The sequence below is a fragment of the Anguilla anguilla genome, chromosome 1, assembly GCF_013347855.1.
Source record: "Anguilla anguilla isolate fAngAng1 chromosome 1, fAngAng1.pri, whole genome shotgun sequence".
In the NCBI taxonomy this organism is placed as follows: Eukaryota; Metazoa; Chordata; class Actinopteri; order Anguilliformes; family Anguillidae; genus Anguilla; species Anguilla anguilla.
Window position 1 is genome coordinate 79,916,853 of NC_049201.1, and position 71,629 is coordinate 79,988,481.

The 71,629-nt window shown below is 47.5% G+C and overlaps 2 protein-coding genes across 2 annotated transcripts; both read left to right on the plus strand.

Moving 5' to 3' along the window:
* The first annotated feature begins 4,686 nt into the window (after positions 1 to 4,686).
* Positions 4,687 to 13,735, plus strand: zmp:0000001267 (b(0,+)-type amino acid transporter 1). Its single transcript, XM_035410650.1, has 6 exons — positions 4,687 to 5,531; positions 6,255 to 6,388; positions 7,765 to 7,894; positions 8,741 to 8,865; positions 10,079 to 10,166; positions 13,500 to 13,735. Exons 1-6 carry the CDS (start codon positions 4,830 to 4,832, stop codon positions 13,728 to 13,730), a joined length of 1,410 nt encoding a protein of 469 aa, XP_035266541.1. The 5' UTR covers positions 4,687 to 4,829; the 3' UTR covers positions 13,731 to 13,735.
* Positions 13,736 to 15,816: 2,081 nt separating this feature from the next.
* LOC118223714 (rho-related GTP-binding protein RhoB) lies at positions 15,817 to 17,832 on the plus strand. The gene is made up of 2 exons (XM_035410625.1): positions 15,817 to 15,887; positions 16,010 to 17,832. The coding sequence occupies exon 2, from the start codon at positions 16,034 to 16,036 to the stop codon at positions 16,622 to 16,624; it is 591 nt and encodes a 196-aa protein (XP_035266516.1). The 5' UTR covers positions 15,817 to 15,887; positions 16,010 to 16,033; the 3' UTR covers positions 16,625 to 17,832.
* Positions 17,833 to 71,629: the final 53,797 nt, after the last annotated feature.

The following is a 71,629-nucleotide window of genomic DNA, read 5'->3' on the forward strand; positions in this document are numbered from 1 at the left end:
TCTCAGAATAGCAACTTATTACAAGTACTGTCAGGTTTGAGATGGTTGGACTACACCATTTAATGTGAAGGGGGGGGGGGTGTCTGGTGGTTATTTTCTTTTGCCAAGAACAAGGAAACAAAATATTATTTTCATGCCAATTTCAATAACTGATGAATAGATGGTTATTCAATCCTGTGTTTGAGGGCCCTGTCAGCTAGGGTCATTAAAATTGTCTTAACCCCCCCCCGCCTTACTGCTCCCCTGTTCGGACACCCTGGTCATCAATTAGACACTGACTGTGTTGGGACGAGCTAATCTTTGGTAGGATCTGCGGTAAGTATAGTCATAAAAACGTCGTGGCGATGGAACGGTAACGCATTGCGAAGTTAATATTTACTCAGCACTTTGACCCAATCCCAAACGCCGCGCGTATTCAGTTTTTCCTATATATGCGCGTCGAAATCAGTCGTTCTGTTGCAGCTGAAGGGTACGCAGCAGCTCGTGTTCTTGCTTTCTCTTCTCGCGTTCGCCCTCCGAAGGCTAAAAGAAAGAGAGGGGATTACAGGGCGAGTGTGCGGGGGATTGTGGGAAGTCGCGCGAGGCCACGATGGACGCCAACAAAGCGGAGAAGCTGAGCCTGAGGCGGGCGGTGGGGCTGGTCGGCGGCGTGTCCCTCGTCGCCGGCACCATGATCGGGTCGGGGATCTTCATGTCGCCGCAGTTCGTGCTGCGCAACGTCGGCAGTCCCGGCGCCAGCCTGGTGATCTGGACCCTGTGCGCCGGGGTGGCGATGCTGGGCGCGCTGTCCTACGCCGAGCTGGGCACCGTCGTCCGGGAGTCCGGCGGCGACTTCGTGTACATCCTGCGCATCCACGGCCGAGCCCCGGCGTTCCTGGCCGCCTTCAACTTCTGCCTCCTGGGCAAGCCGTCGAGCATCGCGGCCATGGGCCTGGCCTTCGCCGAGTACATCGTGGCGCCCTTCTACGACGGCTGCCCGCCGCCGCCGCTGGTGGTGAAGTGCGTGGCCGCCGCGTGCATCCTGGTCGTGTCCGCCGCCAACGTGCTCAACGTGCGCCTGGCCATGTCCATCCAGGTGGTCTTCCTGGCGGCCAAGGTGGCGGCCCTCGTGGTCATCGCGATCGGGGGGCTGGTACTCCTGGGGCAGGGGTCGACCGGAAGCTTCCAGGACGCTTTCGTGGGCACGCATCTGGAGCTGAACGCGATCGGGATGTCATTTTACCAGGGGCTCTGGTCGTATGGCGGCTGGAGCAATATAAACTGCGTGACCGAGGAGCTGAAACGACCTGAGGTAAGACTTGGGCGGCAGCGTGGTATAATGGCTAAGGAGTTGGTCTTGTAACCTAAAGGTTGCATGTTCGATTCCCCGACAGGACGCTGCTGTTGTACCCTTGTACAAGGTACTTAACCTGCATTGCTCCAGTATATATCAAGCTGTATAAATGAATACAATGTAAGTCGCTCTGGATAAGAGCGTCTGCTAAATGCCTGTAATGTAACTTGGAATCAGAATGTTTTTCTTTCGTGTCTTCTGACGTGTGACAGAAGCGTTGTGAACGTCGCTGAAAGAGGATTCCACCGCTGTGTCTATAAGCGTCCTGTCCGGATCTTGCTGTGTGCCCGGGGGCATTGTCATACTGAAATAGGAAAGGGCCTTCCCCAAAGTGTTGGGGAAGCATAGAATCATCTAGAATGTGATCGTATGCTGTAGCATTAAGATTTGTACTTCCCTGGAACTACATTAATGGGCCTAGCCAAAATCATAAAACACAGTCCAGGACCAAGGGATGTCCAGATACATTTGGTCATATCATGAGTATAAACAGTCCACACCTCAATGATTACATTGCTGAGTTTTCCAGGTAAATGAATAAATGTATGAACCAGTGAATTTGGCCACAAGCAATAATTTAATGAGTGAGGATCTCTGCCAAAATATAACAGCACACCTGGAAAGAGAGTCCTGCTTCCCCATTTGAGTGTGATCATCAACACAATGTGATAAAGACAAATGTTATTTTGCAATGTTTTTTTTTTTTTAAATTAGTGGAGTTGCCTGGCCATCCAAGTTGAGATGTCAGCCAAGCAGGAAGACATTCTCTTGTTGGCCTGTACGACAGAGGGAAGGAAAGAGAAGAAGAGTTGTGTACATTACATTACATTTATTTAGAAGACGCTTTTATCCAAAGCGATGTACAAAAGTGCATATCATGGTCATTGAACAACTACATAACACAGGTTCAATAAGGTACGATACTCATTTCGTACAGCTACTTCTAGCCAAGAACACAATTAAGTTCACACAGTGAACACTATTCTGACCTAACTCATGCCAAGCCAAACTCGGGAGAAGAACAAACTACAATATTAGGACAAATACAAATTACAAAAAGGGCTGGAATGGGGGTACATGTAACATGAGTGTCATGAAAGGGAGGATTTGAAGTGAAATGTTAAAGAGTGGTGGTAGTTAGTCCAGGTATAGTCTGAAGAGATGCCTCTTCAGACCATGTAGGAAGATGGGTAGTGAGAGAAAGGTCTGAAGAGGGACAGGGAGTTCGTTCCACCACTGGGGAGCTAGGGTGGAGAAGCTCTGTGATCCCTTTACTTGGGTAGGAGGGGGTGCATGGCACCCTGCTGCTGCAGAGCAGAGTGGTCGAGCAGGCATATAGAATCGAATCACGTCCTGCAAGTAGACAGGGGCCGTCCTGTTGGCTGCAGTGTAGGTGAGGGTCAGGACTTTGAACCTGATCCTGGCAGCGACCGGGAGCCAGTGGAGTGACCGGATATCGTCTGCATAACAGTGATAGGACAAACCGTGTCAATTAATGACCGTATCAAGGGATTTGATGTATAGAGAGAACAGCAGAGGCCCTAGTACAGATCCCTTTGAAACTCCTTCAACAACGGGGTGAGGTGCAAAGACAGACTCCATTCAGGTGATCTGGTAGGGCCTATCTGAAAGATAGGAAGCAAACCAAGAGTCTGCTGACCAAAGAACTCCTGTACATAAAGAGAACATCGGGTGGTCAGATATGCTGGCCATGTTCTAAGTCAGTGGTGTCAAACTCGTTGCCATGGAGGGCCGTGTGTATGCAGGTTTTCATTCCAACCAATTAATGCTGCCTTAATTGAGTCCAATTACTCATTCAGCCATATGCGTTTAACTGCATTGAAGCACAGAATATAAGAAAATTTTTATTTAGACAATGCGGGTCACCATAGACGTCGGGTCACCATTGTGCACAAACCTGCATCCCTAATTCAGCAAATAATTTAACTAATTATATAATCAAGATCTGAGGCTGGAATAAAAACCTGCATACACACGGCCCTCCATGGCAACGAGTTTGACACCACTGTTCTAAGTGGACTCTTTGTCAGATTCAGTTAAAAATGGCACCGGACCTAGCAAACAGTTTTAGCTTGAATGCGGGTGGAAGCATCTTACATCACAAAAACACTTACATGAATGAGAGAACCATAATGATTGGATATACCGGAAGTGAATGAAATGTAAGTACATTACATATGGACATTTATACAACTTTTTTTCTGAATGATTTACTTGGTGATCGAGGTGCTGTTCTGAAAGACGAAAGGGTAAATACATTTTTTTTATGCAAAGATAAACGAGACACCATAACCGTGGAATATATTCAAAAATAATTATGATGATGATGTTTTATGATGATGTGGTGTGGGGTGTAATAAATGATTGGAGGTGCATAGGCTCCTTTTGTTTCACTGCCATTTACTGCCCTGTGCACAGATAAGGGAACAAGTGGGGCATCTCTGGCCAGAAACAATTCTGTTGCAGGAGCTGAGTTTGTGTTTGTGTCCCTGTCCTATGCAGCCCTATCCCAGCTGCCCCCTAGGACTGCCCACACTGCTAGAGGGCAGGAGGGATAGGGCTGCTGAGGTTATGGATCTTAACAACAGACAAATCCTGCAGTGACCTTACTACTTACCTACGCCACATCTGCTCCCAGGGGCACCGGCAGCAATTTATACAGAGGCTGTCCTGGGTGGTAGATTTTTTGCCAAAAAAACAAGAAAAGAAAAATAAACTTTTAGTTAAATTAAATCCTATATCCTATGTATATTTTTTAAGGGCCTCTGTCAATAAGCTTTCTTGGAATCGTCTGAATCCCTCCCCTTACAGCACTCCTTAGGAGACATGATAACACTTTGCATTAACTCCAAATTCTCAGAATAGCAACTTATTACAAGTACTGTCAGAGGTTTGAGACGGTTGGACTACACCATTTAATGTGAAGGGGGGGGTGGGGGGGAGTGTCTGGTGGTAATTTTTTTTGCCAAGAACAAGGAAACAAAATATTATTTTCATGCAAATTTCAATAACTGATGAACAGATGGTTATTCAATCCTGTGTTTGAGGGCCCTGTCAGCTAGGGTCATTAAAATTGTCTTAACCCCCCGCCTCCACCCCCCCGGCTTACTGTTCCCCTGTCCGCACAAATCAGACACCCTGGTCATCAATAAGACACTGATTGTGTTGGGACGAGCTAATCTTTGGTAGGATCTGCGGTAAGTATAGTCATAAAAACGTCGTGGCGATGGAACGGTAACGCATTGCGAAGTTAATATTTACTCAGCACTTTGACCCAATCCGAAACGCCACGCGTATTCAGTTTTTTTTATATATGCGCGTTGAGATCAGTCGTTCCGTTGCAGCCGAAGGGTACGCAGCAGCTCGTGTTCTTGCTTTCTCTTCTCGCGTTCGCCCTCCGAAGGCTAAAAAAAAAAAAGAGAGGGGATTACAGGGCGAGTGTGCGGGGGATTGTGGGAAGTTGCGCGAGGCCACGATGGACGCCAACAAAGCGGAGAAGCTGAGCCTGAGGCGGGCGGTGGGGCTGGTCGGCGGCGTGTCCCTCGTCGCCGGCACCATGATCGGGTCGGGGATCTTCATGTCGCCGCAGTTCGTGCTGCGCAACGTCGGCAGCCCCGGCGCCAGCCTGGTGATCTGGACCCTGTGCGCCGGGGTGGCGATGCTGGGCGCGCTGTCCTACGCCGAGCTGGGCACCGTCGTCCGGGAGTCCGGCGGCGACTTCGTGTACATCCTGCGCATCCACGGCCGAGCCCCGGCGTTCCTGGCCGCCTTCAACTTCTGCCTCCTGGGCAAGCCGTCGAGCATCGCGGCCATGGGCCTGGCCTTCGCCGAGTACATCGTGGCGCCCTTCTACGACGGCTGCCCGCCGCCGCCGCTGGTGGTCAAGTGCGTGGCCGCCGCGTGCATCCTGGTCGTGGCCGCCGCCAACGTGCTCAACGTGCGCCTGGCCATGTCCATCCAGGTGGTCTTCCTGGCGGCCAAGGTGGCGGCCCTCACTGTCATCGCGATCGGGGGGCTGGTGCTCCTGGTGCAGGGGTCGACCGGAAGCTTCCAGGACGCTTTCGCGGGCACGCATCTGGGGCTGAACGCGATCGGGATGTCATTTTACCAGGGGCTCTGGTCGTATAGTGGCTGGAGCAATATAAACTGCGTGACCGAGGAGCTAAAACGACCTGAGGTAAGACTTGGGCGGCAGTGTGGTATAATGGCTAAGGAGTTGGTCTTGTAACCTAAAGGTCGCATGTTCGATTCCCCGACAGGACGCTGCTGTTGTACCCTTGAGCAAGGTACTTAACCTGCATTGCTCTAATATATATCCAGCTGTATAACTGAATACAATGTAAGTCGCTCTGGATAAGAGCGTCTGCTAAATGCCTGTAATGTAACTTGGAATCAGAAGGTTTTTCTTTCGTGTCTTCTGACGTGTGACAGAAGCGTTGTGAACGTCGCTGAAAGAGGATTCCACTGCTGTGTCTATATGCTCCTGTCCCATTCCAGCTTATTTGTGTTGGCAACTGGATAATATAACTTATGAATGCACAATATGGAAGTTCTTAGCCAGAATCATTAGCCATGATTCTGATACTGATGGCTTTGCAATTCTGTTTTACATTGTAGCCCGAATAAAAGCTGCAACCATGCATGTTACCAGTTCTTTTCCCGGTCTTTTTATTTACCTTGTGAAGATGAGTCCGTATGGGGAAAATATTTTATGTCTGAATGAATAACCATGATAACCCATGTTTCTTGTACATTTTCACTTTTGTGGTACTATTCAAATAAGTATTTCCCTGCGAGAAAATTCTGATTTGGGTTTACAGGTTGGAAATCGTTTTTTTCCAAGGTTGGTAAATTTGTACATTTTAAATATCCTTCTTGCTCTCTGGCAAATTCCTTTCAGGTGAACCTGCCCAGGGCGGTGATGATCGCCGTCCCCATGGTAACAGTGATATACCTGTTGGTCAACGTGAGCTACCTGGCCGCCATGACACCTCATGAGCTGATGTCATCCCGTGCTGTGGCTGTCACCTGGGGGTAATGTCAAAGAAACGGCCGACGGCACACGTAAAGACTACGTTACCCAGAATCATTGCGAAGGCCATTCTTTGCATGTATGTGTACATGTGTCCTTGAGTGACCGCATATTGAATTTTAAAAAAAGAGGCGAATGTTATGAACTTCATGCTAGTGTATTTGTTTGTTTATAAATGGTCTATGGAACGAGCAAAACCTTAACCGGACAATTTAAGAATTTAGGAATCCCGCCAGGACGGGTATTTTCAGTCGCTGAAAGATGAAATGTTGGGGGAAAAAGAGGGCGTCTCCTCAGCCTAATGTACCCCTCATTTTAGGTGAGGCATTAAACCGAGGTCCTCCTGAGGGCACGGTGAACCCTGACCTTTGCGCTTGCGTCTCCATGGCGAGTCGCTCTGGACGCGTCGCTTTGCTCAGACGGAGTAAAGTGACTCTTGGTCAGTGAAGATCTCAACGTGCAGCAGGTTCCCCACTAGCCCTGGCGAAGTTCCCAGCCTGGCTTCCACACCCTAACCATCCCCCGGTTTCATTGGGCTTGATGATTTCCTAACTTACAACCTAAGCTAATGTGTAGAGAATGTAGCAGTGCGATGCTGTGGTTTACTTTAGTGTAAGGTGCTATGAGTTTGTGCATTTTATTACATTACATTACAGGCATTTAGCAGACGCCCTTATACAGAGCGCCTTACGCAACTTTTACACAGCATTTACATTGCAGCCATTTACACAGGTGAATATACAGTATACTGAAGCAATGCAGGTTCAGTACCTTGCTCAAGGGTACAACGGCAGTGTCCTACCTGGTAATCGAACCTGTGACCTTTCGGTTACAAGACCAGTTCGATTACCCATGACACTACACTGCCACCCTTATTAAGGAATTATTGGATTAGAAATCACGAATGCATTATTATATTGCGCAATTACTGTTATGATTACCATTGTCATCTTATAGAGTATTGTCCAATGCACGCTGGGATAGGCTCCAGCAACCCCCCCCCCCCCCCCCCCCGCGACCCTGCTAAGGATAAGCGGGCATAGATAATGGATGGACCCTGCTCAGGATAAGCGGGTATAGATAATGGATGGACCCTGCCCAGGATAAGCGGGTATAGATAATGGATGGACCCTGCCCAGGATAAGCGGGTATAGATAATGGATGGACCCTGCTCAGGATAAGCGGGTATAGATAATGGATGGACCCTGCTCAGGATAAGCGGGCATAGACGATGGATGTATGGATGGATCTTATAGAGAGCAATACCAGCATGCCGTTTTCTCACATCAAGCGACTGAAAGCTTAAGTGGGGGGGAGGGGCTTGGGTTTGGATTGGTTGGTCAGGAATGGCGAACTCTTTTTTCTCATTGGTTGGCAGGAACAAGGTGCTGGGGAGCTGGGGCTGGCTCATGTCCATAGCGGCAGCGCTGTCCGCATTCGGGTCCCTCAACGGGACCTTCTTCAGCGCGGGACGCATTTGCTTCGTGGCAGCCAGGGAGGGGCACATGGTGAGACTGCACACCTGCCCCAAATGACCACCAATAAAGGCGTCAAGGAGCGGACATGTCTCCTAGAAATTTCCATCTATATTTCTTTTTTTTTTCCCCCCATACATTTCAGTGAAGGTGCTATGTAGTCTGGAGTCAGAGTCCCGATCATCGAGAACTGCTTTTGATTTATGAAGTAATCAGAGCATCTCAAACTCAAATCCTGGAGGGCTACAGTGTCTGTGTGTTTTGATGGTTTGCTTTCAACCGGTGGTCAATGTGACCGTGACCGTGTGCGTCCGTTCTCCCTGGTCTCAATGCAGGCAGCACATAAAAAAGGTGGAACTAATCACATAACTGCCCTCACAGTTTTGAATGTTTGTTTGAATCAGTGGCTAAAATGAATCAGGTGCAGAGACTGTTGGACCTCCAGGACTGCAGTTTGAGAACCCTGAGTGCCCTCTCTCTCTCTCTCTCTCTCTCTCTCCTCGCTGGGCTGCTCTTTGAGTTCGGCTCATTCTGTAGGCCCTGGCGCTCTCTCTCTCTCTCTCTCTCCTCGCTGGCCTGAGGGTTGAGTTCGGCTCATTCTGTAGGCCCTGGCTCTCTCTCTCTCTCTCTCTCTCTCTCTCTCTCTCTCTCTCTCTCTCTCTCTCTCTCTCTCTCTCCTCGCTGGGCTCCTCTTTGAGTTTGGGTCATTCTGTAGGCCCTGGCGCTCTCTCTCTCTCTCTCTCACTCTCTCTCTCTCCTCGCTGGGCTGCTCTTTGAGTTCGGCTCATCCTGAAGGCCCTGACGCCCTCTCTCTCTCTCTCTCTCTCTCTCCTCGCTGGGCTGCTCTTTGACTGTTGTCGGGTTGCGCTCCTGTCTCAGCCGGATATCTTGGCGATGGCGCACGTCCGTCGGCTGACTCCCTCGCCAGCCCTAATCTTCACCACAGCGCTTGCCCTGGTGGTGCTCATCCCCGGAGACTTCCAGAGCATCGTCAGCTACTTCAGGTACGCCACACTGCCCCCTGCTGGTTGCTCACCACACAGCACTTTTTTTATTTATTTGCCTTATTCAGCCCAGCTGACCGAAGGCCGCTCATCGCTGGGTGCCAGTCCAGAGCCAGTTGTGCCTCACCTTGATTGGTTGTCAGTACAGCACGTTTCTCTGGTGTCGTTGCTAACAAGATGTGACATCAAAACTGTAATAGACATTTTTCATGTACTTGGTTCGGTGTGCAATTGAAGACGTACTGTTCTTTTGATTTAAGATCATACTGGCCTCACTAATGTCCAAGTAGTATTCTCTAACTGACGCTTAATCCCATTTTCGAAATGGACACATGCCACGTGTTTTTTATTGGGTTTTTGTAAATAATTGCTGGGAACTGCATCAATAGAGCGGGAAAGAGTCGTATCCTTGTAATCTTTAAGTCTTTAAACCGCTATCTCTTAACTGCCTCGGTCCTAGCAATCATTTTTCTGTCTCAGCCCAGTCAATAAAAGTTAGCGTTACGTGAAGGCATTGGAAATAGTGTGGCAGTATAAGTGCAGTGGCTCGGGAGCTGGGCTTGGAAATCAAAGGTTGCGGGATTGCTGCCCATCTGGTGGGTAACCATTACAAGTTACTTAAACTGAATCACTTCAGAAAAAAAAAATATCCAGCTGTATGAATGAGTTAATATATAAAAATGTTGTTTTGTATAAGAGTGCCCGCTCAGTGTGGAATTACACCGATGCTTCTCTGTGTGAACGGGCTTCGTCCTTCAATAGCGAGGTGATTGGAAGTTGGCTACTCGACTGCAAGTTTTGAAATAGAACTCTGCAGGCAGTCCTATGTTTTTTTTCATTTTCTGTTAATGCAGTCTGGAGCAACCCCCCTATCGTTTTGGGGTGTGCTAAGATGGTGCAGTGGACAGCACTGTTGCCCCATGGAAAGTAGTGTCTCGGGTTCAAATTCCCAGCCAGGGCCTTTCTGTGTGTGGAGTTTGCATGTTCTCCCCAAGTCCGTGTGGGTTCTTGTACACAAGTTCTACATAGTATTTACATTGCATCCATTTATGAAGCTGGATATACACTGAAGCAATGCAGGTTAAGTACCATGCTTTAGGGTACAACTGCAGTGTCCTACCCGGGAATCGAACCCGTGACCTTCAGGTAACGAGACCAGCTCCTTACCCATTACGCTACACCGCTGCCCGTTTGCCCTTCGATACGATTCCAGCTTCACCGCGTGGATCTTCTACGGAACGACCGTCTCTGGACTGCTCTACCTGAAGATCAAGAAGCCGGAACTCCACAGGCCGTACAAGGTGAGAACGCCGCCCCGTCGGCCAGGCCAGGCGCGTTCTTCATCCAGAAAATTACGCTTAGGTTTAGGTTTTTATTTTTTCTAAGTGTCACGCACCAAAAGGTGCCCAGCACACATGGGCTTACAAGACACTACAAACATAACAAACAAGAGCAATAACATAGCATAATGAGAGCGAAAGAACAAATGTAATACAATTCCATTCACGTCAATGAATGTCAGCCCAAGTATGAACATAACCCTGCTCCTTAGACATTTACAGCTATAACACATAACTTAGGCATATCTGGGGCACAGCCTGTGCCCTAAACACATCAAACATAAAGTGCCCTCGCACGCTGCTGGTAAGCATCTAGCACAAATTGAGCTGGGTGAAACACTTTGTCTGTAAACAGGTACTGACGTCTACATTCATCAGACATAGAAAACAAATCAGGACATTCAGTAGACATTTTAAGTAAAAATCCTATATCTAAAATTATGATATGATGGACAATAGAACAAAAAGTGCATTTCATTTTCGACCTCTCCCAGATCACACAGGTGACACTTTCTATTCTCCTCTGGAATTGAATGGAATTATCAAATTTGTCAAATGAGTCTTCAAAAAAAAAACACACCCCTTATTTTGTGAATGTTTGTGTTTGTTCCTGTCAGACATAATAAGCTAGCATTCACTAAACATTTATAAACCCACTGTGTATAGTCTGCCATTGACATACCGTACGTTCTTATTATTACTGCTTCTGTTTTATGAAGTGCTATTCATTCAAGTCAACGTGCTCTTAAATAAACTTACTCACAGCATATATTTCAAGGCACACAAAGAGCAGCAATAACCACAGTCAATATACTGGAGGTCTAGCACAAGAACACTGAAGAGAAATTCACAAGAAACACTGCAACATGCAGAAATGTGTGGGGAATGGGTAGTAAAAACATAACCCCGTGAATTTTATGATTTGACTCGGACAAGAAAAGATTTTAAAAAATTTTTTTTACATTATCTCAGAGACTGGGGAGTGCCCATGTTGTAGTGTGTACACTGTGCCAATCAAGTTCCGATTGAAAGGATTACCTCAGAACTGTAATGACACACGCTAAACACAAGGGGGCGGTGTTGGGTAACGCATGCGTTTTCAGTGTTGCTGTTGGACCTAAAAGTCTGAAGCCAATTGATTTGTTCCTGAATCACGGCCTGTCCACCACCAGGGTAAACCACATGTATTGATAGACTCAGATTCTGGCTTTTGAGGTCTACAGAAAGTGCCTCGTTCACGCCAAATAAAAAAAGAACGTAATCAGAAATGGCAGCGGGTGAAGCCAGGTTTACGGTACTTTAAACTTTAAACTAATTGTGAGGAGTTTGGTGCATTGTTACCATACCCTCATCAGAGACCTTTGCAGAAGTGTAAATGCAAGACGTCGTGCGACGAAGTATAAATTACGCTTAAGTCTGGATTTACTGCTTTCAGGTCACCCTGCCAGCGACTGACTGACTGACTGACTGACTGACTGACTGACTGACTGACTGGTGGGTTTTCTCCCCTCCCCTCCCAGGTGCCCATTGTAATTCCCATCCTGCTTCTCATCTTCGCCGTCTTCCTGGTGCTGGCGCCCATCGTCGACCAGCCCCAGATCGAGTATCTGTACGTCATCCTCTTCATCCTCAGCGGTGTCCTCATCTACATACCCTTCGTCCACTACAGACTGTGCCCCGGGGTGCTGGACAAGCTCACCATCTTCCTCCAGCTCTTCCTGGAGGTCTCCCCTGCCGAAAAAAACCTCTAACCCCCCCCCCCCCCCCCAAAAAAAAAAAAAAAACAGCCTCAGCCCCCCTGCTCCCCCCAACCCCAAAACCAACACCGAACCCCACCCTCCCCTTCCGCCCCCCCCCCCCCCCCCCCCCCCCATGCTCGTTAATTATTTTACATTGCGCATGCTCAGTTTCAGTTCCGAAATTAGAATTGATGCTGATGTCCTGGTAATAAATTTAACTGGTGCTAATTCCTAACTGTAAAATGTAAAAATGTTATTTCCAGCTCTAGAATCTACAATCTGTAAGCTACATAGTATAGAATACTTGCAACATAAATAAGTATATATAAACAAATTTTATACTTGAGAAGAAAAATGCATACATATATACCCCCCCCCCCCCCCCCCCCCCCACGCACACACACACACACACACACACACACACACACACACACACACACACATACATACATACATACATACATACATAATGCATAAAGAGTGGAAAAAAGTCTTGAAATTAAAGACTTTTTAGAAGGGTTCACAAAACTCACCAAAGAAAAACAAATGATTAAACAGTTTTGGCTTAGAGTTCATGACTCAAATGGTAAATGTTGTTCTTCATTTCCAAGCTTGGGCACCTCCTGGGTATTTATTTAATGTAATTGTTTAACAGACTGTTATAAAACACTTTAACAGAATTAACAGTTCACATTGGGCCGTTTCATTCCGATGTTTTTACTTACATTCTTATTTACTTATTATTCTATGATGAGCTACATTTTTATATGAAATATTTATTCTAAAAGTATTACAGTTAATTTTTTTAATAAGTATGACTTCCATTGTGTTTAGCCATTTTGGACAACACTGTATACAGTACAGAGTGATCTGATGCAGGATTGTGTGTCATCGTACAGACCTCTGGTGAAGATAAACAGATCATTTGAAATGAAAATAAAGTATTGCTCACCGCCCGTGTCCTTGTGGGACCTGTTTTGTGTCAGTATCTGAGTGAAAGATTAATAAACTACAGACGAGAGGATTCACAGTGAACTGCGGAAAGCTTTATGCCTGAAGTGGGACCCCCTCCCCTCCCCCCCTCCCGGTCCTGTATTGTACTCTGGATTATGAAATTTGTGTGTTCCCCTTGGGTGTACCTCACCCCGCCCCCGGTGCCTCACCCGTTTTACCTGTTGCGAAGTGCGATACGGAGTATGTTGTTTGTTCACTCGCGTTTTGGCACCGTTTCTGTCGTCGTCGTCGTTGTCGTTGTTGACGTGCGGTTACCGCTCCACCCCGAGTGACGGGAAGAAAGCAAAGCCGGGCGTAGAACTCGAGAGGCTGTCTGTTGTACGTAGGCGACACTCGTATTAATAGTTTCCCTCACAGCCCACATTTTGACCAAACCTAAATTTTCCATCTGAATTCTGGAATCACGTATTCCGTAATAAGGATTCATAAGCCTGCATTCGTGATGGTATTCAACACAGTGTTTTACACACGGACCTCAATTTCAGTTTTGATCTGACTGACTGACTGACTGACTGGTGGGTTTTCTCCCCTCCCCTCCCAGGTGCCCATTGTAATTCCCATCCTGCTTCTCATCTTCGCCGTCTTCCTGGTGCTGGCGCCCATCGTCGACCAGCCCCAGATCGAGTATCTGTACGTCATCCTCTTCATCCTCAGCGGTGTCCTCATCTACATACCCTTCGTCCACTACAGACTGTGCCCCGGGGTGCTGGACAAGCTCACCGTCTTCCTCCAGCTCTTCCTGGAGGTCTCCCCTGCCGAAAAAAACCTCTAACCCCCCCCCCCCCCCCAAAAAAAAAAAAAACAGCCTCAGCCCCCCTGCTCCCCCCAACCCCAAAACCAACACCAACCCCACCCTCCCCTTCCGCCCCAGTATCAGTATCTGAGTGAAAGATTAATAAACTACAGACGAGAGGATTCACAGTGAACTGCGGAAAGCTTTATGCCTGAAGTGGGACCCCCTCCCCTCCCCCCTCCCGGTCCTGTATTGTACTCTGGATTATGAAATTTGTGTGTTCCCTTGGGTGTACCTCACCCCGCCCCCGGTGCCTCACCCGTTTTACCTGTTGCGAAGTGCGATACGGAGTATGTTGTTTGTTCACTCGCGTTTTGGCACCGTTTCTGTCGTCGTCGTCGTTGTCGTTGTTGACGTGCGGTTACCGCTCCACCCCGAGTGACGGGAAGAAAGCAAAGCCGGGCGTAGAACTCGAGAGGCTGTCTGTTGTACGTAGGCGACACTCGTATTAATAGTTTCCCTCACAGCCCACATTTTGACCAAACCTAAATTTTCCATCTGAATTCTGGAATCACGTATTCCGTAATAAGGATTCATAAGCCTGCATTCGTGATGGTATTCAACACAGTGTTTTACACACGGACCTCAATTTCAGTTTTGATCTGACTGACTGACTGACTGACTGGTGGGTTTTCTCCCCTCCCCTCCCAGGTGCCCATTGTAATTCCCATCCTGCTTCTCATCTTCGCCGTCTTCCTGGTGCTGGCGCCCATCGTCGACCAGCCCCAGATCGAGTATCTGTACGTCATCCTCTTCATCCTCAGCGGTGTCCTCATCTACATACCCTTCGTCCACTACAGACTGTGCATTTTGACCAAACCTAAATTTTCCATCTGAATTCTGGAATCACGTATTCCGTAATAAGGATTAATAAGCCTGCATTCGTGATGGTATTCAACACAGTGTTTTTTCCATCTGAATTCTGGAATCACGTATTCCGTAATAAGGATTAATAAGCCTGCATTCGTGATGGTATTCAACACAGTGTTTTACACACGGACCTCAATTTCGGTTTTGATCCCATGACAGTCCGGTGGCCTCCAGTCCAGCATTCTACAGAACAACACTCCGGTTCCAGTAAAAAAAAACAAAAAAAAAAAAAAAACTTTTAAACATGCCTTCTCTGTCAGAGGTGCAAATAAATATCCTAAATTTAGGCAGCAAGCCATATGATTCAGTTAGGGACATTGAGTACAAGACACATTTCAACAACAATGGAAGCAAATGCAAATGCTTTTTTAAAGGCAATTCACAATGTTGTACAGTATATGTATGACTAAGTGTTTTTGTCCCTTTCTGAAAGAATTGCCATGAGCATTGAGTCACTGCAAGAATCTATTGTTAGCCGGGTCTCCTGGCTCACTACCATTTGAATGGATTTATGAAGGGTGTGACGTAAAAAAACAAAAAAACAGAAACTTTCCGATTATTGTGCAAAGCTATTTATAAGTGTTCCTACACAATAAATCACAGCTTATTGCCAGGATATGACCTAATATCAGCACATTTCCGCTGGACTTGGGTATGCACTTCAACATTTCATCTGGCTGTAAACCAATTTCTCTCTGATTAGAATAAATAAATTGTAGGCCTGAACCAGTCTTAACTTTCATTCGTTCAAATTTTAATGTAAAGTGCTTATATGTCACAAAGGTGATTCCATTCCTACTACAAACTCGGGACTCTCAGCTAGATGTAAGAACTGCTACATCACAGCAAAAAATGTATGACGTATGGCTGGGACAAGAAAATCTAATTAAGTTGAGAGAGAAGTTCAGTGTATTCCTAACGTAAGGGGCGGTAGAGACAAAGTAAGTCTCACGACCCACCATTTGAATCACTACAATTCCCAGAATTCTGATATCCCCTAGCGCAGTCCCTGGCCCTGAGCTCATCCCTAGACAGTGTACAGGTCCTCGTGGTGAGTAGTAACTCCTCCTTTATCTTTAGAAGTTATACCGTAGAGCCAATCAACTCCTCTTTTCGAAAGAGTGACCTCATCCAGCTTGTTCCTATTGGATTGCTATATTAAGAAAGCGGCTGCTCACTTTAAAAAGGAAGCGCTCTGGTTCCTAGTTAGAATTTGACTGAGAAAGCTGGAGAAGAGCGGACTGCTCGGAGACTTTATAGCAATTGGTGCGATAATTTTGAAAATACAGATTTAGTTTCAGAGAGAATTTGCTAGATAGCCGTCACGGTAACGTCAAAAAGGCGAATCTGTGGTAATCCGCAATAATTTTTCTACTTTTTATTTGTAGCCAAAAAGATCACAGATTGAACCAATGGCTGCTATCCGCAAGAAGCTCGTGGTTGTAGGAGACGGCGCCTGCGGGAAGACCTGTCTACTTATTGTCTTCAGCAAAGATGAGTTCCCCGAGGTGTATGTGCCCACCGTGTTTGAGAACTACGTGGCGGACATCGAGGTGGACAGCAAGCAAGTGGAACTTGCCCTGTGGGACACAGCCGGTCAGGAAGACTACGACCGACTTCGCCCTCTATCCTATCCGGACACCGATGTCATTCTGATGTGCTTCTCCGTGGACAGTCCCGACTCCCTGGAAAACATCCCCGAGAAGTGGGTACCGGAGGTGAAGCACTTTTGCCCAACCGTGCCGATCATACTGGTGGCCAACAAGAAGGACTTGCGGAACGACGAGAACGTGAGGAACGAGCTGGCGAGAATGAAACAGGAGCCGGTGAAAACGGAGGACGGCCGAGCCATGGCCGTGCGCATCGGGGCGTACGACTACCTGGAGTGTTCGGCGAAGACGAAGGACGGCGTGCGGGAGGTTTTCGAGACAGCCACCCGAGCTGCTCTGCAGAAGCGCTCGAGCCAGTCGGGGGGCTGCGCGAACTGCTGTAAGCTGCTGTGAACTCTTTTGTTAAATGACTGAAACTACTGAAAACTAGCAAATGAAGCGCAGCGAGTCTCCCCGGCGTCCGTCTGAATGACCGGGATTGAAGCAACTCGTCGGAGAGACGGGACTCGTGCTCTTTGTGCTAGTTTCGAAACGGCAGGACGAGAGATGCACGGGCACTATGTCCTGATTCACTCCCAGTGATAAAGACTATTTTATGACCACCGATTTTACTGGGCGGGTGGGGGACTTCGCTGCAGCCAATGGGCTCGTAGGGTGTGGGGGGGTCGAAGTGTGTTCAACGCACAACGGCACTGTCAGATTTTGAGGATTTTAAAAAAATGCCACGTTACTGCATTAAGCTGTTTGTTGACTGTATGGACAGAAACTTTGGTGAGGACGCATTTGGTTTGCCAAACCCATCAATAAATGTTACTAGCAATATTGGCCTGGCTATGTCTCTGTGATGCCGAGCACAAGACAACTCGATGACTCTTCGAAATTAGACCTGTGGACCGAAATCTTTGACATTATTGAAGCAGTTAAGTGGGCATTTGACGAGGATGAACGAGGGGCGAGAGCGATGGTTGTGGTGCAGCATGGCGCGCAGGCCGTTTCGATTTTACGAGGCTTTGTCTCAGTTTTTGGGGAGACTAACTGTAATTTTTTTTTTAAGTGGATGTTTTGAACGGGAGAGCCACCCGCTTTGCTGCGTCCATCGTTTCCCACATTTTGCACAAGGTCTTGGATCTAGCCCAAGGCTCTACCCCAAAGCTCAACATCAGCATTTAAACGCACCATCCTCTGAACTTTTATAATACAATTATTTTATTTTTTGCTCAGTTAATACTACAGTTGAACAAGCCACCATCAGTCGTCTTTAAATATAAGGCGCAGTTCAAAACACAAACCAATCTGCCACGATTGCACTGTGCATAAGATACGAGGCTGAGATGTTTGGTAAAGAAAGGTTTAAACACCCAATTGCCTCTTGTATCTTAATTAGTGTTATGCTTTCTCTGTTACGGAGGGGGCCTATTAAGATCGGTATTGTGCTATACTATTTTTATACGTCTTTAAGCCTGTGGTACAAAGGATTTTCTTTGTTTTAAAAAAAATGACTGAGTTTCAAGACGTATGAAATGTTTACAACAAACCATGAATATGTGAGCTGTATAATCGGTTTTTGCAAAAACAAAAAAGTATTAAACGTTTAAAATGAATTATTTTGTTTGTTTCCTTCATTGTGGTGGGGTGAATGGGGACAATCAACCGCACAAGGGAAGTTCGCGACTGAAACCTCGCTTGTATTTAAATCGAAAAAGACAAAAAGGGACCTTCACTTCCCTGAGCAGGGGAAACGGTTCTTGTTTATTATAAATGAATCGATGTGATGTGCAAATTTTAAAAGTCCTGAATGGTGTTTAGTAAAACACATGGCCCATTGAAGGCCGATTGAAGGGGTCTTTGTCTCTCAGGGGTGGGGTCACATCTCATTCACAATCCCCGTCTCTCCTCGGTCCTAGCGCCTCCAACACTCTTTTGTCCGCGAGCCGGTTTCCGCGCGACCTTAGTCGTGGCTCCATTGTCATTGTATGATTTTTTAAAGATCGCCACCCAGGATTATTGCTTTTTAAAAAGCCGCGAGACCACAGGCTCTGTGGACAAAGTGGCTCTATTGAAATACACGTCTCTCCCTGTTAACGGGGCCCTCTGTTCATTGGATATTCACGTGTCCTACTGAGTAGCAGATGACCGATAAAATGGATGGTAGAGCGCACTTATTTACGTTTCTCCAAGTGTGCTTTATACAGCTGAGGGCTCATTTTGCTTTTATTATAAGTACATAAAATGATTATGCTTTTTCTGCATTATATTTCAGCAGTAAAATGGTGCTTATTGGCCGTTCTTAACTCCTCCCCCCATCTCTCTCTCTCTCTCTCTCTCTCTCTCTCTCACACACACACCCTACTGGAATTACAAGTCAGTTTGCATGTGATTATAACATTATGTGTGGTTGTGGGCTCTAATGACACACTTTTACACCACGCAAGCAAGCCTGATTTGAAGACATAAAATAATTTGAGATGTTGGGAGAAGCTGCTTCAAAGACTGCAAAATGATGAGTGCTTTTTCCAGCACACAGGCTGTAAATTCACCCCTCCCCCCACCCCATGCTCTAGTGCTATTTTTTTTAAAGTAATAATGATATTAATAATAAAATAAATAAAAAACAGGCTGGGGCCAGCTTCAATGTGAACGGCCTTGGCGAAGAAATGGAAAGAGGCAGGATTTTTATTTCCTCCCCTGCCACAGACACAGGGCCGCTGGGCTGAGCAGGCTTCTGTGGCCGGCCTGGACTTGCTGCTCTGGGACTGTTCTAGACTGTTCTAGGGCTGCTCTGGGGCTGTTCTAGAGCTGTTCTGGAGCTGTTCTGGGGCTGTTCTAGGGCTGCTCTGGGGCTGCTCTGGGACTGTTCTGGAGCTGTTCTGGGGCTGCTCTGGAGCTGTTCTGGAGCTGCTCTGGGGCTGTTCTAGGGCTGCTCTGGGGCTGCTCTGGGACTGTTCTAGAGCTGTTCTGGAGCTGTTCTGGGGTTGTTCTAGGGCTGCTCTGGAGCTGTTCTGGGGCTGTTCTAGGGCTGCTCTGGGGCTGCTCTGGGACTGTTCTGGAGCTGTTCTGGGGCTGCTCTGGAGCTGTTCTGGAGCTGCTCTGGGGCTGCTCTGGGACTGTTCTGGGGCTGCTCTGGGGCTGTTCTGGGGCTGTTCTGGGGCTGCTCTGGAGCTGTTCTGGAGCTGCTCTGGGACTGTTCTGGGGCTGCTCTGGGGCTGTTCTGGAGCTGTTCTGGGGCTGCTCTGGGGCTGCTCTGGAACATCAGACCAGCTGGTATCTCTGTCAGTTTAATGTGCAGATCTTGTTTTTGGGGCAGGTGGGGGGAGGGCGTGGGGCGTGTGTGTGTGTGCGTGATGGGGAGAGATTAATGAAGGCGAGGGGAATCTCTGGGCCTCTAAGGGAGGAGGCAGTGTGTGTGTGTGAGCGAAAAACAATTTCTAATCCCTGCGTGATGGCAGCTGAGGGCAGGGCAATTAGTCCCGACATCAGCCCTACACTGCACTGCGCAGAGGGGACCTGTGTGTGTGTGTGTGTGAGAGAGAGAGAGAGAGAGTGTGTGTGTGTGTGTTTGTTTCTGTGTATAGGTAAGTGTGTGTATGTGCCTATGGGTTTCTCTCTGTACGCAGGTGTGTGTGTGTTTTTCTCTGTGTGTAGGTGTGAGTGTGTCTGTGTGACTATATGTGTTTCTCTTTGTGTTGTATATGTTTGTGTGTTTCCTCTCTCTCTCTCTCTCTCTCTGTGTTTATGTGTAAATATCTGAGGGCATTCTGCAGAATAGCTCAGATGAAGCATTCAACTATACAATCTTCTCATGGCTCACGTTGATCGACGCACCCGAGGGTGTCGTCACAGGGGAAGTCACTGGGATAATGGCAATCCCCCCCCGTCGGTCGGTGATGCAAAAGCCAAAAACAGGAACAGGGCCCGTGCCATCTGTGGGACGCTGTGGTCTGAGTCAGTCCCATTTCGGCAAGGCCATTGGCTGAGAAGCGCGCTGAGCAGTTTCACAGCTGGTGGACGCGGGCGCGTGCAGAACTGCCAATCGCTCAATTAACCTCGCAGTCTGTTAAATTAGACTCCGCAGGAGCGCCCGGTCAGTTTGCAGCGGCGTGGAGGAAACGCATCGATTCGCTTAGGCCTCGTCTAACACCTAGATGGAAGTTTTTGAAAATACCGGGGATGTTTTTTTTTTTTTTTTCCCATCTGCTTTCAAAAAAATCCCCCTCCACACACAGTCCCGGACCGATCACGTCAACACTGAACAATAAGCGCGTGTTCTGCACACAATTTTTTCGCTGTGCTTTACGGGGTATGTGGTTCAGACGATTTGCGGCGTGCACAAAAAGCTCTATTGTCCTCCGTCCACGTCAAAAACACTGAAAACGGGCATCTTGAAAAAAAAAATCTCCGCTCTGGAGAGCGTCTTTAAGAAAAGCTCAGTTTTTCGGAGACATAAAACGCCGTTTTTGTGTGGACGGGAGAGCGGGTATTTTTTTGCGTTTTCAAAAAAAATGCCAGTCTGCCTGTGGATTATGCCTTTTACTGTCAGCATGTTAATGGAAAGGAGCTCACTGGGGGAGGGTTAGAGGCTTTGCCCGCTGCTTTGCGGTGAAACGCGGGGAGTGCCGTGGCCAAACCGGCGAGGGGAACCCCGCCAAATCCCCAGCGACCACGTGACCCGCTCCCCCCGGCCTTCTTCAGCTGTACTCTTTCTCTCTCTCTCTCTTTTTTTTTTTGGTGCCTTTGCCAGGTTGAGGATTTTTGTTTTCGGCCTGGAAACACGTGAGGGGGGGAAGTCACTCCTCCTACCTGCGTGAGTCACCCTGGAAAGCAGCCCTTGGAAAAAAGGTGCGTTCAGCCAGCCCCGGTGTTCCCCGGTGAGAACGGCTAAAAGGGTTCGATTGTGCTGTGCGAATCCTCCGGGGCGTTGGCCCTGCGGTACCTTCCTGTGACAACACCTCACGGGTCCTCCAGCGACGCGCCGGCCGTACGCGCACGGCTTGGAGCTTTCCGTCTCTCGAGCCGAAGGCCCTCACCAGACAAATGCCCTTTATCGAGGTCAATGGGCTCTCAGTTCTTAGGGCAGTGAATCGTGAGCAGTCCAGCCGTGTGCAAGTGCAACAGCGCTACATGCTAACACCACTGCAACAGCGCTACATGCTAACACCACTGCAACAGTGCTACATGCTAACACCACTGCAACAGCGCTACATGCTAACACCACTGCAACAGCGCTACATGCTAACACCACTGCAACAGCGCTACATGCTAACACCACTGCAACAGCGCTACATGCTAACACCACTGCTGATACCATTGCAGTTGCTTTTTAAAAAAAATTTAGCTGAAGCTAGTATGGTTTTGAGGAATACTTTTTTCTGATGAAATGTTTTGTTTGCAGTGCTACTGTGCTAATCTACTAAAGTATACTGCTAAGAATCCTTTTGTGCTCACTTAGGCTCTCGTGTACTCTGTATAGACAGCACAAAAGACAGGCTGCTTGCATTACCCAGAAATGATAAATACTTAAAAGAATGTATTTACCAAAAATGCTGAAGTATACCTGAAGGGCACTACTTTATACTAAGGAATACTTTAAGTATAATTAAAGTTTATATCATAGTATGCTTTGAATACTATTTTTTCTCATGGGTTATTTTGCATGAACCTGTGTCTTGCTTATGCCCCTGGAGGTGGCACAAAGGCCTGCTTTACCCTTTGAAGAATTTTAAATATTTCAGTGTTCTAGAACTCTAGAATTGATTTCAGTCGCCAGTGGTGATTGTGACATCGGCATTAGAGTGTTCAGCTTAGAACATTCTTATCACATACTTGTGATGTCACACCTTTAAAGGGTTAACGAGCTGAAAGGCATTAAGGACTTTGTAGTTGTTGTTGTTGTTCTTTCAAAATTCCTTCTTGAGCAGTCTGACGGTCTGATTTTGAACGTGGGGTTTGGTGACAGGGCAGGGCGGCCCCGGAGGCTGCACCTGCGTGCCCCTGCATGTCCCGGGTCATCTGTAGCACCCGGGCCAAACGCGCAGCTGTGTAAGGCGTGCGCAGCCGGGTTGCGCAACCACGCAGCCGGGATCCAGCTCAAGCACTGTAAGCTCCGGGCCTAGCGGTGGGCGTTGGTTAAGCCAACGGGCGTTAGCAACCGATTTTTTCGAAATTCTCCACCCACCAAAAGCCAATTTCTAAAACCTCTTTCATTTTTTTTAAAGCCACCTCTCCTGCTCACGGGCTGCCAGAGTTCTACCTTTGCCCCAAACCTAACCCAACCCCAAACCAGTCCCTCCTGATGTGGAACAGTGGCAGGAGCTCTCTGATTAAATTCTAGCTGTTTTTTTCGGGCATAGTGTAAAACCTTGCGACACTCCCATTTGAAAGCAGGAAGTTAAATCTATTTCTGATTGATCACTGGCAGAAAAGGGGGTATGGTAGCGCTCCTTTTTTGTTCTCTAAGGCACGATTACTGTTAACGTTTCCTCACCGAGTCATATATTTGTACCTAAGAAAACAAATGTAAATGGACGACGGGTACAATGGGCGTACCTTTGAGGGTACTGCCTAAGTGACAAGCCACTGTACCAATTTTTTTTTGACAATGATGGAGCAGCCTGTCAGCTTCTCAGTGTCTGCTCACACCTCATGCGCCTGTTCGCACCTCAGGCTGTTCCCGGACATGGCTGGACATGCAGCGAGGCTGTGGCGAGGCCCCATGATGCAATGCGCCACAGTGGCCACGGTCTGCTGTGTCCACCATTTCTTGATTTCGGGCTAGACTATTCGGTTTGTTCAAGCCTAAAGTCTAAAATGACATAATCTAACAGCACCTCTTTGCTTCTCATTCTGTTTGTTATTTATTTATTCACTCCCCCCCCCTCCCAAGGCCCCCCTCCCCTGCACACACGTTAACACAAATGCATACACACACATAGACATTCATTACCTTTATTTGACCTATCTGGTTAAAATAAAGGTAATGAATGAATAAACACACAATCAAAATCACATATGCTCATTATGGACACACATGCACACACTCATACAAACATAAATGGACACTCACACACACGCACACACAGACACACACACACATACGCCTGTTAACGCAAATGCATAGACACACAGATACACACAATCACATATGCTCCTCAGACACACACAAACACACACACACACACACACAGGGTGTAGCAAGCTGACGAAAGGCCAAATCAGACCCACCACATCCAGAGCACCAGCAGCCGGGGGACAGAAGATGTGGTGTGTCAGCTGCGGCTGCCACACTGCCAGTTAGAACGGGACGGGACGGGACGGGGGGGTGGGGGGGGGGTCTGACACACACACACGCAGGGGGAACCTGCCCAAAAATCACACAGCTGTCCTCAGACTCCTCCGGCGATGACGGGGAGAGATATTTATGCACGGCGTGGCAGGCAGCATGTTCAGGGTGTAACACGTCAGTTACAAGTGTTGTTCTCTCTTTCGGCGTTTAACCTGTTCCGTCCCCCGCGGTGGACACGGTGAGGTGCGGCAGTTCGTAAGGACGCCCCCTGACTTGAGGAACACCAGCGTGCACCCAACCCTCACCCCCTTTTTTTTAAAACTACCTACTTATTGAAGAAAAACAAGCGGCTAACGTTTTAATGACAACACATTTCCTTTTGCTGTACCTTCATTTTTTAACTGTCACCCTCCTCCCCCAGCTTCATTCATTAATCCTTGCAAAATTACAAAGTAGAAGCACTCTCAGAACATTGAATTTCCAAATTAATATTTTAAAAAAATAAAAAATAAAAAAATATAGGAGAAAAAGATGAGTTGAGATAAAATAGCTGTTAGTGGAGCAAAGGAGACTGAGATTTACATTTTCCTTCTAATCTCCCATAGATTAGATTTTCACTGCTAAGTACTGGATGGCATACATATGGCATACAAAAGCACTGACAGTCCACAGCAGAACCAAACAAAGAAAGAGGATGCTAAACCAAATCATTCATCGTTTGTTTTCAGTAAACACAGGGCAGGACTTAGCCTTCTCAGCCCAGCCTGAAATAAATTTCTCTGATCTCCTCACACGTTTAAGATTCCCAGAAAAAAACGAAACAAAACAGTTAACACTATTGAAGAGATAGGATGCAGATCATCTGCAGATCATAGATGCTTTATCTTTTATTTTTAGGAAGTGTAATTTTGTCCATTATGGATAAGGGGAAAACAATAGAGACAGTGGTGAAAAGGTCTTTATTTATAAACGCAATGTCAAACTGTGTTAAAAATAAATTATAGCTTATAGTTATAATTTATAGTTACACCCATTTTTCTTTTAATCAAAGGGCTTTTACTGCATAATTATGGTTCATGGTTAAGCAGCTTTGCTTGAAACTGTACCAGGTTTGGCCTTTTAATTATATTCAGAACTAAATATAATAATTATTTTTCTCTTTTCCTCAGCTTGAATATGGTTATATTTATATATGGTTATATATATTCTTTTCGGTTAGGCCTACGTGTTTTAAGCAACGCATGGCGATTTTTCAACTAAATGTCTTGTTGCTGGGCAAATGCTCAAAAGAGGGAAAATGAAATAATAATAGATGACCTACTTTATGGTGCTGTCAGCCAATTGTGTGATCCATTACGTATCTCCCTACATAATGTTAAGATTACCTTAGCTACCTTGGAAAGAAAGCATGGAATGCTGATAGCTTTAATATGATTAATTATTGTGTTTACACTCTAAACCGTTTTCCTTAAACGTTCATTTTAAAAGATTAAGTCGAAGATCAGTCTTTTCTCGGCGCGGTTCCTTAATTTCCTCCATCGCCTTTTCGATTTGTCATCCATCTCGCGAGTTGAGCCGTTGCGGCGTGAATAAAGAAATTATGGAAAGTAGGTCACGGGGGTGTCTGAGGAGTCACTTTTACCCGCTCTTTCAGTGTCGGAAACATGCCGAGCCGAGAAGGGTGCCTGCTGGGTCCGGGATGGGTCTGCCAGACAGATAGAGCACCCGGCTGCCGTATTCATTCTCTCGCGCTGCCACAACTGTGTCGCGTGACTTCGCATGACTTCATCGGAGCCGTGCGTTACACAGGGACCTGCGCAAGTGACAGGCGGCGAATGCAAATACCGTTCATTCTGAATGTATGAAAGTATTCGTTTATAGCAGGAACAGAACAATTTACATCGATACGTTATCACTCAACACTCGTGTCATACGTAGACCTATTGAAAAACGAGAAAGTGCAACAGCTGAGTACGCAGATAGGCTTTCGAAACAAAAGAAAAAAAAACAAATATTTAGTAATGATAAGATTGAAATGGAAGGGAAATGCATTAACATGGAAAGGCGATATTTGTTCAGTTCCTGTAACGTAATGCAATTTCACAGAAATTACATTGTTTTACCTACAAGGCCTGAATGAATAAGATGGGGGGAAAAAACTATATGGAATACTAAGTAACTATTTTTTCCACGTATACATTTGCACATGTAATTTATTTAAGATTGTGATAGCTATGATTAGCACACCTGAAATTGAATGAATGAACACAGGGCTGCAATGAACGAGTGTCACTGTTCATTGGACAGCGACAGTGTAACCTCAAAACAGCACGGCGGCGTACTGAAGTGAACCGAACACCCACCCAGCTAGCACGAAACGTACTCACAGTGTTGCTGCCATGCAGCGGCGATGCCACAACGTTGACAAAACAACTCCAGAAACATTGCGAGGACATTTTTGCGTTTGCTGGGCACCTCTCCAGGCCGGTCGTTCGTTCCCATCCTGTCCCCGCACCGCTAGCATTCCCGCCTTTTCCTGCTCATTCAGGTTACGGCACTTTTTATGGTTTCAGGTCGTTTATGTTTATGGTTTTTATATCTCTCTTCTTACGGTTGGCTGTGGATGTAATGCGTACATTCTATTGTTGGATTGCGGTTCTTAGTTTTTCGAACATTCGTCAACGTTGCGCTTGCAGCCTGGCGATATTACCTCTGCGGTTTGGGAACGTCGTTAGCCAGGTCTGCCACTGTGGCTCATTAAAATCGAGCGAATGCGCTAATGTTCCTCCCGCATCGCAAGTCACTCTGGGTAAGATGTGTGCTAAATGAGGCTAATGTAATGTAATGTAATGTAATGTGATCTAATGTTATACTGGGCCTTTGGAGTCAGTCTCCAGACTTTTCAGAACAGTGAGGTAATGGCTGGGTTTGGTCGTGTAAGACAGCAAGCCTCCTCAGACTTCAGCTTGTCTCATCTGGCGGGGCATTTCACGAAGCAGGATAACTGCTTTAGCTGGAAAACAGTAATGAGTAAAACCCAGAACAGCTCTTACATTACATTACATTACAGGCATTTAGCAGATGCTCTTATCCAGAGCGACTTACACAACTTTTTACACAGCTCTTTTTACTCAGTCCATGCTCCAGGTTTGGCAGGGTTCCGGATTTTACCCAGTGCAGTTTTTCAGCTAGGGGCCCTGGGCCTCTTTAGCTATTCTCACTCTCTCTTGGTTTTTGAACTTCCTTTTTGTAGCATTAATGTTGTAGGCATAGATGTGGAAGGACAGGTTTAGCTGTATACTTGCATTTATTTTTTAGCTTACAATGTTATTTGTGCAATCAATATGCTTGGAGTAAAATCAAGATATTTTATATTAACTAGGCTATATATGTGGGCTCCATTAAATGTTCAGGTAACTCTGAGAAAGACATCAGCTGAAATTGAAAGATCAGTTTCCTGTTTTTCTGTGGATTAAAGCCAGAGTGAAAGAACAGGTTTGTTCCCTGTCTTTGTTTTAAACGAGTGAACCAACTCCACCGTTTACAGGAATCAGTCCGTTTTTTGTTTTTTTGCTCAAGTGTGCATTATAGCACCACTCTACCTGAACCTGTAACCTGTAAGAGTTACCTGTTTCACAAAGCAGGATTACTGAGTTAGCTGGATAACTGTACTGGAGTAAAACCCGGAACCCTCCCCAATCTGGAACATGGACTGAAGTAGAAAGAACTGCTCCGGGTTTTACTCAGCACAGTTATCCGGCTAATTTAGCAGTCTTGCTTCGTGAAATACCCCCAAATCCATAAACTTTCTACTGCACTGCAGCCTGACCTCCATCATATCAGAAGGATCTATGGTTGGCTCTGTTGAGTTCTAAATAGGGATTGGCAATGAAATATGTGTCAGCTCCACAGAGTTAAAAATAGTTACCAGGGCAAAGTGAGATAAGTTTATTAAAAATGCAGCAGATTTATGACCCACTGAAAGAATGCGCTTGCGTTGTCTCTCGAAATCATCTTCCTTGACACCTTTGATTTAGTTCCGGTCTTCCTGCATTTCTGTTTACCCCATAATTTTATCACAGAAAGACACAAGTGATCAGGCATCAAGCGATATGGGGAGCTGACAGCATAATCCGATTTGATTATCAGTTGATGCCATTGGTGCTCTCTGTTGCTGCAAATGAATTTGCATCACAGTTATCTATGGATGTCATTTGAGGTGCTTTCATCATTGATCATATCTAAAAGGAAAAAGGCCTAAGTGATTGTGCTGTGGTATGTGATAGATAACAGGACAGTTAAAACACACCATGAAGGGATTTAAAATGTGAGGAAGGAGGATATCCTATTATCTCAGTCTAAAATGTGCTTAAGGGCCCATGAATACTGCATAAGCTAAGGAGGCCAAGTTAAGTGGCAACTGAAAGGACGGTGCGTGACTGGATCAGTACCCTTCATTAGCACGACACCAAAATATCTGCGAAAGAACAAAAAGACTGACAACTGGATAACTTCCCTTCCATGGTGGAACATCTCAGATGAATCTCAGTACCTCTATGTGGTGAACAGATTTTCGGAGTATGCCACTACGTTTAATGTGTTGTGCGTATGTCATACAGGAAGTTATGAGCCTCGTCGGGGGTCAAATGCGCTGTTGTCCAGACGTTTTTTGCACACGGTCTGCTCGAGTAGTGCAAACCGTGAATTCCGGTGGTGAAGATTGGCCTTGTGTGGGACGGCGTGTTGGGAGAGTTCTGTCTGTGATCTCCATGGCAATGGCAGAAACCCCTCCCCCTCCCAACCACCCCCCCCCCCCCCCCAACCAACCAACCACCCCCCGCGATCACATGCTCAAAGCCCTGACCATCAGCACGGCATGCCTCTGACCCAAATATCATAGATGCTTTTCTTTCTCCTTCCCTTTCTTCCAATTTATTTATTTATTAATTTTTTTTTTTTTCTCCTGAGGACAAAGATGCCCATTCTCTCCTCCCCGGGACGCATGAAATTGGGGCCCGAATTGGAGAGGGTACAGCGAATGAGCCGTGTATTAGATTACAGGAGAACGGGCGCACACAGCACCGCCTGGGACGGGAGTTTATGGGCAGTTGGGCCTCGACGGTGGCGCATGTAAACCCCAACCCCAACCGCGGGGCGGACCGGACCACATCGCCTAAACCCTGCACCCAGAGAGCCACACAACCGGCTGGGTTTCGCTGTCCCTCAGCAGCTAAATTACATTACAGGGATCTAGCACACGTTCTTATCCAGAGCGACTTACACATCTTTTTACACAGCATTTATGTTGCATCCATTTATACAGCTGGATATATACTGAAGAAATGCAGGCTAAGTACATTGATCAAAGGGTACAATGGCCGTGTCCCATCTGGGAATCAAACCTGCAACTACTGCTGTACACTGCCGCCCTAAATGATCACTTAACTCTGTGTTTCCCAAACCGTGTTCCTGGAGGTCTACCGTCCTGCAGGTTTTAATTTCAGCCATAAATTGGCACAGCTGATTGTACTAATTAGCAGCTAGATGTGATCTTTGTTGAGATCTCTGAGGTGTGCTTGGTTAAAGTTGGAGTGAAAACCTACAGGATGGCAGATCTCCTAAAGGGGTTGGGGGCCACTGACGTAACCGAAAGCAGTTTGTTACGCAGTTTTCCCCTCTCACCTGTTTCCTCGGATCTGAGTTTGTTGCCAACTTTACGATTTAAACAAAAAAAACAAATAATGCTTTTTAAGCTCCCAATTGTGATTTCCGTATAGGCTACCCAGCTATGTTTGGTTGAAAGTTAACATTTTTTTCATAGCAAACTAGGACATAACCCAGCTATATCTTGGTAAAACCTGGGACATAGGACAGAGTGTAGCACAGTGGGTAAGGAACTGGGCTTGTAACCAAAAGGTCGCAGGTTCGATTCCCAGGTAAGGACACTGCCGTTGTACCCTTGAGCAAGGTACTTAACCTGCATTGCTTCAGTATATATCCAGCTGTAAATGGATACAATGTAAAAATGCTATGTAAAAAAAAAAAAAGTTGTGTAAGTCGCTCTGGATAAGAGTGTCTGCTAAATACCTGTAATTTAAGGTAACGTAATGGATATATTGGGGGTAACCAAGTCTGTTTGTGTCAAAACGTCGCTCAACCTAGAATTCCACCCCTCCAGACGTGTAGATTCTGGCTTTCCCCCCCCACTGGGCGGTATCTCTTGTGTTGTTATTTGTTCCTGCTTGTTTGTCACTGCTGAACTTTTGTGGGGGGAGTTGAAAGGCACTGGCATTGAAATGGTTGTTTTCGTTGCTGTTGTTGCTGTTGTTCCTTTGGTGGTCGGCCCAAACCTCTCTTTGAAGACGCGAGTTGAATGTCCCGGTCCTTGTTTGTCCAGCGGTGGCGACCAATGGCCAACACAAGAAGAGTGTGTTTATAAAAAAAACAGGGAGACAAAAGGTGGGTCTTGCCCCCGCGTGGAATCTAACACTCTTTCGTCCCCCGGCTCAACGGCCCTCTCATTCACGCAAATATCCATGACAATTGCTCTGATTACAGCACAACATGGTGGAAGTCTTGAAACATTGCCATTTTATCTGTTTCGGTGTTGGTCAGCTCTGGCAAAGGGTTTATGCCAAAAGGCATATTTGCATTTCTTAGGGCAGAGACTTCAAACTCCGGGTCTGGTGGGCCTGCGATGTGTCTCTAGGGTTTCCATATGTTTCAGTGCTTAAAGTTAAAGTCGTTGATTGGCAAAAAAGAGTCCACACACATTTGCTTCAACGGCCTAAACTTTGGTACTGATTAGGAATCTACAGGGAACTGTACAGCTCAGTTATATTGAATTGCTGAAGCTAAACTTATGAGCTACATTGCTGCCCCATTTTGGGCACACAGGTATGTCCCTTGGAAAGTTTCTGTGTACGCAAATGTAGCATTCACAAACGTCACATACATCACGTTGAATTTTCAGAAAAGCGTCGATGTCAATGCATTGACAGCACACAGGTTTCACACAGACAGAACATACCAGGTGAGGACGTTCCATTGAGTGGTTTGGTCCCTGTAAATGCATGGATTAACCATTTATTGCGATCAATTTTATGGATTTTTGCTTTTAGGCTGATGGACCAGGAGGTGCCGGGACATTCTTTTAAGCGCTATCTCACAAGTAGCTGCCTTCACTCTTGACACTTAAGAAGACATGTAATGAAAGATGGCTTCCCTTCTTTCTACTAAGAGAGAGGGAAAAGCCCTTGCATGGTGGTGTGGAGTCGCGGTGGGTGGTGGGCAGTGGAGGGGGGGGGGGGGGAGGGTTGAGGAAAGGTTCTAATGTGTGTTTTCTTTCTCCTCCTCGGTGTCCTTGGCTCTTCCTGAGATGAAAAGCCAGAAATAAAAGTCATAATAAATAAACCGCTTTAAAACAATAGAAGACTATGGGGGGTTTCCCCTGGACAGTCCAGTGGCTCAGTTAGACTGACCTTTCTCTCTAAGCAGCAGCTGTCCAGTTCAGGTCATTGTGACATAACATAACTATTTCGGCCTGCCTCTTAGCTCATTGTCATTCGTCCGTTGGACAATGGGGTGTCTATGTCATGATATGGCGTTACAGTTATAAATGGTACTAGGAGTAGGAGAAGTGACATAGTAATTGATAAATGGTACATTATAACAATACTGTGTGTACACCGATGTGGGATTTCATGTTATTTAAGCGGACGATTTATTTTAGAAAACCTTGGGAGACACATTAGCCCTCTTATCTACATAATTTACTGCATTAGTAAATAATTTATTAATCCATTCATTATTATTAAAGAGAGTAATAGGACTGCTGTATAGGATCCATAACACATTTTGTGCTTGCAAAGAGAGATGTCTTACAGTAAAAAGCTCTCATAACACTGACAACCACTAATTCTCCATCACATATCTAAAGGAGAAGCTTGTTTGATGAGAACGAGGGGTAAAAAAACCCCCCAGAACTTTCCGTTTAGGAACTAACGTGAACAGAATGTGGAAGTATCCTGGCAGCGGCGCGATTCGTTGGATTTCTGCGTAGTTACTGACGTCCGACTCGCTGTCAGCACGCTTTCGTTCCCCGTGCTAGGCCTAAAAGGGACACCCCAGCCCGCGGAACGTTAGCACGAACCCAGGCAATCGATAGCACGTTAGCGTTCGTTTCTGTGGAACGCTGAAGGTCATCTGGTTCATTGCCCCTCCCTGCCCCTCCCATCCCCCACTTCCTCACCTTCTCTTCAATCTATTCATGAATAATGTTGATTGGTGGAAGGAAGAGGGGGGGGGGCTCTTGTTGATCTAATAGGGGCTAAACGCTGTCCTGGAGCGGCTGGCAGTTCTGACCGTGCCGCGCGATGTCTGGTGTGGAAAATGCATTACTCGCGTGACAACGATCGATTGGCTCACACCCTCTCTCTCTCTCTCTCTTTCTCTCTGCACACTATTTAAAGCTGGAATACTCCCTCTGATCAAACTAGGCCATGGAGAGAGAGGGAGGGAGGGAGAAAGAGACAACGAGAGAGAGAGGGAGGGAGGGAGGGAGAGACAATGAGAGGGAGAGAGAGAGAGAATGGCAGAGAGAGGGAGGGGGATAGATCAGGCAAAATAAACAAATAATTAAATAAATAAAATGCTTGTGGCTGTGTGTGCTGATGTATTTGCTGGGGTGTAAACAGTCTCTGGGTTCCTAGCAGTGAGATAAGGCGAGCAAAGCTCAACCCCCCCCCCCCCCCAACCCACCCACCCCTCAGATCCAGGGTCCCAAATCACCGCTAACTGCATGTGCTCCCCCCCAGCCCTCTCTGGCACAGAGCTGTTAGTCACGGCCTGTTGGAAGCGCTGTAAATGCCACAGATTCGCTAAAAGCTGTAAAAACAGAAAAAAATAAACGCGTAGCGGGCGGCGGCTGTCTGCTGCGTGCGTCCCCTCCGAGGGTCGAGGTTCGAGGATCTCTGAGTGACTCCGGCTTGGGGGGGGGGGGGGGCTCTAACGCCCGGTTATCCCCTGGTCCGGCTGCCACGCTGCTTTTCCAGGAGCTCTCGGGTCAACCAGGCCCTGGTAACCTGGAACCGCAGCCCAAACAGGGCCAGGCACAGTACCCCACCTCTGCTGCTGCCTTAATGGCTTTGTGTGGAGGAAGCAGGGGGTGGAGAGGGGGGAGGTTGGGGGTATGGGAGGTTGGGGGTTGGGCAGGCGGGTGTTCCATACAGTTGTCATCCATCAGGCGCTTGTGTGACATATTCTGGGTAAAAATACTTGTACTTTTGAACAATGAGGGGAAACCAGCGCCGGGCTGGAAGGTACAAATGTCTGCATGGTGCGGCGCAGCAACAAAGGGGGGAACTTAATCAGAGAGGAAGTCTGGTTCTCCCCAACAGGAAGTGCCCAGAACGGACACTCAGCAAAACGAAAAATAAAACGAAAAAAAACCACTCAGCAGATTGCCAAGGGGGCGGGGGGGGTGCTGGTCCCGGGCACAGAAATGCCTTTGAATTTCGGCGGTTCCTCTGTAATTTCTCTTGGGTGAGACAAACAGGAAGTGTTACGTTTTGTTTTTTGGGCCTTTGTTGTTGTTGTTTACACTGGGAAGTGAAACGAGGTACGGGAACAGAAAGTTCTGAGAATTGGCAAAGACCCAACGGGAGTCATTACGGGAGCTAGGAGGCTGTTAATAGAAGGGGATTGATGTCTCCAGAGAGAGAGAGGCGGTGATGTCTCCTGAGGGCGACATAGGTCAGGAGGTAAGACCGATTGTCTGGCAGTCGGAGGGTTGCCGGTTTCAAACCCCGCCCTGGGCGTGTCGAAGTGTCCTTGAGCAAGACACCTGACCCCTAACCCTTAACTGCTCTGGCGAATGAGAGGCATCAATTGTAAAGCGCTTTGGATAAAAGCGCTATATAAATGCAGTCCATTTACCATTTACCATTTACCAGAGAGAGAGAGGTGGTGATGATCCAACAAAATGTCTGTTCTAACCAGTGTTTTAGTCCTGTAATGAGATTTAAAATCATTTTTTTGTTTTTTCTCCGAAGCAGAACTAATTAGCTTGTTTTAAGTTGCTGTTTGACGAGTGAAATTTTCTTGCCGCATTGGCAAATCTTGAAATGAGTCAAATTATGTCGCCTCATTTTAAATATTTTTGTCTTATTTTGCAAAAAAAGAAGAGTTATATAATTAAGATTTTAAGTCTAAATTTAAGACTAAAAATACTTTTTTTTCTTGGTTTTTACAGAGAAGAGTACAAATGAAGCACAGAAAGTCTGAAAAGGTCAAAGACCTTTCTGGATTTGCAATAGATTAATTGGGGGGGGGGGGGGGTTGTGAGAATAATGCGGAATGTTGCATATTCTGTAGCCTCCAGCACCCCACCACCTCACCCCACTCCACCCCCCCACCCCACCCCCACCCCCCCCCCCCCCCGCTGACTGACCTAGTCACACTGCATTTCCATGGACCGTTGGATAACTTTCCTGACCCAAATACCTAACGGGCCCCCCGGCCCCGCCCGCCCGCCCCCCACCCTGCCATTACCGATCTGAAAACTTTGGCCGTAGTGTTCCCAGGCTTCAGCGCGAGGATCGCGACTTGATCTCCTCTCCCCTCGAGCCGCGCCGGAGAAAATTTCCGCTGCGAGTGATTATGAAACAGGAAGCTGACGCACACAATCATAGATCACCCGTGCGGCTTGTTCATTTTTTATTTTTTTTGTTTTGGTTCTTTTTTTTTTGCCTTGGGGTGGTGTGTGTGGAAGGGTCTGGGGAGAACAGCTCCCCATTAAGTTTTGGGGCTCCACAGAAGAAACTTTACATTCCCAGGAGCCAGGACAGTTAATCTGCGGTTACCCACAACCCCCCCCCCCCACCACCACAGCACCACCACCTCTCTGTATGTGGTATTTTACCCTGTGTGACTGAAAAAACTTTCTCTGAAAAAAAAGGAGGAACTGTAAGGGGGGGGGGGTGGTGGGGGGGAGAATTGGCCTCAAAAAAATAAAAGAAGCAAAAAAAAAAAGGCATCAAGCTGGCCCTGTTACAGGCCTGTCCTGTGCCTTTGGCCATGCAGCTGACTTTTTAAAAACGGACAAATGATACAAGCCAGCCCCTCCTTCCCAACTGCCCTTTCCTCCACTTTGTGCCAAAAGCGGAGTCACAATTTTTTTTTTATAGTAGATCGATAAAGTAGAGCCACGCTATACTGCTCCCGAAACAGTTTATTAACCCCAAAATAAATAAACGACAAATAAACCTTTTATCGTGGGCGCAGTAAACGAGGTGCTAAATCAGTCGATCAGGATTCGCTTTCTGTCTGGCACCTGTTGGGAGGGGGGAGGGGAGGGGGGTTCCCTCCATTAATCAACACAGAGGATCTCCTTTAACCCTTTCAGGTGTCAGGTCACAACTATGTGTTTGGAATATTCTTAACTGGACATTCTAATGTTGATGTGACAATCGCTACCGGTGACTGAAAGCGATGGGGTTCTAGAACACTGACTGATTTTGAAGAAAAAAAAAAAAAACCCCTACTCTTCTAAGGGTTAAGACACTCTCTCCCACCCTCTGCCACCCAGTTTTTGTCAGCCCACTCCCCCCCTTTTCCCCCATGCCCCTGGGGAGGTGGCTGTGCATGCTGAAGTCTGGATCACGTGACCAGGTGATCATGTGACCAGGCCCGGTTGCCAGGGGAAGAGGGACAGATGGGACAGTGGGGCCTGCTCTGGAAAGCACTGCTGTAATTGGCCTTCTGAACCCTGAGCTACAGGAAGTTGGAGAAAGCGGAGGCGGGCCAGGGCGGCCGACAACGTGACAGCCTCCATTTGAGCACAAGGTCTTCTGCTGTAAAATTAGTTACAAGACAGAATATGGGGGAGATGTTAAAACACCCAGCGATGCCAATGGAAACAATATAACCAAATTATATCCCCCCCCATAAATGCAAGGACAAAAGGTACGACAGAAAAACATATTACAATCCAGCTTTTCGAATGCCCCCCCCCGCACTGAGGCCTGTGCAGGGTGGGGGCAGCTGGCCGGTCAGACCGTCAGTTCGAATTTGAATCCAGCGGCTCTGGTCAATGAGGAAATCAATGGAGGCAGATAAGAGCTTGGAAATCGCCCATTAAGGATTCTCCAGCTTCTCTCTGTCATTAATTAGGAGACGAGGCAGTTAATCAGCCCAGGGTTAGCCTTTACTCAGGGATTCGGGGGAAACTTCAGGGACGTGAACTTGGACAGCCAAGTCAGAATGGGGGGGGGGGGGGTGTCAGGCAGCGGCGTTGTGTGTGGAAATTTAATGAGGCTCAGTGGGGATCCATTTTTGGTCAGGGGAAGAAAATCTGTGGCCCACCTCCTCTTACAGACCCTTTTAAAAAAAACATTAGTTCAGTTTCTTACTGTTATAATACACCTGCTTCAAAGTGTGTTCATCGTGTACAGGTAAAGATATTCAAACCTAGCTCTCAGTTCCTATGTATAACTGCAGTTGCTTGAGGGCACAACTTGTAGCTTTACTCGTAACTTGAAATGAACACCCCCATGTCTCCCTCACTTCCTGTGTATAAATTGACCTCAGTGGGATTTTTTCCCCTTCAAAAACAGACCACTGTCTGGCAATGATACTTTTAACCCTTTAAGGTGTGAGATCACAAATATGATAACAGTGTTCTTAACTGAACATTCTAATGCTGATGTAACGATCACAGCTGGTAATTGAAAGCAATGGAGTTCTAGAACACTGACTCAGAGTTACGAAAAAAAACATTCCAAAAAACCTACACTTCAAAGAGTTAAATAAAAAAATAAAAAACACGCTACATCAAATATCAAAATGAGATATTCCCGCCAAGCTAATATACAGTTGAATAATATACAGTGCAAATATAAAATCAATGTTGGTTAATAAGCAATTTAAATAGTGTTCTTCTTCACTGACTGGCACCAGATGAGAGAGATCACATCGTCAGTCAGCTAAGTGTACAACGTGCATTGTGAAAATAAACACTCTATGAACAATGCATGCATTTATTGCACAACACTTCTTAATTGAAATGTCATGTTGAAACGCTCTGACAGTCTGGGTTTCGCCTCCGCAGTCCCCGTTGCCAAACCTCGTCTCGTTAGAATCCCAGAGAACGTTCTCTGTGGTCACGTCCTTCTGGCTCCTCCTGCAACGACAGATCCGCCCTCGCCTCCTCTGTGGACCCACGTTATGAAAGCTTAAACACTTGAAGGTGGGAGAAACGACATCTTTATTAAAGATGAGGTCACAGGGACCTCATGAATTATGGAGAGCTCTAACACGGCCAATCGGTGATGAGCTCGAAGAGATGAAAATTCTAAAATGTTTGTTCCGTGTTCCGTACTTGTTATCTTTCCAGACACACCATTTAGCCCAGATATTTAAACTCTCCAGCATGCCTGAAGTAAATCCTAAATCAAGTACATTAGCAGCACTGCAGTGAACTAATAATGTGTTCATTTATCAGCTATAAACAGCTAAAAACATCAGTGAAATAGAATGGAAAATATGTGATGGGGGAAAAAAAACGTATGTACACATCCCATCTGTAACTTTGATGTGCTATTTTAACAGACGTTACAAGTATGCTTTATGAAAAGGGATATCCTGTCTGACCAAATAAATAAATGAAGAGAACACAGAGCAAAATGAAGACATTTTATGAGCCATGGGGTGTTTACATATCCTACTCTGAGCCTAAACAATGAAGGAAATGAGAGGCCTCCAAGCCAAGCAGAGGCCCAAGTCTCATTGCAAAAGCCTGGGGCTAGAGTTTGGTTCGGCCCCCCAGAGGAGGCTTCTCTCCCCAGCCGAAGTCATCCGGGAGCCAGGGCAACGAAAAGGCAGCCAGGAAGCATTGCAAACTGCGAAGAGGAAATAGGTCACTCGTATCGTCCCCGTCCGATTTGTTGTGACACCTCAAACTCTAACCCCTGGCGGGGGGGATCTTGTGAAAGAGGATAAAGGAGCAACAGAAGGCTGAAGTAATCACAGCAATTCTCAAAGCAATGCCTTGCTCGAGTCAGACAGGGAGAGTTGCAGTGTCGAGTGTAATTTGCAGACGGTCCCTAGAATGGGATCTATCCATCTCTCTCCCCTTCTCCTCCCCACTCCCCTCCCCTCCCCTCCCCTCCCCTCGAGGAGTTCATTGATTTGCATGAGAGCAGTGAGGAGTCCTTTCTGATGGACACCTGGACTGGAGGCCATCACTCAGTCCTCTCGCTGTCAATAGACCACGGCAGAGAGAGAGAGAGGGAGGGAGGGAGGGAGGGAGAGAGAGAGAGAGAGAGAGGGAGGGAGGGAGGGAGGGAGGGAGAGAGAGAGAGAGAGAGAGGGAGGGAGAGGGAGACAGAGAGGGAGGGAGGAAGCAATTTTCTGCAGTTATAGCCCCTTCACTGCAAATAGTGAGGAATTACTCAGCAGAGTGTGCCTTGATATGTGTGTGGATTGGACTGTGTGTGTGTGTGTGTGTGTGCGTGTGCGTGTGTGTGTGTGTGTGTGTGCGTGTGTGTGCGTGTGTATGCGCAAGTGTGTGTGTGAGTGTGTGTGTGCATGTGTGTGTGTGTGTGTGTGTGTTCTCCAGACAAAGGGCACAGTTTGAACCCGGGTGTGTGTGCCAGGAAATGGGGGGGGGGGGCGGTGACATAATGGCCATGTCCTGCATGAGTGACCCCCCCCCCGGCACCCACCCCCACACCCCCCCCCGCCCCCGCTTTGCTGACTAGGCTGCGATCGGGACACAGTTCATGATTCTCTCCCTGACAACAGCACTCCAGCACAGAGCTGTCTGCTGGGGGCTGTGGTGGATGCACAGGACCTACGGCTTCAGACCAGCCAAATTTCACCCCCCTCTCCCTCTTTCTCTCTCTTTATCTATCCCTCACTCTGTCTCTCTTTCTGTCTCTCCTATCCCCCTCTCTCTCTCTTTCTTTATCTATCCCTCACTCTGTCTCTGGCTGTGTCTCTATCGCTCCTTCTCTTTCTCTCTCGCCCCCTCTCTCTGTTTCTCTCTATCTCTCTGGTTTCTTTCACTCTCTATCCCTCTCTCTCTGGTTCTTACTCTCTCTGTTGTCTGTCTCTCTCATTCTCTCTCTTTCTACCTCTTATTCTTTCTTTCCCTCTCCCTCTCTCTGTCTCTATCCCTTGCTCTCGGTCTCTCTCTCCCTCTTTCCTGCTCCTGAGAGAGGGAGGGAAGTCAGTGCGACAGCGACTCCACCGTTAGTTCTTACAGGGTCATTCTGTCTCGACTGATTAAGGCTGGACCCCTACTGGTCCCAGGACCTCTCTGCTTCTCCAGCAGCCACCACTGAGAATTGAGTCACCAGACAAATTACACTGCAATTTGCACTACTGGGGAATGGCAGGACGGATATGCAGGAAAGGCCTTTATTGTGTTTTTTTTTTTTGTGTGTTTGTGACTTGAGAGGAGCAAGGATTTAAATGGAGAGTTTGATTTTAAAAAAAGAAACAAAATGCTAAGAATGCAGGCTCCTTCTGAAATGTATACACCACAGGCGAAAATGAAAAAGTGTACCATAGACGTCGCTTTCTCCTCCCCCCTGTATAGAATGGCGGACCAAGTATCGGCTTTGTACTCCAGATTGGGCGCAGCGGTTCCCATCAGGGATACTGTGTACCAGGAGGTCAGCTTTACAAGGACCGTCATGGCTGTTTTCTATTGGTGGAGCAGCGTGTGCTGCAGCTTGTGTGCTGGGTTCCACACTCTGAGGGCCTTGGAGGAAACACACTTTCAACACAACACCTTATCTCCACTGCTGGAGTGCTCGTGCATCTGTGCAAAAGAGTTCCAGACTGTCTATGGTATGAGACTCTAAGCAATGTAAGTCACTCTGGACAAGTGTTTGTGCTCGGCTGATGAGCAGAAGGGATCAAAAAGTCCATTGGATTCTAGTCATTCTTTCTGTAGTCTTTTTTTTCTTCTTCTTAAACTGTCCAGCATTATCGCAAAAAGGCACCAGACCGTCTGGAGGCCTAGAGATCAGTGACAGCAGGCAATTTCTGTAGACGACTAATATCTCCTTCACAAGGTTCCCTCATTTACAAATGGTGGTTTTAATTATCATTATCTTTTAAAATATGCGCTCACTATTTTTATTATTATAATTAGAGCATGCCTGTCTGACAACCAAGAGATGAAAGGCCTTCAACCTGTTTCAAGCCCAAGTCAGGGCAAAAATGTGGGAAATTCGGGGAATTAAGAGGCCATGCCTCATGATAGCTAAGATCGGCGTACAATTCCTAGATCCTCATGAAACAGATTAATTTCTCATGCTGGGAACCTGAACCATGAAGCACAGGCTACCCAGGTACTGACCTGAATCTTAAAATCTTAAAACACTTAAGGCCCGATTTACTAAGACCTTTAGCGAGTGTAAAATCTTATAGCACGCACAAAACTAATAACATGACCAATGATTGTTTGGTGTTTGTTTTGCACCAATCATTGGTTGTCTTATTATTGTTGTGTGTGATAAAAGGTTTTGCATCTGTTAGAAAGCAAGCTCTTAATAACCCCTGGTTCATTCATGTGGTGTCACGTTTGACACTGTTTGCATTTGTTTCTTATTCATGTTCAATTTACTTTTTGTTTGATGTTTAAATTTCATTAAATATTTCAATAAATTGTTTTTGTCATTTCTTATGTAATTGAATTGAATTGTACAAACAATATGCAAAAAGCACTTTCTGTATAAATAGAATTCCTTATAATTATTTTTAAAATGATAGATTTTTCCCTGTCAATAAAGCAAATTGACGCTGGAAAAAAAAACTCCTTTTGGAGTTCAAGGTCCAGTTAATGGATTACTTGGCAGAATCCACATTGTTCACTGAAAGTCAAACAGACGAATGTGGCGTGGTTTTGGCTTGCATGTTTTCCTTTTTTCAAAAACAATTATTTAAATAATATGGAAATACCTGCATAAAATATTAATCTTTCAGCTCCCCCATCAATGCTGGTGCTGGAGGCCAGGGCTGGTTCGAGGCATACAGTAGGTGACGAGAGAGGTTATCTAGGGTCACGTATTGGAGCCTATACCAGCAACCCCTGAACCAAATGTGGAAAATAAAAAATTTTGTGTTTAACTTAATAGGATGAAATGAATGCGTTGTCCAACAAACTATTTTGGGACCCTTCAACAATTAATTAAGTGATAATTATGTTAGCTTGACATAGCTGTGTTCAGTGTTTTGGAACAGTGGGCAAAATCATCCCCTCCCTGTTCCAATGCCGTGGCAACTAAGCTGGCTCTGTCTGTATGTGGATGAATTACCCAATGGTAAATGGACTGCATTTATATAGCGCTTTTATCCAAAGCGCTTTTACAATTGATGCCTCTCATTCGCCAGAGCAGTTAGGGATTAGGTGTCTTGCTCAAGGACACTTCGACACACCCAGGGCTGGGTTTGAACCGGCAACCCTCCGACTGCCGGACAATCGGTCTTACCTCCTGAGCTATGTCGCCCCATATGGTGTTTCACAAACCCTAAAATGGGCGGAGCTTCAACAAGGTGTCATTCACTGATTGGTCTGAACCAATTATGATATATTGGTCAACACAGCAAAAAAAGATCTAACGATTGGTTCAAATCGGTGAGGTGGTTGCGCTTCATATTTTTTGGTTTCACAAAACCTCATTCTCCTGCCAGCAGTGTGCGTGATCTCCTCGTCTCCATGCAAATTTGCCCCAAGTTTAAATGTCAGCTTGAATTTCCTCATGGCGTGTGTGTGTGTGTGTGTGCGTGTGTGCGTGCAGGCATTTGTGTGCATCCCTGTGTGTGTGTGTGTGTGTGTGTGTGTGTGTGTGTGTATGTGTCCTGTAATAGACGGGCGCCCAGGGATTGTCTTGTTTCTGCTGTGGAATCCCTTTGGTGGTTAATGTGATTACTTAAAGTGGATCGAGGCGACAGCTGAACCGAAATCTGTCTCAGAAGCATGTTTAAAAAGTGTTGAGTAAGCCACAAAAAGACCTCTACTAACACATTCACTTTCCTACAAGACCTATTACACACGTGCCATCCAGAGACGTCAGATTTCTTTAGCTGGACGGCTCGATAAAACAGTTTTGAGCACAAAAAGTGTGTGCCTTCAGCACCAGAGCTGAGAAACACTGAAGATTTTGGCAACTGAAGAGCCAGAATGGACGAAATGGCTGACTCGTGTCAGTAAAATGTTTTGTTAAAGATCTCCCACTGCTAAAACAATGTACACTGCACAGATGACACAAATGATATCAGCAGAGTCGGTGTCAGATTGTGAGAGTCGTCAGCATTAGACTGCTTTCAAAACCATAACAAGGAAGAGCCAAAATGGATCCCGTGATGTCTGACCGATCGGCTCCAATCGTAGTCACACAAGCCTGTGTGCAGAACACGCCCACATTCTGCATTTCCCACTGCTTTTATACGCGCACATATATGATACAAATTTGTATCTCAATAAATCAAAAATTCCCTCAACTGCTTTTTGCTTTTTGCTCCCCTATCCCACTCCCCACAGTCAGCCTATTACAGACGCGGGCCTGTGAGGCTCTAACGGGAACCCCCAAAACTCGCTGCTGCTCTCCGAGCGTCCTCCTCATCCCCGCGTTCTTCACGGAGACCTGCGATCGTTCGTTTTATTACGTTTTTTCTTCTTTGTCTCCCACTCGCTCCTGAGCAGCCTCTTCTTCGTGGGTGGGCTGGGGGGGGGGTGGGGGGGGGGGGGGCTGTGTCTGTCTCTGGATTTCCCACACAGACACGCACAGAAACACACACACACACACAAACAGGCACCCATTCTGAACTGACATTTTGAATTGACAGTTGTGTGCGGATGCATTTGTGCGGGCCAGCTTATGTGCAATATTTTCCAGTTGATTTTAGCCCATTTCCTTCCTGAACAGCTCTAGTTGCAGAATGCGATTTTTTTTCCAGAGAGAGGAGAAAATGTTGGCCTGAGCTGATGTCAGCAAGGAACGCCTGCGGCCCTCGGGTCAAAGGTGTTTCCAACAACGCCAGGTGTGCATTTCTCACGTCCTCTCCCAGAACAGGACACGCACATTGGAGTTAAATCGAAACTTAATTCAGCGACATCATAAGCACAGCGTCCTAAAGGTGATTGGTTCCAATCTCAGGGGGGTTGGCCACACCTATTTCCCCTGTTACCAAGGTGCTCAACTTGAATTTCTTCACTTAAAATATGAATCAGTCCAAATGGAGAGTGTGTAAGCACATTAACTGTGTAGGGTAGCTGCTAGTTCAACCACATAATAATTATAATAAAAAAGGGAAAATGTATGATCTATCTCTCTAACTGGAAGGGATCCCATTTTTGGTAAAAGTGATGCACTTCCTCTGGAAGGGAGGCGGGAGGGGGAACTCAGATTGGGGGTCGTGGGGGGGGGGCGCGTAATCGCCCCATGTTACATAAGCGGGACGGTCTCTCTGTGTCCGGCGGAATCGATGAGCCGCCATTTCCCGCCGATTCGCGGACGGCGTCGTTAGATTCTCTCCGATGCGTCTGCCAGTGCAGGACACCCCGCGTTTTCCTGTTATTGCGTGTCAGCCGTTACTCTCCTACGCGTTGGGTTTGCTCGTTCTGAAAATTATCGACAAACTCCTGCAGGCTAAAATCCCTGTGCATCATTTTCCGTTGGTAGGATGGTGGGTGGTGTGTACGGGGTGGCGGGGGTGGGGATGGGTGGATGCAGAACATTCCACAGATCCATATTTTGGAAGTTAAACACACTGGTGCCTTAGGCCCCTCTGTAGCACTAGGCCACTGACAGAGCACCAGCGACGGCGCGTTTGTCATTGATTTCATACCAACCGATAAACGTTGCATAACTCAGCACACATACAGGTCCCTCAGAGGTCATTTCTCACAGCCGTTCCTGTTTACTCTCTCTGTGGCTCTCTCTCTCTCTCTCTCTCTCTTTCTGGCTCTCTCTCTCTCTCTCTCTCTGTGGCTCTCTCTCTCTCTCTCTCTCTCTCTCTCTGGCTCTCTCTCTCTCTCTCTCTCTCTCTCTCTCTGTGGCTCTCTCTCTCTCTCTCTCTCTCTCTCTCTGTGGCTCTCTCTCTCTCTCTCTCTCTCTCTCTGGCTGTCTCTCTCTGGCTCTCTCTGGCTCTGGAGAGGAACTTCCTCTTGGCGATTAAGGTGCTTGGGTCCTGAAAGCAGCCACACAGATACTGAAGATATTGCAAAACTAAATGAGCTATTTCCTGGTCAAAGGGTAAATAGCAATGAAATTTATTTTAAATGTGAATATTAGGTGATATCAGAAAAACTGTATGTACTGTAACAATTTACTATAATAATAATAATAATAATAAAATCTTGATGAATGTGTCTGCTAAATAAATGGATGAATGCATGCCTTTTTCCTTTGTCTGTTTTTTCACAGTTTTTCTTCGATAATGTTGTCTAGGGGAGGTCAGCTGACTGCATGAGCAGGCTATGTGTGATTTACTCTCTCCAAAATCACCCTCCCCAGCCCCCCCCCCCCCCCCCCCCCCCCCCCCCCAGCACAGCTTGCTCTTCCTTGTATTACCTCCCCATCGGGGCTGCACATCTCATTTAAATGGGAGTTTATGAGCTTCGGGCCTCAGTGACAAGCACCAGCAGCCTAATGCGATGCAGGGGAGGACGCAGGTGATTCAGAGCGTGTGTGGTGTGTGTGTGCGTGCGTGCCTGTGTGTATGTGTGTGAAGTGTGTGTGTGTGTGTGTGTGTGGTGCGTGTGTGTGTGTGTGTGTGTGTGTGGTGTGTGTGTGTGTGTGTGTGTGGTGTGTGGTGTGTGTGTGTTTGTGTGTGTGGTGTGTGTGAGGTGTGTGTGTGTGTGTGTGTGTGTGTGCGTGTGTGTGTATGATCCTCACAAAACATAAAGACCAGCTGGAGATAGCTCATTGGTAGGACTGGGTTCAAAGCCACAGCCACTTGCTTCATTTATTTTGCCCAACGACAGTGTTGAAATCTGTAATCGTAGATGAAAGCAACTGGATGTATCGGAACAATGTAATTTGTGCACAGAATAATTCAGCGGGCAATCTGTTGTCACACTCGTTTGCGTGTGTGTGTTTGTCAAAAACACATCTGAGACCTACACTCATCACTATTCAGGAAGGAAAAACTGTTGAATGAAAGGGATTTATTGATGACCCTGGGTCTTCTATGCCTCTTTCACAACGTTAATGACTGACACAGGAAATAAATATAATTGTGTGTGTGTGTGTGTACATGTGCGTTTGTGTGTGTGCGCGCGTGTGTGCGTGTGTATGTGTGCGTGTGTATGTGTGGTGTGTGTGTGTGTGTATGTGCATGTGTGTGTGTGTGTGTGCATATGTGGTGTGTGTGTGTGTGCGTGTGCGTGTGTATGTGTGGTGTGTGTGTGTGTGTGTGTGCGTGTGTATGTGCATGTATGTGTGTATGTGTGTGTGTGTGTGTGTGCATGTGTGGTGTGTGTGTGTGTGTGCATGTGTGGTGTGTGTGTGTATGTGTGGTGTGTGTGTGTGTGTGTATGTCTGGTGTGTGTGTGTGTGTGTGTGTGTATGTGTGGTGTGTGTGTGTGTGTGCATGTCTGGTGTGTGTGTGTGTGTGTGCGTGTGTGTGTATGCGTGTGTCTGTGTGTATGTATGTGTGGTGTGTGTGTGTGTGTGTGTGTGTATGTGTGGTGTGTGTGTGTGCTTCAACAGTGCAACCCGGGAATCAGACTAACAGCAAACTAATGGCTTAGACGCTAGATAGCATCAGTGTTAGCGTTAGCGTTAGTCTTGCCGGTTGGGGGGGGGGTGGGGTGGTTGATGTTCTCCCAATCAGAGCTGCTCAGGAGACGTGTGTAACTGCAGAGGAACCGTCCTCCTGACGAAGCGCGATGGGCCCGCGTCCCGCCGTAAACGCAGCGCCGGGGCGATGGCGGAGATCGATCTCTGCAGATCTCATTAGCGGGCGAGCGGTCGGAATGATGAATGCGCCCGCTGCAGTAATTGGATGCGCCTGCATTCTTTTTTGTTTTTTTCTTTTTTCCCGCCGCCTGATCTTTGCTTATGGTTGCGGTCGCTGTGGGATGGCGGCGTGTTTCACTCACCCGCCCACCCCCCCCCCACCCCCCCCCCCCCCCCCCCACTCGCTCAGCGGCGGGCTGATTAATAACGTGCTAATTCACCCGTCGTCGCTGACAGCGCCCTAGCAACCCAACGAGAGAACGGCGCTCGCCCGGCTGCTGGAAGCGCCTCCACACCGTAAACAAAAGACTCCGTGTGTGTGACACGGGCGGGACTCCGGAAGATTCTGGAACTGCGAGACGACGCCGGCAGGCTCTGGAAAAGGGAGGGCGGACTTCCGGAACAGGTACGCGTGCGCTGGAATGTTCCGGAGCATAAAGGCCGACGCTGTGAGGGTTCCAGAACGGAATGGCAGACGCTAGAAGGTTCTAGAACGTGGACGTAGACGAGCACAGACGTCAGAATCTTCATATTTTTAAGGTGCGATTGAAAAGGAACATAAGTCAGATCTGCGCACATCAAACCATTTTTTTTGTTGTCACGCAGCTGTCAAATATGCAAAATAAAGAAATCTTCTCGGCATATCAAAAGGAAAACATCTCAGCCTGTATGTGATTGCTTGACAGAGCCGTGTGTTTTTTTTTTTTAGGGTTTTATAGGGGCACTTACAAAATAAATAAACAAACGAAACAAACAGCAACAGATGGAGGAGAGCGAGAGACTCTCAGCGCGTCACCTCGCTCGTCCTCTCTGACACAGCTGCGGATGGGCCAATCAATCAAATTTCACTTAATCTGGAAGCCCTAAAGGAGCTGGCACACAGAGTGGCACAGGGGACGCCGCTATTCGAGTGAATAACCTCCGCGTTCGCCACACAGCCGTCCTCGCCCTTCTATACCTGCGTATGGGACACCCCCCACCCCCCGTAAAAAACACAACAGTTTTAATTACACGTCGCATTTCCGTGGCAACGAAGAACTAAGCGCACCTGTGCATTTGATGACGCACCTGAAGGGCGGGGCAGTCGTGGTTGTTGTTGTGGAGCAGGACTGAGTCGGGCTGTACGATGTTAGCGCCGTCTGGACGGAGTGTAGCACAGTGGGTAAGGAACTGGGCTTGTAACCGAAAGGTCGTAGGTTCGATTCCCGGGTAAGGACACTGCCGTTGTACCCTTGAGCAAGGTACTTAACCTGCATTGCTTCAGTATATATATCCAGCTGTATAAATGGATACAATGTAAAATGCTATGTAAAAAGTTGTGTAAGTTGCTCTGGATAAGAGCGTCTGCTAAATGCCTGTAATGTAATGTAATGTCTGTCTGCGCTAAGCAAACAAACTGTCAGCGGATGCTAAACACGAAACGCTGCAGGAATTTGATGCGTTAATCCCAGGTTAGCATAACAGAGGGCCGAGGAGTAATTATAAACAGAGCCGCTCCTGCGGTGGAGGGAATCGCACGCGCCTGACTTACCCCTTCAGGCCCAGGCCGAAGCCAAACCTTTTTTTTTTTCTTTTTTCTTTTTCCTGAAATTACATCCCTTAAATAGTCCTGATGGAAGGGAATGTAGATCAGGGCCAGCCGATGACGCTGCATCTCTCTCAGTGCGCTCTCACAGGCCCCGGGCCTCATGCTCCACTGGCACAGGCTTGGCCTACATTCCTCTGTTATTAACGGGTGATGCCGCTGCCTTCGTGCTCCACGGCCGACTTGAAACGCGGCCCGTCCACCCGCCTGGTACGTCGATTAAGTCTAAAGACACCCCCTCCCCCTCCGCCCCTCCCCTCCGCACCCCGACCTCCTCCACCCCCCCTCCGTTAAGTGTAAAGACACCCCCCCTGCCTCCCCCCCCCCCCCCCGGAGCCCTATGTGTATAAAAGAGGGCAGTGCCTGAAGCTGTGGAGCGGCCCCGCAGACTGTGCCAGACGAAAGAGCAGAAGAAGAGAAGACTCTGGGCTCTGGCGCTGATTCTGTTATTTTTATTTTATTTTTTATTTTTCAGATTACAGCGTGTCTCACGGCGGGGTCTGTAATTTGCGTCAGGGTTCCCCCCCCCCCCCCCACCCCGCCCCGTTTGAGCATGTGCAGCGTGCGCCGGGGCGACTGACTTTCCCACCAAAACTGAGCTCTTTTTCCCACGGTGCGCAGGACTGCCTGCCGCCGTGGGCTATGCGTGGCAAATCTTCACTCACTCACTCACTCACTCACTCACGGACGACCTGAGAGGGACGTTTGGTAGGACGCATGCGCAGGTGGTGCTTCGTTTAGCAGGGTGCATCTCCCAAAATCACCACTTCGAACGGCACAAGATTTTTAAGCACAGCTTTATCGCCCAACGTTACTTCAGCTAACCCTAACATGTTAGCGTTTCGCCTACTTTTGTTAACCTACTTAGCGCGTACCACCGATACAGATGTATGGACACACGGAGGACAACAAATAACGTTACAGAGGTGAGGACATGCCACAGCTAGCTAGCTATATAGTTAGCCAAGTTATACTCATGACACTTTGTACAAGTGCGCCGTGGGTCTGGATGGTTTCATGCTTGTTTTTTTCTTTTTACAGTCAATTGGAACGCAAAGACTCATCTGCACAAATTTTAGAAAAAAAAAAAATAGCCATGGCAGAAGCTTTTTTTTTGGCTCAAAATCTCTGAAATGCTGTACATGTGTGTCCATGCTCAACATGCTTTCCGTGTTGTCATGCTGACTGCACTTAATGTTATCACGCTGGAGTTTTGGCATCTGGCAGATGCTCTTATCCAGTGTGACTTCCACTCTTTTTTTTTTTTTTTTTTACACACAATCCATTTACACGTCTGGACATTTAACTGAAGAATTTCAGGTTTAGAGCCTTGCTCGTGGGTGCAAATGCTGAGCCCGCAACTGGGATTCAAACCAGCAACGCCGCAAGCCCAATTTACAGGAGTGACTTTCAAGCTGGTTCAAGAAAACCTGTATTATCGTGGCAAACCAACCGTTCACTTTTTGTGAGTGTAGCACGGAGTGTAGCACAGTGGGTAAGGAACTGGGCTTGTAACCGAACGGTCGCAGATTCGATTCCCGGGTAGGACACTGCCGTTGTACCATTGAGCAACGTACTTAACCTGCATTGCTCCAGGTGTGTAAATGGATACAATGTAAAATGCTATGTAAACAGTTCTGTAAGTCGCTCTGGATAAGAGCGTCTGCTAAATGCCTGTAATGTAATGTAATGTGTTGTGCTGAGCTGATCTGTGCTAGACCTACGCAGGAGAGGAGGATTTCATTGTAAAGATGCATTTATGCGTCAGAAACACATTAGAAAACAGACAGAATATGCATTCCTGTTTGGTATCCTGGATCTCCTAGACTCCTGGAAATAAACTCCTGTTTCTATTTTCCCTCTAATTCACAGAAACGCCAGCATCGTTCGATCGTAAATTAGCAGTGTTTGCAATCCGTTTTTCACGGCGATACCAAGAAGAACAAAAAAAAAGATGAAAAAGAAGAAAAATAAAAGGAGAAGATAAACAACATTCCATCGACGTTGGCTTCAGATGTGTGGCCGCAGAATCCGTTTGGAAAAGCAATCTCATTTTCTGGTTCGGGCCCTGTGCAACACCCAGCTGAGAGAGAGAGAGAGAGAGGGGGAGAGAAGGGAGGGAGAGAGAGAGAGAGAGATAGAGAGGGGGGGAGAGGGAGAGACAGAGAGAAAGGGGGAGAGAGAGAGTGAGAGAGAGACGGGGGAGGGAGAGAGAGAGAGAGAGAGAGAGGGGGGAGAGAGAGAGACAGTGAGAGAGGGGGTGAGAGAGAGAGAAAGAGAGCGAGAGGGAGAGAGAGAGAGAGAAAAGACTTTCACTTACAGAGATAAACAGGAGAGGCACCCTTTGAGACTCTGGCCTGTGCTCACAGCAGCTGAGCAGAGGCATGCATCTCCTTTAATGCACCGCGGTAATGACCCTTTCCATCGCATCAGAGAGGCTCACGTCAGCATGGCGGTCGTGAAACGCGGGATTTACCGACGCGTCGCACGCTTTTATGCCGTTCGCACTGTCTGCTCCGGGCCCTGCTTTCACACGGAAGGCTTTTCGAATGCACTCTCTCACTCGCTCTCTCTGTCTCTGTCTGTCTATCTATCTATCTCACTCGCTCTCTCTGTCTCTGTCTGTCTATCTATCTGTCTCTATCGCTCTCTCTGTCTCTGTCTGTCTATCTATCTATCTCTATCGCTCGCTCTGTCTCTGTCTGTCTATCTATCTATCTCACTCGCTCGCTCTGTCTTTGTCTCCCTACCCCCCCCCATCTCTCATAACCGCGAGCCGGCCCCCGAAAACCAGGCGAGGACACCGCAGCAACCGCGACGGAATTAAACGGCGAAATCAAACGGAACAAATCGGACGGAATTCGATTCAAAGCCCGTCCTGCCGCGCGCGTGTTTGCGTTTGTCCCTCTCGACAAGCGCGGCTTGCTGTTGCAAATGGTTGCTTCACATGAGTAGAAAGAAGAAAGAAAATTCATTTGTCGTGGGCTAACGCAATCCATATTAGAAGTTACGCTACTCGGTTCTGGGTTTCAGAACATTGGCATGAGGCCTGGGGGGGAACAATGTGAAAAATTCTAAGAAATTTGTGGAGTCATCTACACAGCCTCATTTCCACCAATGAGACTGCGTCTTACAGACTACAGCCCACTGACCTTCTCAGAGCAGGCTGCGCTGTAAACTCAATCACAGCGGGGCGGCAGTGTAGTACAACGTCTAAGGAGTTGGTCTCGTAACCTAACACAGGTTCGATTCCCCAGGTAGGACACTGCCATGGTATCGTTGAGCAAGGTACTTAACCTGCATTGCTCCAGGATATATCCAGCTGTATAACTGGATACAATGTAACTCGCTCTGGATAAGAGCATCTGCTAAATGCCTGTAATGTAATGTAATCACAAATTCAAACAATTCTTAAAGCCTGTCATAGATACAGAAAACCAAACTTCTCATTGTCTTGGGCATATAACCCTAAACCGCAAACTCTATAAACTCTATAGACCACATCGTCTAACCAAGGTTACAGTCTTGTTTTAGTCTAGGGGTTTTGTCCTTACTGAAATGAAATATACCAAAAATATATACTGAAATAAAATATATCAAAGTATTGCTGCTTTCCTTCATTGTACTACACATTAAAAAAAACACTGCTCAAAGATATATTTACAATTATATTTTTAGAGAAGTCTGTGCATTTAAAATATACCGCAAAACATGTAATTTCTGTGTGGAATCATTTCGCAAAATAAATCTAAAGACAGTGATATATTTCGGGGGCACATAAGCAACGCGGTAAATGATATATTGTTCGACGCCTAAACTCGGGAGCTGCTAATTTCCCTTCCCCTTCTCATTACCCGCGGAGCGGGACGCCCCGTTCATTGACAGAGATATCGATGGGTCCCATTCATCTGGAGCCCGGGGTTTTTTCGGCACGCGTGGGGGTCCCGCACCTTGAAAGGAGCGCGCTAGGCGCGGCCCATCCGTCGTCCCGGGCCGGACATTTTCCGACAGAGCGCTCCGCACCCCCCCTGATGGCTTTGACCCACATCTACGTGTCATTAATTAGCGCGGCTGGTAATGGGCCCCCGGGGCTTGGGGGTTAGTGGGGGGGGGGGGGAGTGGGGGTGCGGGGGTGGGGGAGGGGGGCGGAGTTGCTTTGACACAGCGGCAGGGCTGCGCGTGTCTCCGTGCCAACGAGGGGCTGGAAGGGGGGGGTGGGTTGGGGGGTGGGTGGGGCGTTGTCAGGGAGGGGCTCAATTGTGCCTTCTGGTGACAACCAGTTGCTGTGCAGAATCTTCCACAGGATGAAGAGGAGGAAGAGGAGGCTGACCTCACACACCCTCATATCTAAAGCAGCCTATCCTCTAAGAACAGCCAATCATGGAAGAGTGAGACCTGTATCTTGAAAGCCCTTAAACACACCCAACTTCTGGCAGGACAAACCAATCACACGTGCTTTAGACTTCCCCATAACGGAAGACAAACCTTGTGGCCCTTGCAGAAATAATGCATCAGAATATACTACAAATGTAATAAATATAATAAAATGTATTCTTAACAAAATATATTCATGACAAAATATTGTCACACTTCACGGTATATTGGTGAATATCAATACCTCTTCTGCAATATATAAAACAGAAAAAATGTCTGGTGTCATTTCAGCCCTAACAGTGTACATATGAGTCCAACAGGGGACATATGTACACTATAAGAGTTAATTTAACACTGAACATTTTACCGTGCAAGCTTAGGATAAATATAGTCATCTTTATATATTTCCAAAAAAAGAGTCCACATATCTATAACATATATTGCAGCATATCCCATATCCGTCAGGCAGTCTGGGCCCCGGCCTGCACCACTGAGTCACTCCTGCGCAGAGGCACTGATATTCTGGCCTTCAGCGCTGTAGCGGGTGAACGTGTCTCACTGTTATGTAATGATGACACGCGCGCGAGCCTGGAGTAAGGGGGGGCCCCCTGTGTTTGTGTCTGGAGGGCAGACAGTCAGACAGGCAGACAGACAGACAGACAGACAGACAGACATGCCCTTACCTGCGCCTGACCCCCTCTCTGCTCCCCATACTGGCGGCGGCGGCGTGCGGATTTCCGCTAGCGGCGATGTGGGAAAAACGTGCTCGGAACGCCGCTCCCCCCCCCCGCCCCACCCCCCCTGAGCGCTAAAGCAAGCCTCAAGGAACGTGTCTCAGTGCTGTGCGCCGGAAAACCACAGAGGAAAAATCTTTTTGCTCAGGACAGTCTTTTCTTTAACTCCTGAGAAAGCAGCAAGATATCAATTGCACATCTTTTTTAGATCACTTCAATCTGAATTGTTGCTCCTAAAACCCCCTTAGGAGAAAAGATGAGATGGTAAATGGACTGCATTTATATAGTGCTTTTATCCAAAGTGCTTTACAATTGATGCCTCTCATTTGCCAGAGCAGTTAGGGATTAGGTGTCTTGCTCAAGGACACTTCGACACGCCCAGGGCAGGGTTTGAACCAGCAACCCTCCGACTGCAAGACAATCGGTCTTACCTCCTGTGCTATGTCGCCCCTAGATAATGAGAGGATGAATTTGAGACTTCGGTAGGACGAATGGATATTGAATTGAGATGCGGTTGTTTCTCATGAGGACACTGTGAGAAAACTGAGACATATTTGAAAAGAGTCATTAGATCCCAGGAGTCATAGCTGAGTTTTCTTTGAGCTATTTCTCTGATCTCACGGTCCCATGTTCAGGAAGACCTAAATTAGACTTAGATTTAAGATCATTTAGAGATCTCTTGTTTTGATCAGAGTAAGACATAAATGAGATTATATGTGGTTGTTTCTCCTGAGTTGAATTTGAGGAAGTAGGAGAAAAAGCCTTTGGTCTCGCCTTAGTATTAAAAATAGCTCATTTGTGTCTAGGAGAAATGAAAGAAACAACTGTGAGATCTCCTCTTGGATTTTGCTTTCCTAGGGGAAGTGCTGCCACTGTGTGAGACCCCCTGTTCGAACAGAAACTCACCTCATTCCCAGTCCCTTCCTGTGCCGAAGAGCCACATTCCAGTTACGTTTTTAAGAATGGGGAAAAGCATGCCTCTCTCGTTTCCCTCTCACGAGGAAACCTACAATCGTTACTATAATGTTAATCGCGCTACAATTAATTGCATTTACGTAAATAAAAGTGACAAAATGCTATTTTAATTACAATTACATTTAATGTATTTTTAAATATAAGTTGTTCTTAAATTTAAATTCACTTTTTGTTTTTGGTAAAACATTCGCTTGAACGAGAGTTCATCACTGCAGACGAACGGTACTGAGAACAGGTGGCTGCCACTGAAACAGTAACAAAGCAGAGTACAGTCCGGTTAGCCACCTGTGTGCACAAAGGCTGCTGTCAACAGGTAGTCTGACTGCAATAGAAGTGTTAAAGTGCCGGACATTTGGTGGTGTGGACGCACAACGACTGCTGCGGTCCATCTGTCCGGTGTTCAGTGGTACTGAAAGATTGCGGTTATGATGCTGGGGACCAGACGTTTTCCCAACACAGACACAGGTGTGGCCCATTCTGCTGGGAATCGACTGACTGTTTGATGGAGGGTGGGGGGTTACAAAGGTGAAAGGAGGGGAGTTTCTGAGTCAGGCAACCCCGGGACACACCCTTAGGAAGAACTGGTGGCTTGCTTCTCGGAAAACACACCTACCTAATTAGTTTAAAATAACTTTTACACTGACAGCACCGTTGAACAAAAGACAAATAATGAAACAGAAAGCAACATTGGCCCGGATACTGTCAACTTTTGTACTTATCTTTAATTTACAAATAAAATAAATACAATAAATATAATAAAGAGTTTTCTTTTGTCTTTACAAAGACAAATCGGCAGGTTTGCCTAAAATGCTTAATATGGCAAAAAAATCCGTATTTTTCCCAGTGAACATGAAGGGCTAGTGCGATTTAAATCAGGCCACTGAAATCTTACAATAACATATGACACTTGTGTGGCCGGTAAACTAAATTTGAGTCAGGCCATAACCAAACCCTTTTTTGTGTTTTTATGAATTCACAATGGCCATCTGAATTCGTTCTTGTATTGCTACCCTTCAGAATTGGTCCGTGAATGGTCTCAGTGCCCCTGACGCAGAAATCAACATACGAAACAGCAGAACACGAGCCAGCCTCCATGCTGGCGTGACCAGGCCGAGATCCGTCCAGTAAAAAAGCAGCGAAACGCTAGACACCAATGATTGGCACTTTCTTTACCCAGTGAAAACCGCTCTCTGACCTGGACGTCATGTCTATGCGAGGGGAATTAACGGGGGCTGGTTGTGAGTGGAATCCTGGACGAAGGTTTCCTTTCAACTTTGGGGGAGACACACTGCTGGACCCCCTCGTCCCTAATTGAGGGGACGTCTACAGTAACTCTCACGAAAATTCCGGGGGCGACAGGCCTTCTCCCTGCCTTCCTCCAAAGCTGCACGTATGAGAGGAATTGCTTAAGAAGGTTGAGTCCACTGCATTTGTCCAGCAACTGCAGCCAGTGTTACACACACACGCACACACACACACACACACACACACACACACACACACACACTGCAGGATCAAATTCACCGGAGAGATGTCAAAGCGTTCGCTCGCATAGCGAAGTGATGGACGGGCCCTATGAGACCGTTTTTGGGCGCCATGTTGATGTAAATATCAAGCCGCCCCTGTCAGAGGACGTTACTCACAACGTCCCGGTCCCGTCCTGCTCTTCGGTAACGTGGCACAGCCATCATCTCTAGGCGTCTTATTGGTTGTCGCCTGGGCAACGTTGATTCGAGAAGTCACATTGGTCATCATGCATTGGCTCCGCTGAACTGCTGATTGGCTCCAAATGACTCCTAATTGGACAGGTTCCTTGCCAAAAAATCTGTAGCCAACCAGCAGCTGAAAATCTATTCAAAAGAACATTTTTTAAAACATGCGCAACCGCGATGAGACACAACTGCCACAAACACTGCATTTCCTGGCATCGGCCTGGCTGACTGTAATTGCCATCGGAACAGGCGGGACGGAGAGTTGCGCAAGAGGCCGTCGCGCGGACGTGGGGGGTTAAAAAAACTCCGCAGGAAGACAAAAAGCAAACAAAAAACACGCCGTTTGGAACAGCGCGTCCTCCTCGCTTTTCGCGGGTGTTCCGGGGCTGTCTGAGGCGGCGGGGGCCGGTGGCTGATTGGATCCGAACAGGGGGAAGGAGGTCCGTTTGCGCGGGATTTCAAACGCAAGAGCTATGTTATCTAGGCTTGATACAGTGTTAGATTGTCACGGTTTCTGTGCAGGTAGATCATTTTTCTGTGCCTGCACCGGCTCAGTGGTTAGCATTCCGATTAGCCACTCGGCTAATCGTTATTTTTGGTTCCTGTGGGAGGATTGTTCCTGCTTGAACATTCCATGCATTCCTGCAGGGTTACCTCTGATCGGTTTCACCTGTGGGTTGCTCACATCTTCCGCTGATTACCAGCCACACCTGTGGCTGGGTATTTAAAGCGTCAGTAGGCAGTGGAACGGTGCTTGAGTGTAACGTGTTTTGCTCTAGCCAGTTCCCTGTCGTATTTCTGAGCAAGGTGTAAGGAATTTAAGAACAAAGAAATTTAAAAAGAATTCTGACTTCAGTTTGTTTGTTTTTTCTTTTGAGAAAAAGGTATTAGGACGGTATATGTCCAGATTCTGAGGCTGGCGGTTTTAAGGGGTTATTGTGTCACCGTTGGGGCACAAACCTTTCTGCCCCTTACTAACTAGTTTCCCCCCTGGGGTTAGTTGGCCTCAGAACGTCTTTTGTTTGTTTTTTTGAAAAGACATTTTCTTTTTCTCTGCTTCGGGTCGAAGTCGTTTTTCTTCTTTTCTTTTCCCTGTTCCTTTAGTTTCTTTATATACTCCTTCTTCCTCAGTTACCCGTTTAGGGGTTTATTCATTTTTTGGGATACGTCCCTTAGGAGTATAGCACCCCCTTCTCATTTCGTCTCTCACGAGACTCAGTGGTTACTGGAGTGCCCCTTCGGTAACTTATAGATCCCCTGTTTGGTCGCGTCTGGTCTTCACACTTCCCCTCCCTCACAGAACACTCAAGCCAAATGGAAGTACCAGCGACCATCGGCCTGGATCAGGCAGTTACGGCTCAACAAACCGTCCTGACGGCCCATACAGAGGGTCTACAAATGTTGCACAGTCAACAAGTAAACACCACTGCACAACAGGCAGGGCTGTGCGAGCGTTTAGCCCTACAAGAGGAGGCGTCACGCCGCCAGGAAGCTACACTGACCGGCCTGCTAGAGATTATGGGTCGCCAGCAGGTGGCTTCCGAGGAGTTTAGGCGAGGTTTCGAGGAACACCGGGTCCGGGTAGAGGAAGAGCGACGTCTTGAACGCGAGGAGACAAGGCGTTTCCAAACTGAGTTTCTTCGGAGACTCGATGCTCGCGCTCCCAGTATACAAGCACAATCCTTCCCTTCCCAGACATACACACCGGCACTCACAAATAATCAGGAACCTAAACTTCAGCTCCCTGCTCCGTTCGAAGGTGAATCCGGCAAATGCCGGGGGTTCATAACACAATGTTTTATACAGTTTAGAGCTCATCCTTCACGATATGCTACAGACGAATCAAGGGTGGCGTTTATTGTTAGTCTCCTTAAGGGTCAAGCCCTGGCCTGGGCTGACCCACTTTTTCGTTCAAACTCACCCATAATGACAAGTTCAGACCGCCTCATTGAGGAGATGGAAAGGGTGTTTGACCATGATGTTACGGGCAGCGAGGCAGCCACTAGGTTAACCCGTCTTCGGCAGGGAAGGAATAGTGTTGCAGAATTTTCCATAGCATTCCGATCGTTAGCCGGCGAATCAGGCTGGCCTGAACTACCGCTTATGACACTCTTTACCAACGCCCTGTCAGATCCGGTCAGGGATGCACTGGCTGCGAGTGAGCCACCCACTACTTTCGAGGCATTGGTTGCGAGAGCTATCCGCATTGATCACCGGGTTAGGGAACGAGAGAGAGAGAAGGAAGAGAGGAGAGGTCGAACAACCCCTTATGTCGCACCTCTCTTGGGTACGCCCATCTTCTCCCTTCGTTCCCAAGACACTGGAATTAGGTCAGAACCTATGCAGGTGGACAGTGTGGACGTTCGCAGGGATTCGGATTTCCGATCAAGAACCAAGAGGTGCCACTATTGCAAACAGATAGGGCACCGCATAAAGAGTTGTCCAGTGCTAGCAGAAAAAGATCAGTCTCGTCGGTGAAGCGTAAGCCACTGGCGAGACGTGAGTTATCAGCCTTTCGCACCTGTATCCCCGTCGAACTCTCCTGGAATAAACAGATCATCAACACTAATGCATTTTTAGATTCAGGCGCAGTGGATTGTTTTATTGACACTAAATGGGCAAAGAAACGCGGATTACCTGTGCGTCTCTTGCCACAGCCTCGGGTGATTACTGCGCTTGATGGCCGTCCCTTAGGCACAGGCCTAGTGGAAAGAACCACCGCTTTTATTCAGATGCGCGTTCCTTTTGGTGAACATGTGGAGCGTATCAGATTTTTTTTGGTGGAATCGCCGACCTTTCCCCTTGTGTTGGGGCATTCCTGGTTGGTTAGGCATAAACCTTACATCAACTGGGGCGGGACTGGGGAGGCCATCCTTCAGTGGGGTTTGGAATGCGTGTCTCACTGTCAGCAGGAGACTACGCAGGCTCCTGGGGTTGGTTCTAGTTCCCAGCCCAGTTTTGAGTACTGTGATGAGGAGACCGTTACTCCCATCAGTCAGTTTGCGACATCGCCCCCTTCAGGTAGGGAGGAGAGCCTAGTCTGGGATCCGTGTTTTGACACATTCTCTCCTTGCGATTATGCCACAGAGGAATTCTCGGGTGAGGGGTGTTCTTTTAAAAGCCATAGCGAATAAGATACGGCAGATGAAATGGAATACCCTTATTCCGCCAGCATGGAGGATCTGGTTACAGTGGGTACGGTCACTATTCCATTACCAGTCAATGTCCCCAACGATTATGCAGGTCTTGCGCAGGTATTTAGTAAGCAAGAGGCCACTACTTTACCTCCGCACAGAACGTATGATTGCGCTATCGAATTATTTCCTGGTTCGGTCCCACCAAGGGGTTCCTTATATTCTTTATCTATTCCCGAGAGCGAGGCTATGAGGGAATATATTCAAGAGTCCCTGGCCAATGGTTTTATTCGACCCTCCACTTCGCCGGCGGGGGCAGGGTTTTTCTTTGTTAAGAAAAAGGACGGCGGTCTGCGACCCTGTATAGATTACAGAGGTCTTAATAATATCACGGTCAAGAACCGCTACCCCTTACCCCTTATGAATTCGGCTTTTGAACGTCTCCAGGGGGCGACTATATTCACCAAACTTGACCTTCGGAATGCCTATAATTTAGTGCGAATAAGAGAAGGAGACGAGTGGAAAACGGCATTTAACACGCATAACGGGCATTTCGAATATTTAGTCATGCCATTCGGTCTCACGAACGCCCCGGCGGTATTTCAGGCCTTAGTCAATGACGTTCTTAGGGAGATGTTGGAGAGATTTGTGTTTGTCTCTTTGGATGACATTTTAATCTTTTCCAACACTCCTGCTGAGCATGTCAGTCATGTCAGGCAGGTTTTGAAATGCCTTTTGGAGGCTAAACTGTTCGTGAAGGCCGAGAAATGCCTATTCCATGCCAAATCTGTCTCTTTTTTGGGGTTTATCATTTCTGAGGGAACTATTAAAATGGACCCTGATAAAGTCTCCGCAGTTAAGAATTGGCCCCCACCCACATCAGTTAAACAGGTGCAGCGGTTTTTGGGATTCGCCAACTTTTACAGGCGTTTCATTCGCAATTTTAGTGCATTAGCCGCACCGATCACTGTGCTGACCAAAAAGGAGGCCAGTGTTCGTTTTGCTTGGACATCCAAAGCCGATGCGGCTTTCCGGGTTTTAAAGTCTATGTTCTGTTCTGAGCCCATTCTCATCACGCCTAACCCGGCACTTCCATTTGTGGTGGAGGTGGATGCCTCTGAGCTTGGCGCGGGAGCCATTTTATCTCAACGGTCCCCTGTAGATAACAAGGTGCACCCGTGTGCATATTTCTCGCGGTCCCTTTCCCCAGCGGAGAGGAATTATGACGTCGGGGATCGTGAACTTTTGGCAGTCAAGCTGGCTCTGGAGGAGTGGCGGCATTGGCTGGAGGGGGCGGAACATCCTTTCACGGTCTGGACAGATCATAAAAACCTGGAGTTTATTCAGAGTGCTAAGAGACGGAATTCGCGGCAGGGTCGCTGGTCTTTGTTTTTTGCCCGATTTAATTTTATCCTTACTTATCGTCCGGGTTCAAAAAATATCAAACCTGACGCCCTGTCTAGAATCTATGACCAATCAGACGACAACCGCTCCCCAGAGCCCATTGTTCCCCTCACTTTGATTGTAGCTCCTGCTATGTGGAGGATTGAGTCAGTGGTCCGGAAGGCTCAAAGGTCTGAGCCGGATCCGGGTGGAGGTCCGCCTAACTGTCTCTTTGTCCCTGCTAGGGTACGCACCCAGGTGTTGCGTTGGGGACATTCCACGCATCTGACTTGTCATCCGGGTGTCCACAGATTTAAGGATTTTTTATCCCGGCGATTTTGGTGGCCTGGCATGGAGAGGGATGTGCGGGAGTATGTTTCGGCCTGCTCGGTTTGCGCTCGGAACAAGGGTTCTCGCATTCCACCGTCGGGTCTTTTACGTCCCTTGCCCGTTCCTAGTCGCCCTTGGAGTCACATAGCACTGGACTTTATCACTGGGCTGCCACCCTCTGATGGCAACACGGCCATCTTAGTCGTCGTGGATAGATTCTCGAAGGCGGCTCATTTTATAGCGTTGCCTAAACTTCCGTCGGCTTTGGAGACCGCCCGGTTAGTTATTAACCACGTCTTCCGAATACACGGGTTACCTCAAGACGTAGTATCGGATCGTGGCCCGCAGTTTACCGCGCGTTTTTGGCGAGCATTCTGTTCGCTTCTGGGGGCGTCTGTCAGTCTCTCATCAGGGTTTCACCCAGAGACCAATGGACAGACGGAACGCACAAATCAGACGTTGGAAAACACTCTCCGCTGTCTGGTCTCTTCCAATCCCACCTCCTGGAGCCGTCAACTCGTGTGGGCAGAGTACGCGCACAATACGCTACGTAACGCGTCGACGGGGACCTCACCATTTGAGGCCCAATGTGGTTATCAACCTCCACTCTTCCCAGAATTGGAGAAGAACATCGAGGTGCCCTCCGCAGAGACATTTGTCAAGCGGTGTCGGTCCACCTGGAGGAGAGTTCGTACATCACTGCTACGCTCGTCAGCCAGTCAAAAGAGTCTTGCCGACAGACACCGCAGACCTGCGCCCTCCTATCGGGTGGGTCAGCGTGTCTGGCTTTCTACTCGTGACCTCCCTCTACGAGTGGAGTCTCGTAAACTCGCTCCTCGTTTCATTGGTCCATTTAAGATCCTTCGGAGAATTAACCCAGTCACGGTTCGCCTACAGCTGCCCCGGTCCATGAGAATTCATCCTACCTTTCATGTCTCTCGTCTTAAGCCAGTTCTAGTAAGCGCGTTGGCCCCTGTGGACAAACCCCCACCTCCGCCTAGACTCGTGGATGGGGAACCAGTTTATACGGTGCGTCGCATTCTGGCCGAGAGGCGTGTGGGCCGTAGGGTACAATTTCTCATTGACTGGGAGGGTTATGGTCCGGAGGAGCGTTGTTGGGTTCCCTCTAGGGACATATTGGATCCTGAACTGATCCGGGATTTCCGCTCTCGTGGGTCCGAGGGCCCGTCTGGGGCCGGTCCTTAGAGGGGGGGTACTGTCACGGTTTCTGTGCAGGTAGATCATTTTTCTGTGTCTGCACCAGCTCAGTGGTTAGCATTCCGATTAGCCACTCGGCTAATCGTTATTTTGGGGTGTGGGGACGATTAGTTCGAGCTTGCAGATTAGCCACTCGGCTAATCGTTATTTTTGGTTCCTGTGGGAGGATTGTTCCTGCTTGAACATTCCATGCATTCCTGCAGGGTTACCTCTGATCGGTTTCACCTGTGGGTTGCTCACATCTTCCGCTGATTACCAGCCACACCTGTGGCTGGGTATTTAAAGCGTCAGTAGGCAGTGGAACGGTGCTTGAGTGTAACGTGTTTTGCTCTAGCCAGTTCCCTGTCGTATTTCTGAGCAAGGTGTAAGGAATTTAAGAACAAAGAAATTTAAAAAGAATTCTGACTTCAGTTTGTTTGTTTTTTCTTTTGAGAAAAAGGTATTAGGACAGTATATGTCCAGATTCTGAGGCTGGCGGTTTTAAGGGGTTATTGTGTCACCGTTGGGGCACAAACCTTTCTGCCCCTTACTAACTAGTTTCCCCCCTGGGGTTAGTTGGCCTCAGAACGTCTTTTGTTTGTTTTTTGAAAAGACATTTTCTTTTTCTCTGCTTCGAGTCGAAGTCGTTTTTCTTCTTTTCTTTTCCCTGTTCCTTTAGTTTCTTTATATACTCCTTCTTCCTCAGTTACCCGTTTAGGAGTTTATTCATTTTTTGGGATACGTCCCTTAGGAGTATAGCACCCCCTTCTCATTTCGTCTCTCACGAGACTCAGTGGTTACTGGAGTGCCCCTTCGGTAACTTATAGATCCCCTGTTTGGTCGCGTCTGGTCTTCACACTTCCCCTCCCTCACATAGATGCTATCTAGTCTGTAGGTAATCAGAGCACTAATTTAGTCAGGAAAATGGCAAGCATCCTTGGGCTGAATGGCCTGTTCTCGTCATTATGTTATGTTATGTTATGTTATGTTATGTTATGTTATGCTATGCTATGCTATGCTATGCTATGTTATCTTATGTTATGCTATGCTATGCTATGCTATGCTATGTTATCTTATGTTATCTTATGTTATGTTATGTTATGCTATGCTATGCTATGCTATGCTATGCTATGTTATCTTATGTTATCTTATGTTATCTTATGTTATGTTATGTTATGTTATGTTATCTCGCTCCTTCAACCCAGATTCTCTCAGCCGCTAAAACCCCAAAACCGCGCCTCTGTGCGTTTGAATTCTGCGGAGCTGCCGTGCAGCTGGAGTCTAAAAATGTCTGAAAAGAGAATCTAAACTTGGATCCTCTGAAGCTCGTCAGGTTCACTGCACTGGTATTAGTTCCAGGGTTCCAAGTTTTTTTTTTTAAGTTTATAAAGTTTTTTTTTTTTTTGAATACTTAGGATCATTTTTTTGCTTTAATTTGCTTGTTTTGAAGCGAGCGCAGCCAGCTCTTGGATAGACGTTTTTTAGCTGTTAATCACTCGCGAGGCCTTGGCGAGAGTTACTGACCCTCAGGACAAGAAGTTCTTTTCTGCTTCAAGGCAAGAATCAGGGTTCGTCCCCCTTTGGCAAAATAAAACTTGAGGCCCCCTGGTGTTGTTGCTGGTCGACGTTTGTGAAAGAACACCCAAACAGGAAGTTCCCCAGGGTCCGTGGCGCTGATTTTAGACGCTCTGGCGTTGTGCCCTCCCATGACATATCACACGCTCGCACCACACCTGCCGCCGGACGATCTGTCATCAATTTTCGCTTTTTGTTTTTTTGGCGCGAGCTGCGAGAGTGTTTATTTTAGCTTGGCTGCCGGGGGATTAATTTTGTCAGCCACACCTGCCTGTGCTTGTAGTGGCCCAAGGAGAGAAAGAAGCCGGCTTTTATTTAGGAACAGTGGGACCCTACAGGAAGAGGCCAAGGTCAAAGGTCACGTGAGAGAAGCGGGCCTGTCTGCCTGTTAGCGCGGGGCTTCTAGCCTGCGTGTGAAAGTGTGTGTGTGTGTGTGTGTGTGTGTGTGTCTGTCTGTGTGTGTGAGTGTGTGTGTCTGTCTGTGTGTGTGAGTGTGTCTCTGTGTGTGTGTGTGTGTGTGAGTGTGTCTGTGTGTGTGTGTGTGTGTGTGTGTGTGTGTGTGAGTGTGTCTGTGTGTGTGTGTGTGTGTGTGTGTGTGTGTGAGTGTGTCTCTGTGTGTGTGTGTGTGTGTGTGAGTGTGCGTGTGAGTGTGTCTGTGTGTGTGGTGTCGTGTTTCTTGTGTGTGTGTGAATCAGCACTTTGGCAGGGGCCAGCAGACAGGCTCAGTGTCAGTGGCAGACAGTCAGCCGCTCGGGCGTCACAGTTGGGCGCTAAGGCTGAGTGTTTGGATGGGGTGGGGGGGGGGAGCGGGGGCGGTGTCAGACCCCCTGTGTCACACTCACTAAGTACACACACACAGGCACCGCCTGACCGAAACTGACGCTGACGCTCCACGGATTTCTCCGAAAAGAGAGTAAAACATTCACCTTCAATGTCACAGTCTCCCCCCCCCCCCCCGTTCCAATGGACTGCGTCGCCGTGACGGCCCCCGTTTGAGCCACAATGGCCGCCCGCTCTGCTCCGCTAGCCCAGCGGAAGCCACTTCCTGCTTTTCAGATTAAGAGGTGTGGAGGTTATCAAATTATGTCCCGACGACTTTCCCTTTTCGTCATTCGTCAGCCTCCTTAACCCTGATTAATGTGCAGTGCATCCGTTTTCCAAGCAGGGACCGCAGTTGAGCCGCGACTATTCTTCCTGTGAATGCATTGTGGGATATCAGCACGTCGACCCCCGATGGCGTGCAGCCTGTCCTATTGAGAGGTGTGAAGTAGTAGATATTTACATTCCTCTCCGGAGCGGGGCGATGAGGGTCAGCGTGTGCGTGCGGGGGCGACCCCGGGGGTGCCGTGACCGGCGTGAGACACGATGACGACGATGACGTCACCGTCAGACGGGCGAGCGGAGGTTTGCCCGAAATGTCACGTCCCCAAAAACGTGCAAATTTCAGGGGCCACCCCCGAGCCGGCTGCACAATGACAGAATCGGTAACCGTGCCGACGGCCTCAGCAGAAAGAGAGTCGCTCCAGGGTTGGGAGGGTGGGGGAGTAACCGGCGGGGGGGGGGGTGGTGGGGGGAAAGGGAGGGGGAGGGGGATGGGGGGGCGTGATGTCACCTATGAAACGTGCCAAGTTCAGGCCCAAGCTTCGACCGTTCCTGCCCGTCCTACATGCCGTTTGATTAAAAAGCAACAATAACAGCGAGGTCAGACTCGCTCAGAGTGTACTTACCTTGTGTGCCGTGACCGAGCGGGGGGGGGGGGGGGTGGTCTTTCATTCCACAGACAGATAGCGGATAGCAGACAGGAAGGAAGCACATGCAGGATTTATGGAAGGAGGGGTGTGTTGTGGGGGTGGGGGGGATTGGGGGGGGGGGGGGGGGCATTAATATTTGATAAATCGTGGAGGCTCCTGAGAATTCACGAGACACTCTTACGAGCCCACAGGGTGTTTTAACAGAAGAACTACGGCCGTGCGCTGCGCTCTCTGCTCCCGTAACGGAAAACACAAACCAACCGCCTCTCCGTCCGCGACGAGATTTACCGTCAATTATTTACTCCGTTTTTATGACAAAAGGCTGGACTTGAACGGACCGGACTGACGCCGTCTTATCGGTATTTCAGTTTAAGGCTGACTGTGATGGTTTTCCGTTTCCTCGCGTGTGAATATGAGCGTAATTTATCGTTATGATAAAGACAGGATATAGACACATTCACGAGATGACAGCCCCGGAGATAAAACTACACTACTACAGAAGTTCTGAAGACCTCTTGACTGAGATAATAGCACTTTTGTGTAAACACAACGTGGTTCGAGTTAAAATGGTAAGGGGGAGGGGGGTTTAATTAAGTTGATTGAGAAATATTTGCTATCACCAAAGTTATTACAGGATCGTAAGAACATAAGAAGGTTTAAACTTAATGTTGAGAACAAGTCGTTCGGCTGATCTTGGCTTTGGCATTTTTGCCAGCTGTCTAAACAGCATCCTGCAGTATTTCGGGCCTGGTCACGAACGCTGCAAGGCCCGATAAGCCAGTCCACGCATTAACGGCTCAGTTTGCGGAAAAAAAACAGACTTTCTAGGCTTTACTGTTGGCTCGCTTCCACCTGCAAGCCCTTGATCTGCAGTCTGATCTCATGGAATAGCATCTGTTATCTGCTTAATTAATCTCTTTTAAAAATGTGGAAACCTTAATCCGCCTGATTTGCTAAGACTTGCTAACGCTCCTCGTTTTAAAGACTTCGCAAAATAAGCACGCTACAGTGCAGCGTTCGCGCTTTGTTCAAATTTTTAATCTCTGATACATCACCGATGCCTCCTCAGCCATGTTTACTGATTAACTGATGCTGTCTCTGTGCTGTTCCGTGTGGTCCAAAGTTAAAAACAGTGTTGTTGTTTTTTTACACAGCCAGTAGTGAAAAAATAAACAATAACGATTCCCTTTCTTGCGGCCAGCTTTGATAAATTTCGGGAGGTGGTTTGCACGCACCCCCGTCCGCACGCTGCTCAATTTTAGCGACGCCTCATCGGAACGCGTACACGGGCATTAACGTTTTTATTTGAATGTTTTTAACGTTTTGCTTTTATTCCCCGTCAGGAATGCTGAACACAGGTGAGCCGGACCAGTGAGCACGGACAGGTGCTCCGCTCCGCATGGTGACAGATCCACTCCTGTTCATTAACCGTCTGCAAATTCCCGCTAAATATGGCCCTGGGCGTCTGCTCTCTTTCTTCGTAACTATTCGTTTGTCACCAGGAAAGCTAAAGGCCTAGTTTAAGGCCTGGCGACAGTTTCGTTGGCCCACGATGCTGTGCGAGCTTTTCCGTTTGAATGTGTGGTTCCCTGACCCACTCACAGTTCCCTAAATGCCATTTGATCTGCAAAGAATATATGAAAATATCGAACCGGTCACTATAGACGATGAAAACGCGCGTGTGTCTGTGTGTGTGTGTGTGTGCTACACATAAAATGCAGTCCTGTGTGAAAACTGGATATGTCACCAGTGACCCGGTTTCTGCACACTGCGCAGTTGTGTTAGATTTTGCAGGTGACAGCAGCTTAACACCTGAAGGAAAAAGTGCAAAATGTTTCACACCCACGTGCAAACCCACCCGTGTGCAGTAATGTCATTCTCACATGCTCCAAAACGTGTGCGAGGGTCACGATGGGGGGGTGGGGGCTGGGGGAGGTGTAGGGGGGGGAAGTGAAATAAACGGCGCGTCTTTAGATGCCATTAGGACCCCAACGTCTGGTCGGCCGGATGCACTCTTCAGCTTCATTAAAAATGTAACCGTCCGCTCAATCTGTGGCGGTTTCCATGGCGATCCGCTGGCCCACAGGGGTCGACGCGTTCCCCTCCGCAGGCATCAGCATGGGGGGGTTGGGTAGGGGCGGGGGGGGGGGAGGCGTTTTGTCGGCCTTCCCAGACATTCAGCGAAATTGCTTCTCTCGCTCGGCGCGGTTCGCCGTTTCAAGGCAGAGGAGGCGATTTTGTGAATGGCGGACGATTCGTCACGGGGATGAAGCGCTTTGGCGGGAAACGAGGTCACCGAGTCGCCCCGTGAGCGCCGTTAATATTTCGGCCCTGAGACGGGGCGACCTGCACGCGAAGGCCGGCGTCTCGCAAGGCTCTCCCAAGAGCGCGCGGCATTTTAGCCGAAAACCCAGGCGAACAGCGGGGTCTTTTTTTTCGCGAGCGCGTACGCGAGTGTATTCCTTTGCGTGCCACCTCGAAAATTTGCACCAAGTGCGTTTGGTCGTTTACCTTCCCGATTAAAAACCACAAGTTCAAATGTGAGTGCGTGAGAACAGCTGAACGCATTTCTGAGCGTGGAATCTACTGTGTGAATTAACAAATTGGTTTACTGGTAATGTACCGGCAATATGTCACCCGGCCTATTCTGAAACACAGTTTTAGATCAGAGCTTAGATCCGGGCCGGGCTGTTCCAGTCCTGGAAGGCTGCTGTGTCTGCAGGTTTTTTTTTTTTTGTTGCCAATTACCCTGGCTAAGTGAGCTGATTGGCTGTACACCCCAACACTGGTTCCACTCTATTTGATCAGAGTAAAACGTGTCATATAGGGACCCATTCAAACTGTCATTCAAGCACTCATGAAAAAATGCAACTAAAATGTCAGGTGGCGTAAACGTCAGGGCTAATTGAGTAATTAAGGCCTGAACTTCGTATGAAAGCCGAAAACAGCTTGTTTTTTCTTGTTTATTTTTTTGGGCTTTTCAGCTTCATTGGACAGAACAGTGTAGAGAGTCAGGAAGAGACGCACGACAAAGGTCGCGCGGTCGGACTCGAACCCCCGACGTCGCGGCTCGTAACGAGCACGTGGACAGTGCTCTACAGGCTACGCCGCGAGACACCCCCCCGACCAGCACCGTTTTCTAATACTGATTTTTCTTCTGCATCCTCTTATTAAGATGTTTGATTCTATTCGCAAGTGCTGGGCTGTGGGGGGGGGGGGGGGGGGATAAAAAAAATTAATAAATGTGTAATTTTCTCATTCGCTGCACACAAACATTTCACGTGAAAGGAAGCGGGGACAGAAAGAGCCTTCTGGAAAAAGGTGTCAACAGAAAAAAAACTGCGCGGTGGGAAAAAAAAAACCCAGACCGGGCTGCTCGGCGCGATCGATATTCAATTAACGTGTTTCCGGCGCGTCCGCGCGCTGCTCTGCCCGCGATTAGCATGTAAGAGGAGGAAGCATGTGACCCGGGGGCGCGGGGGCGCGCGGGGGGGGGGGGGGGGGGGGTTCGCTAAGAGATTAATGGAACCGAATCAGCGGTGGAAGAGGGCAGCGGGGGGGTGTACAATTACCTGTAATATCAGTTTTATGAGCTGGAATGAATGGGGAAAAGGAGAGGGAGGTGGTTTCTCTCTCGCTCTCTCACTCTCTCTTTCTCTCGCTCTCAGTGGAACAAAAGGCAGAATTGTAACTCCTCGCTCTTTTTGTATCAATGGGAAGTCCCAAATTGATGTTGCTTTGAAGATTTAATATGAATATTAAATGGTTCCCCTCTCTCTCTGTCTCTCTTTCTCTCTCTCACTCTCTCTCTCCCTTTCTCTCTCTCTCTCTCACACACACACACACACTCTGCTAATTACCCCTTTGATTTCCTCTTGCAATAATAGTGCCCCGGTCCAACCCCCCTTCCCCCTTACCCCTTCCCCTCCCCCTCTCCCTTTCTTTTGAACCCAGATAACTCCGCTAATTGGTCACAGTCTAGTCTGCAGTCTGGCCTTTAGGTCCGTGGCACTAATGCATGCGTACAGTGGCTCTTTTGTTCCACAGGAGGATGAGATGGATTTCCCCCAGTGTGTTTCTGGGGCCCGGCTGGGCAGACTTGCTGTCCGGCACATTTGTTCCGATAACAGCTGTGCCCTCCCCCACACCCCCACCCTCCCCTCGCCCGCCCGTGCCCCATTCCCCCCCCCCCCCCCACCCCCCTCCGCCCATGGGTCAGCTCATTCCCAGCTTCGCCGCTGCGGAATAACGGCTTCCTGTCTCAGGGATCAGGTGGGAACAGAGTGAACGTGAGCGGAGGGGAGGAGAGGAGATTAGATCCCGCAGCTGTCCAGCTGTCCCGGGAGACTTCATCTCTGTAGCCCCTGTGGCAATGGAACACACTGAGAACACACTGAGTACACACTGAGAACATACTGAGAACACACTGAGAACACACTGAGAACATACTGATAACGCACTGAGAACACACTGGGAACACACTGAGAACACACAGAACACACTGAGAACACACTGAGAACATACTGAGAACGCACTGAGAACACACTGGGAACACACTGAGAACACACAGAACACACTGAGAACACACTGAGAACATACTGAGAACGCACTGAGAACACACTGAGAACACACAGAACACACTGAGAACACACTGAGAACACGCTGAGAACACACTGAGAACGCACTGAGAATGCACTGAGAACACGCTGAGAACACACTGAGAACGCACTGAGAACATACTGAGAACACACTGAGAATACACTGAGAACACACAGAGAACACACTGAGAACATACTGAGAACACACTGAGAACACGCTGAGAACATACTGAGAACACACTGAGAATGCACTGAGAACACGCTGAGTACATACTGAGAACACACTGAGAACATACTGAGAACACACTGAAATAAAATGCATTTTCAATATATTCCAAAGCTAAATTGCATCGGCAGTCCCTTATATATTATCAATATATTGCAACAATTCCCCAATATATAGAAAATGTGTAAATTGTTGCTGCTTTCAGAAGTTGCAATATACCCCACTGCTGAGAAATGTGCTTATTTGTGATATTTTCAAAAGACAAATATATATTCAAAAGTATATTCCATTTCAGGCATCCAGCAGACTCTCTCATCCAGAGAAACCCACGTTCTGTTCATGTACGATTCATTCGTACAGCTGCAGGTTTACTGAAGCGGTTAAGCACCTAGCTCAAGGGCACAATAACTGCTCCCCACCTGGGAATCGCAAACCCAAAAACTCCGCGTTAAAAAAAAAAAAAACAAAAAAAAACAAAAAAACAACTTTGGCTCACTCAGACACTGTGTCAGCGAGCGTCCTCTGGGAAAATACTGCTTTTCCGGCAGTGATAGCGGTCGTTAGAGAGGAGCTACAGTATCGATCACTGACGCTCGTTATTAAGAGCATCTTACGCGGCACTAATTTGACTGACCCTGACCAGAACGAACGCGCTCTAGCTCTGGATGAAGGCCAGCTATGTCCGAGCACCACAAATCCCTGGTCGTTGAGCTTTTGGCAAAGCTGGGACTTGAAGCCGTAACATTTCCATCACGAGACTCACCCTATATCATCACAAGCACCTCTAGAGGTTTAGCCACTAAAAATAACCACTAATAGCCACTCCACACGATTTCTGATAAAATTCATACTTTCAAAACTTGTTGAAAAGTATGTGGCATCTATTCATCGTGGCTTGTTTTGTAACTAATCGGCAAACAGACAGTGAGTAGTTTGTAAATACTACATGTATCTCCTTGTGATTAAGATGTAAGTATTTGATTTAATAATACTTTTTCAGGAGCAAATAGAAGTTTTGTCACAAACTTACGGGGTACACCATACTAATGACCAAAGGGGAAATCATATTTCCCTGTTTAATTCATAGTTCCCATGTATGCCAGTTTACTGTAAAAGCCACGCTCAGTTAACAAGCAATGATATGCTTATGAAATGTTTTTCAAAAAGCATAAATAAACAGATAAAGTGAAAGCTTGTCATCGTTAGTCAATGACCGGGAAATGAGTGTTGAACTTAAAATTCTTAGACAGCGCTTCAGTTCCTTAGTTGCATTCAGCACAGAAAGCAGAGCTGGGTTGTTTGGTGTTTTTGGTGTTTTTGGTGTTTTGGTGGTTTGGTGTTTTTGGTGTTTTGGTGTTTTTGGTGGTTTGGTGTTTTTGGTGTTTTGGTGTTTTTGGTGGTTTGGTGTTTTTGGTGGTTTGGTGTTTTTGGTGGTTTGGTGGTTTGGTGTTTTTGGTGGTTTGGTGTTTGGGTGTTTTTCAGTGCTGTGAGCCTTTTGACATCACCAGGCCCTATAGCTGGTGCCCCGACCCATTTAATCTGTGCTATTCCAAAACACCTGAACCCTCTTTAAGAGGAGGACCATGAAAGCAGCAAGCTCAAGATTCAGTGGCTTTTAGTCATTTTAAGGAATGAGTTACAGAGTACTCCCCCCCCCCCCTGTGGCCCCCCATCCCCCACTGTCTGAGAGATAGCCGGGAAGGAAGAAAGCACAAACCCACTTTCTAAGGGGGGGGGGGGGGGGGGGGGGGGTCCTGCTCCAAATGGAAATCGAACTTGAGACCGAATCAATGCAATTCCATCTACTTTCATTATTAATTTATATCACTGAGTGTTTTTCCCCTTTACTTTTCTTCCGTCTTCTCTATTTTTTTGTCACGGGAGGGATTTTTCTTTTTTTGTTGTTTAGTTTTGTAGATGGGGTCAACTGACAATCTATTATTTATGCGGTTTGTTGATTGGGCGAGAGTGGGGACCGAATGGGGTGAGTGGTAAGGAAAAACTCCCAAGATGCCGTGCAGGAGGAGACAGACTGATGAGTAGGTGCCCATCCTCTTCCAGCCAGCTCGGGGCATGGGATCATGTCCATTTTTAGCCCTTTTAAATTAGTTCAGGACTAGCTGAGCGGAGCATCCGGACGTGGCAGTCCTGGTGGGCTGAAAGTTGAAAGGTCAAAGGTCAGCTGAGGCTGACGATAGTTATCATGACAGATCTGAACATGCTTATTGGCTTCTGAACTGTTCTCAAAGTTCAGGCCTGGGGCCTCCAACAGCAAACGTGATGAGAACAGGAAAAAACGATTCCTTGAATATTAATGAATAGATGCTATAGAGTTTGCATTAAAACAATGGTTAACAAATTAAAGGGTGAAATGGTGGAAAAAACAGAACATTGCTAAAGACCACTAAGTCTACACACAAATGATGTTGTGGCAATGCATCTATGTCAAGTACGTCCTTCCGAAACGCAAGAAGTCTAAGAAGTCGGCGACGACCGCAGGAACCCTAATTGGACAGCTGGTGACTTTGACAGTGTCGTAATGACATCATTCATCCTCATCATCATGACACG

Excerpts from the sequence above, each read along its gene's own strand:
- zmp:0000001267 (XM_035410650.1), top strand. The coding sequence starts at position 4,830 with ATGGACGCCAACAAAGCGGAGAAGCTGAGCCTGAGGCGGGCGGTGGGG. Across the intron at positions 5,532-6,254 it reads AGGAGCTAAAACGACCTGAG|GTGAACCTGCCCAGGGCGGT; the intron begins GTAAGACTTGGG and ends AATTCCTTTCAG. Across the intron at positions 10,167-13,499 it reads AACTCCACAGGCCGTACAAG|GTGCCCATTGTAATTCCCAT; the intron begins GTGAGAACGCCG and ends CTCCCCTCCCAG.
- LOC118223714 (XM_035410625.1), top strand. The coding sequence starts at position 16,034 with ATGGCTGCTATCCGCAAGAAGCTCGTGGTTGTAGGAGACGGCGCCTGC.